The sequence below is a fragment of the Sus scrofa genome, chromosome 14, assembly GCF_054392235.1.
Source record: "Sus scrofa isolate SSC_HxYL_T2T_F1_AM1 chromosome 14, Sscrofa_HxYL_maternal_Yorkshire_Landrace_v2.0, whole genome shotgun sequence".
In the NCBI taxonomy this organism is placed as follows: domain Eukaryota; kingdom Metazoa; phylum Chordata; class Mammalia; order Artiodactyla; family Suidae; genus Sus; species Sus scrofa.
Window position 1 is genome coordinate 31,488,889 of NC_139396.1, and position 59,158 is coordinate 31,548,046.

Below are 59,158 nucleotides of genomic sequence, written 5' to 3' on the forward strand. Positions count from 1 at the left end.
TTTTTTTTTTTTTTTTTTTGTCTTTTTAGGTCCGCACCCATGGCATATGGAAGTTCCCAGGCTAGGGGTTGAATCGGAGCTACAGCTGCCAGCCTACAGCACAGCCACAGCCACAGGAATGCAGGATCTGAGCCGCATCTGTGACCTACACCACAGCTCACAGCAATGCCAGATCCTTAACCCACTGAGCAAGGCCAGGGATCAAACCTGCATCTGCATGGATCCTAGTCGGATTCATTAACCACTGAGTGGTGAAGGGAACTCCCTTGTCTGATTTCTTAACCACAGTGATTTGGACCCTAAAACATGCCTGGCACTTGTTAAGTACTCAAAGGATAGCTGACATAATGACTAAATGAATGCATCTGGATTTTTCTTAACTTTATTTTTTACTCTTAAATAAGGATAGTTATTTTACTTTATTATTGTTATTATTATTATTATTATTTTGCTTTTTAGGGCTGCACACACAGCATTTGGAAGTCCCCAGGCTAGGTGTTGAAGTGGAGCTGTAGCCACAGGCCTATGTCACAACCACAGCAACACTGGATCCAAGTCGCATCTTTGATCTACACCACAGCTCACAGCTACACTGGATCCTTAACCCACTGAGCAAGGCCAGGGATCGAACCCACATCCTCCTGGATCCTAGTCAGGTTCATTAACTGCTGAGACACAAAGGGAATTCCTACGTCTGGATTTTTTAAAGAGTTTTTTTTTTTTTTTTTTTTTTTTGGTTAGAGTATAGTTGATTTACACTGTTGTGTCGATTTCTGCTGCACAGCATAGTGACCCAGTCTTACATTTATATACATTCTTTTTCTCATATTATCTTCCATCATGGTCTATCCCAAAAGACTGGATATAGTTCCCTGTGCTAAACAGTAGGACCTCATTGCTTATCCATTCTAAATGTGTAGTCATCTGGATTTTTGATTAGTTCTCTATAACCTTGCCCAAGCTACTCAATGCATCTAAGATTTAGATTCCTCATTGGTAAAATGATACTGATGATGATACCTAAGTGATAAGGTCGTGATGAAGATCAATTGAGGTAATATACATAAAGTACCTGGCAGAGTCCTTGCACTAAACAGTAGCTATTATAATGCCGGCATATTTAATGATGATGTGATTCTTGTAATTATATTTATTGAAATTGTCATTGGATATAGATTCTATGTTGACTTTTGTACTTTCAGCACTTAAAAAAATTCCAGGATTTTCTGCTTTCCATAGTTTCCAATGAGGAATTTGCTATTTTCTTATCTTTGTCTTTCTGTAAGTCATGAGTCTTTTTTTAGCTCTTACTTTTAAGATTTTCTCTTTATCACTTTTTTTGCTATGTGATTATAATGTGCCTTGATATGTTCTTCTTCATTGTTTTCCTGTCTGGAGGTTGTTAAGTATTTTGAAAGATGTGCAAATTTTTTCTTCAAAGAAATTATTTCTTTAATAGTTTTCTCTGTCCTCCCCCTCTGCTCTTCTCTAGGACTCCAATTATATGTATGTTAGGCTTGTTTCATAATATTTCATAGGTCGCTGAGGGTGTGTCCATTTTTTTCCATCATTTTTCTCTATGTATATATTTAAAAAAATTTTTTTTCTTTTTAGGGCCATACCTTTGGCCTATGGAAGTTCCCAAGCCAGGGACTGAATCAGAGCTACAGCTGCTGGCCTATAACACAGCCACAGCAACAACTGGATCCAAGCCACATTTGCAACCTACCACAGCTTGCAGCAATGCCAGATCCTTAACCCACTACGTGAGGCCAGGTATTGAAACTGCATCCTCATGGACACTATATCAGGTTCATAACCTGCTGAGTCACAATAGAAACTCCTATTTTTTTAATTTTTAATCTTTAAAAATTTTTTAAATGATTAATTTTTTAATCTTATTCACATTTTCAATGAACTTTTGATTTTGTTGATTCTATTGGAATGTTTATTTTCTTTTAAATTAAATTTTGCTTTACATTTATTATTTCTTTGGGCTTTACTTTGTTGTTCTCAGTTTCCTTTATTTTTCTCCTTTTTTTTCCGGTTGTGGCATGCAGTGGCTTGATGTGGAATCTTAGTTCCCAGACTAGGGGTTGAACCTAGCTACAGCAGTGAAAGCACCAAGTACTAACTACGAAACCACCAGGGAACTCCCTCTATGTACTTCTTTTTAAAAGGATTCTATTACTTTGTCTTCAAGTTCACAGGTCTTTTCTTCTGCAATAATGCCATCAACTTTGTCATTTCTGAGTCTATTTCTATTGACTGATTTTCCTTCTAATTATGGCTCACAATTTTCTGCTTCTTGGCATATCTAGTAATTTTTTATTTGTTTATGGACATTTTGAATCAAAGTGAATATTATATTGTTGAACTTCTAGGGTTTTTATTTCCTTCTCTTAAAGAGTATTGGGATTTGTTCTGGCAAGTAGTTACTTGTAGTTCAATTTTGACTCTTCAAGACTTGTCTTTTTTTTCTTTTTTTTTTTTTTTTTTAAGACTTGTCTTTTTAAGCTACTCGAGTTAGCCATAGAACTTCACTGTCCAGTATGGTAGCCTTCAGCCACATTTAACTATTGAAGTTTCAATATAAATTATTTAAATGAGTTAAAGTTAAGTAAAGCTAAAAATTCAATTCCTCAGTCACACTAGACACAAGTACTCAATGGCCATACGTGGCTAGTAGCAACTGTATTGGAAATCACTAGTTTAGAATATTGTTTGCTCTAGAGATAGTTTAGACCTATTCCTAAGGCATGACTTTTCTGAGGTCTCTACCAGGTGTTCAATGAGACAATGCCAGTCTGTCTTATCAGAACTTAAATATATCTTATTCCTGAGTGATTTCTATCCCTGGAAATTGTTCATCTTACACTTTCCCAGGCATTGTTTGTTTGTAGAATTTCACTCTACACTTGCATGTCTTAGTATTAAGCAAAGGATAAAAGCGATCAATATGCAGGTTTCTTTTTCACATTTAGTCCCTTCTTTCTAGAACTCTGTCCAACAACTTCCAATCATCTTACCTCCCTGGACTCAGGTCTCTGTCTCTTCATCTATCAAGTCTACCATGCTCCTCTTTGATTTTCTCTCCTGCTATGGCCTTCTCCTCAAGTACAAAGCCAAGGTGATCCTAGGATTTGTTTCCATTCTCTTCTGTACCAAAACCTTATGCTCCCTATTGTATTTTTTTATATCTAGACACCTAAATACAAAGTCATATTTATAAAGAAAACCAAAAATTCCATAGACAAGAAGATGACCACATATTTTGGTGGAAAATATGAACAACAGCAATAAAATATGCACTATGTCAACACTGGACTGTGAAGGAAAAGATATAGTTAACTAAAGTTACAAATTAATCCCTTCACTATTTTAATCAATGTATGAATTTGATCTGTTCATTTTAAAATAAATTGCATTAAAGCATGATGTAGAGTAAATTCATTTTCTATTGCTTCCAAGCAAGTTGCCACAAACTTAGAGGTTTAAAACAACATAAACTTATTATCTCACGGTTTTGTAGATCTGAATTCCAGGTGGTCTTGGCTGGTTTTCTGCTCCAAATCTCACAAGAATGAAATCAATATGTTGGCTGGCTGGGGTCTTATCAGGAGACTCTGGGAAGAATTCACATGGAATCATATTCAGATTGCTAGAAGAATCCAAGTCTTTGCAGGTTAGGGCTGGGGGTCCCTATTTCCTGTGTCATCTTGGGACCTCCCATAGCTTCTAGAGAACCCTCCCTATATGGGGCCTTGTATCTCAGAGCTTAAAAAAAAAGTTGAATCCTTCTTAGATTTGGAATCTCTCTGACTCATGTCTCTTTTTATTTATTTATTTATTTTTTTTTTTTTTTTTTTTTTTTTTTGTCTTTTTGATATTTCTTTGGGCCGCTCCTGCGGCATATGGAGGTTCCCAGGCTAGGGGTCCAATCGGAGCTGTAGCTGCCAGCCTACACCGGAGCCACAGCAACGTGGGATCCGAGCCGCGTCTGCAACCTACACCACAGCTCACGGCAACGCCGGATCATTAACCCACTGAGCAAGCGCAGGGATCGAACCCGCAACCTCATGGTTCCTAGTCGGATTCGTTAACCACTGCGCCACGACGGGAACTCCTCATGTCTCTTTTTAAAGAGAGAGTTCTCTGTGTTTAAGTCCTCATGTGATTAGATTGAGCCCACCCAGCTAATCCAGGATAATCTCCAGGTCTGCAAACCTCTAACCTTAATTACAGCCACAGAGTCCCTTTTGCCATGTTATGTAACATATACACAGGTTCCAGGGATCAGGGCCAGGACAGCCCTGAGAGGTTATTCTGCCAATAACAGGCAATATTTAGAGGAAAAAAAGTATAGTAATTGGAAAGAAAAAGAACAAGTCAAAAAGTGTAATAGATACTGAAGAACAGATGAGATAGATACTTCAGAACTGTAGAACAAATGAGTTCTACCTAATTTGTGCATCTGGAAAAGAAACAATGTATCAGAGTAAATATTTAAAGCAATGATTCAAGGAAATTTTCCACAAATGAGACCCAAGTCTATAAAGAAGGATGCAGATATCTGGGAAAACCTGATGCAGAACATTCCATATCTAGACATATGGATAAAGCTAAAGGATGTCAAAGATGAAGGAAAAAATCCCCTTGAGTATCTAGCAAAAATGTTGAACCAGATTATAAATCAGAGAGCATAATAAAACTGACTTCAGAGTTTCCCACGATAATATTCAATGCTAGAAATCAGGGGAGTAATGCTGATACAGTCCTTAAAAAATAAAGGATAATCTTGTTATTTTATACCATTCTATAACAAGGGGGGTTAAGTTAGGAAAAACAGAAAGTGCTGCAGATGATTTGAAGCAATATCACAGACTGCAGAGAAAAAAATTTTAACCCAAGTATAGTTGATTTACAATTTTGTGTTAATTTCTGCTATACAGCAAAGTGATTCAGTAATACACATATACAGTCTTTGTAAATATTCCCTGCCATGATAGTTTGTCACATGATGTTGAATATAGTTCCCTGTGCTATACAGTTGGTCCTTATTCTTTATCTATTCTATATATACTAGTTTGCACCTGCTAACCCCAAATGCCCACTCCATCCCTCCTCTACCTACCTTGAGAAAATTTAATTTAAGGAATTTATTATATAAAACAAGTTATCTAAAGACTAGTTATTTCAGGAAGACACTACCAGGCCTGAGGCTGAAGAAGCAAGGTGGGAAATGGTGTTACCCAGAGCCCACAATTATTTCTGTAATGGTGAGGCAGCTCTTGGAACTGCCAACACAACCTTATATCAGGAAGCCAGGAGTACACACTCCTTCTGATGCTGCAGAAGCCCAGGAGTCCAAAGTGCTTGCTGCTCTCAGGCTGAGAGCCCATGGATACAATTCTGTCAAGACAGAGGGAGTACCTGGCGCTGCTACTGTGGGAACCATCATACCTGGGCAGGATGCCAGCCACCCAGATTTACTGCCTCTGCTACTGCCACCACTACCAGAGGAACTTACTAAAAACACAATAACATTGTGAATTTTGCTGTGTTAAGGCACATCTGAAAGAATTAGAGGGACAGGATGACAGAGGGCTGGAAACATGCCTGCTCCTGCTAGAAGGGGCTTGGAGTAGATACTCAGAAAAGTCTCACCTAGTGGAAAATAGGTAACCCTAGACTGAGCACTGTTCTGGCTCCACTGGAAAAAAAAATCCTAAAAGTAAGACCCCTCCCCCCCCCGAATCAAACTGTTCCCAAGTAACTTAATGGACTCACAGAACAAAGTTCAAGAAGATTTATCAGAATGGAAGTCAAGCAGCCCCAACACAGCAAAATTCACAATGTCCGAAATTCAACCAAAGAAGTTCAGGGATAGAAAAAGTCTATAAAACACAACCCATAAAAAGGAAAATAAACAATAAATTATACTAACCTAGGACAGTAACAGAAGGAAGCCTGCACAAGCCTAGAGGCCATCCTTACTCACCAGGAGCAGACACCAGAAGCAAGAGGACCTACAATTCTGCCGCCAGTGCAATGGAAACCCAGAAACACAGAAAGCTAGACAAAATAAGACAGCAGAGTAATATATTCCAGACAAAGGAACAAGATAAAACCCCAGAAGAACAACTAAGTGAAGTGGAGATAGGCAGTCTACCTGAAATGATAGTAAATATGATTCAAGATTTCAGAAAAAGAATGGAGACAGAGAAGAAGATAACAAGAAATGTTTAAAAAAGACTAGAAGAGGAGTTCCCGTCGTGGCGCAGTGGTTAACGAATCCGACGAGGAACCATGAGGTTGCGGGTTCGGTCCCTGCCCTTGCTCAGTGGGTTAACGATCCGGCGTTGCCGTGAGCTGTGGTGTAGGTTGCAGACGCGGCTCGAATCCTGTGTTGCTGTGGCTCTAGCGTAGGCCGGTGGCTACAGCTCCAATTCAACCCCTAGCCTGGGAAGCTCCATATGCCTCGGGAGCGGCCCAAGAAATAGCAACAACAACAACAAAAGACAAAAAGACAAAAGACAAAAAAAATAATAATAAAAAAAATAAATAAAAAAGACTAGAAGATTTAAAGAGCAAAGAGAGGAGTTCCCATTGTGGCTCAGCAGAAACAAATCTGATTAGCATTCATGATGATGCAGGTTTAATCCCTGGCCTTGTTCAGTGGGTTAGGGATCTGGTGTTGACGTGAGCTATGTGGTGGTTTGCAGACTAGGCTTGGATCCTGAATTGCTGTGGCTGTGGTGTAGGCTGGCAGCTGTAGCTCTGATTTGACCCCTAGCCAGGGAACCTCCATATGCTGTAGATGTGGCCCTAAAAAGACAAAAAAAAAAAAAAAAGCAGAGATGAACAATACGATAACCGAAATTAAAAATACACTAGAAGGGGGAGTTCCCATTGTGGCTCAGTGGCTTAAGAATCCAATTAGCATCCATGAGAATGTGGATTGGCTCCCTAGCCTCGCTCAGTGGGTTAAGGATCAGGCATTGCTGCAAACTGTGGTGTATGCCACAGATGCAGCTTGGATCTGGCACTGCTGTGGCTGTGCATAGGCCAGCAGCTGCAGCTCAGATTTTATCTGCAGCCTGGGAACCTCCATATGCTATAGGTGAAGCCTTAAAAAGAAAAAAAAAAAAAAAAGCAAGAAGGGAAAAACAAAAAATAACATAACAGGAAGCATCATAAGGTGATCAGCTGATTTTTCAGAGGAAACTCTGCAGGTCAGCAGGGAATGGCACAATATATTTAAGGTGATGAATGAGAAAAACCTACAACCATGAATACTTTACCCGGTAAGGCTCTTGTACAGATTTGATAGAAAAATCAAAAGCTTTAGAGACAAACAAGAGCTAAGAACATTCAGCATCACCAAGACAGCTTTATAATAAATGTTAAAGGAAATATTTTAGGCAGAAAAAAAAAAGAGGGAGAAAAGAAGAGAAACAATACAACTACAAATGGGAAAGCTCATGAGTAAAGGCAAACATACAGAAAAGGTAGGAAATCATCCACATACAAATGTAATATCAAAACCAACAATTGTGAAAAGAGGAGAATACAAATGCAGGATATTCAAAATACATTTGAAATTAAGAAACCAGCAACTTAATTTTGTAAATATACAAATCACTATAGCAAAACCTCATGATGGGAGTTTCCTGGTGGCTAAGTTGGTTGAGGATCTGGCATTATCACTGCTGTATCTCTGGTTACTGCTGTGGCACTGGTTCAATCCCTGGCCCAGGAACTTCAGCAAGCCACAGGTGCAGCCAAAAAAGTAAAACTTCATGGCAACTGCAAAGCAAAAACCTACAATAGATACACACACAAAAAAGAAAAAGGGATGGGATTAAGATGGTGGAATAGAAGGACTGGAGCCCAACTTCTCTCCTAAAAACAACAAAATTCACAACTAAAGGCTGAGCAATCTTCAACCAAATGGGCCGGAAACCTTAAAAAAGATACCCTACTCCAGAAGAAAAAGAGGAGGGCCACATCAAGAGGTAGGAGGCGTGATTTCGTGATATAAACAACATCATACCTCCCGGGTGGGAAGCCCCACAGACTGGAAACTAACTGGTTCACAGAGACTCACCTACAGGAGTGAGAGTTCTGAGCCCCACATCAAACTCCCATGTGTGGGGATCTGGCACTGGGAGAAAGAGCCCCTGGAGCATCGGGCATTGAAAGCCAGTGGGGCTTGTGCACAGGAGCTCCACAGGACTGGGGGAAACGGAGACCCCATTCTTAAAAGGCGCACACGGACTTTCACGTGCACTGGGTCCCAGGGCAGAGCAAGGTCTCCGTAGGAATCTGGGTCAAACCTGACTGAAGTTCTTGGAGGACATCCTGGGAAAACAGGGGTAGAATGTGGCTTGTCGTGAGAGAAGGACATTGAAGGCAAAGCTCTCGGGAATATTCAGCAGGTGCCTTTCTCTGGAGGTGGCCATATTGGGAAAATCTGGCCCCACCCATCAGTCAGTGCTGAGAAGCCCCAGGGCAAACAACAATCCAGGTGGGATCACAGCCCTGCCCCTCAGTAAACAGGCTGCCTAAAGACCCCTCAGGCACACAGCTGCCTCTAATCCCATCCAGAGACTAGCCCCACCCACCAGAGGGATTAGAATCGGCTCCATCCACCAGTGGGCAGGCATCAGCCCCTCCCATCAGGAAGCCTACAGCAAGCCCCCACACTGACTTCAGCCACAAGGGGGGCAGACACCAGAAGTAAAAGAGGCTACAACTCTATTATCTGTAAAAAAGGTCACCACACCAAAAACCTACAAAAATGAAAAGACAGAGAACTATAACTCAGACGAGGGAGAAAGGAAAAACCCCAGAAAATCAGCTACGTGAGGAGGAGATGCTCAGCCTCCAGGAAAAAGACTTTAGACTGTTGATGCTGAAGATGATGCAAGACATTGGAAATAAACTGGAGGCAAAGATGGATAACTTACAGGAAACACTGAGCAAAGAGATACAAGATATCAAACTTAAACAAGAAAAGATGCAAAATACAATCACTGAAATAAACAACTCACTAGAAGCAGCTAACAGCAGAATACAGGAGGCAGAAGAACGAATAAGCGAGGTGGAGGACAGATTAGTGGAAATTACGGATTTCCAGAACAGAAAAGAGAAAAAAGACTGAAAACAAACGAAGAGAGTCTCAGAGAACTCTGGGACAACGGTAAACACACCAACATCCCTGTTACAGGGGTGCCAGAAGGAGAAGAGAGAGAGAAGGGGACAGAAAAAATATTCCAAGAGATAACAGCCAAAAACTTCCCTCACATGGGAAAGGAACCACTCACTCAAATCCAGCAAGCACAACGAGTACCATATACAACAAACCCAGGGAGGAATACACCGAGACACATATTAATCAAACTGACCAAAATTAAAGACAAAGAGAAAATCTTGAAAGCAGCTAGGGAAAAGAAACAAGTAGCATACAAGGGAACCCCCGATAAGGTTATTGGCAGATTTTTCAGCAGAAACTCTGCAGGCCAGAAGGGAGTGGCGTGATACACTTCACGTGATGAAAGGAAAAAACCTCCAACCAAGATGACTTGTGATGAAAGGAAAAAACCTCCAACCAAGATGACTTTACCCGGCAAGGCTCTCTTTCAGATTTGAAGGAGAAATCAAAACCTTCACAGATAAGCAAAAGTGGAGAGAATTCAGCAACACTAAACCAGCCTTACAACAAATACTAAAGAAACTTCTCTAGGCAGAAAAGAAAACACAGCAACAGGAAACAAAAATTCCACAAATGACAAGGCTCACCAGTAAAGGTATATATGCAGTAAAGATACAAAATCATCCATGCACAATTATGCCACCAAAATCAGAAATCATGAGAAGAGGTGGATACAAATGCAGGACCCTGGAGATGAATTTGCAATGAAGAGAACAACAACTTAAAATAATCTCATATACATATAGACTCATATCAAAACTTCAGAATACCTACAAACCAAAAATCTACAATTGATACACAAAGAAAAACCTAAATACAACAGTAAAGATAGTCATCAAACCAGAAGAGAAGAGAACAAGAGAAGAAGGGAAGAAAAAAGACCAATAAAAACAAATCCAAAGCAATTAATAAAATGGCAATAAGAACATACCTATCAATAATTACCTTAAATGTTAATGGACTAAACACCCCAACCAAAAGACACAGACTGGCTGAATGGATACAAAAACAAGATCCATATATATGCTGTCTTCAAGAGACCCACTTCACTTCTAGGGACACATACAAATTGAAAGTCAGAGGATGGAAGAAAATATTTCATGCAAACAGGGATCAAAAGAAAGCTGGAGTAGCAGTACTCGTATCAGACAAAATAGACTTTAAAAGGAAGAACATTTTAAGGGACAAAGAAGGTCATTACATAAAGATCAAAGGATCAATCCAAGAAGAAGATATAACAATTTTAAATATCTATGCACCCAACATAGGTTCACCACAATATACAAGGCAACTGCTAACAACCTTAAGAGTACAAACCGACAATAACACAATCATAGTGGGGGACTTTAACACCCCACTTACAGCAGTGGACATATCATCCAGACAGAAAATCAATAAGGAAACACAGGCCCTGAATGAAGCATTAGACCAGATGGACTTAAGAGGTATTTATAGGACAGTCCAACCAAAAGCAACAGAATACACATTCTTCTCAAGTGCACATGGAACATTCTCTAAGATTGATCACATCCTGGGCTACAAATCCAACCTCAGTAACTTTAAGAAAATTGAAATCATACCAAGCATCTTTTCAGATCACAATACTATACAACTAGAAATCAACAACAAGAAAAAATCTGCAAAAAACACAAACACTTGGAGACTATAAACATGCTACTAAACAACCAATGGATCACTGAAGAAATCAAAGAGGAAATTAAAAAATTCCTAGAAGCAAATGACAACAAAGATACAACATTCCAAAACCTATGGGATGCAGCAAAAGCCATTCTAAGAGGAAACTTTATAGCAATACAAGCCCACCTCAGAAAACAAGAAAAAGCTCAAATAAACAAGCTAACTTTACATCTAAAGCAGCTCAAGAGAGAAGAACAGACAAGACCTAAAGTTAGTAGAAGGAAAGAAATCAGAATAAAGATCAGAGCAGAAAATCAATGAAATAGAAACAAATAAAACCATAGAAAAGATCAATGAAACGAAAAGCTGATTCTTTTAAAAGATTGACAAAATTGATAAACCCTTAGCCAGACTTATCAAGAAAAAAAGAGAGAGGACTCAAATCAATAAAATTAGAAATGAAAAAGGAGAAGTAACAATGGACATCACAGAAATACAAAGGAGCATAAGAGACTACTATATGCAACTATATGCCAATAAAATCAAAACCTAGAAGAAATGGACAAATTCTTAGAAAAGTACAATCTTCCAAGACTAAACCAAGATGAAATAGAACAGATGAATGGACCAATCACAAGAACGGAAATTGAAACTGTGATTAAAAAACTTCCAACAAACAAAAGTCCAGGACCAGATGGCTTCACAGGCGAATTCTATCAAACATTTAGAGAAGAGCTCACGCCTCTCCTTCTGAAACTATTTCAAAAATTGCAGAGGAAGGGATACTCCCAAACTCATCTTATGAGGCCACCATCACCCTGATACCAAAACAAGACAAAGATACCACAAAAAAAGAAAACTACAGGCCAGGTTCACTGACAAACATCGATGCAAAAATCCTCAACAAAATACTAGCAAACCACATCCAACAATACATTACAAGGATTGTACATCATGATCAAGTGGGATTTAGCCCAGGGATGCAAGGGTTCTTCAATATCAGCAAATCAATTGGTGTGATATACCACATTAACAAACTGAAGAATAAAAATCATATGATCCTCTCAATAGATGCAGAAAAAGCCTTTGACAAAATCCAACACCCATTTCTGATAAAAAACCCTTAGAAAGTGGGCATAGTGGGAACCTATCTCAACATAATAAAGGCCATATATGACAAACCCACAGCTAACATCATTCTCAATGGTGAAAAGCTGAAAGAATTCCTGCTGAGATCAGGAACAAGACAGGGATGTCAGCTCTCGCCACTACTCTTCAACATAGTTTTGGAATTCCTAGTCATAGCAATCGGAGATGTAAAAGAAATAAAAGGAATCTAAATTGGAAAGGAAGAAGTAAAACTATCACAAAACTATCACTATTTGCAGATGACATGATGCTATACCTACAGAACCCTAAAGACTCTGCCAGAAAACTGTTAGAGCTCATCCATGAATTTGGCAAAGTTGCAGAATACAAAATTAATACACAGAAATCAACAGCATTTCTGTACACTAACAATGAAAGATCAGAAAGAGAAATCAGGGAAGCAATCCCATTTACCATCGCATCCAAAAGAATAAAATACCTAGGAGTAAACTTACCTAAAAAAACAAAAGACCTGTACTCTGAAAACTCTAAGACACTGATGAAAGAAATCAAAGATGACACAAATAGATGGAAAGACATACCATGCTCTTGGATTGGAAGAGTTAATAGTTTCAAAACGACTATACTACCTAAGGCAATCTACAGATTCAATGCAATCCCTATCAAATTACCAAGGACATTCTTCACAGAACTTGAACAAAATTTTTCTTTTTCTTTTTCTTTTTTTTTTTTTTTGTCTTTTTGCCTTCTCTGGGGCCGCTCCCGAGGCACATGGAAGTTCCCAGGCTAGGGGTCCAATCAGAGCTGTAGCTGCTGGCTATGCCAGAGCCGCAGCAATGCAGGATCCCAGCCGCATCTGTAACCTACACCACAAGCTCACAGCAACGCTGGATCCCTAACTCACTGAGCAAGGCCAGGGATCAAACCCTCAACCTCATGGTTCCTAGTCGGATTCGTTAACCACTGAGCCATGAGGGGAACTCCAAAATATTTTAAAGTTTGTTTGGAAGCACCAAAGACCCACAATAGCCAAAGTCATTCTGAAAAAGAAAAATGGAGCTGGAGGAATCAGGCTCCCTGACTCAGACTATACTACAAAGCAACAACCATCAAAACCGCATGGTGCTGGCACAAAGACAGACATATAGATCAGTGGAACAGGATAGAAACCCCAGAATTAAACCCACACACCTACAGCCAACTAATCTATGACAAAGGAGGCCAGAATATACAATGGAGAAAAGACAGCCTGTTCAATAAGGGGTGCTGGGAAAACTGGACAGCCACATAGAAAAGTATGAAATTAGAACACTCCCTAACACCATACACAAAAATAAACTCCAAATGGATTAAAGACCTAGATATAAGACCAGACACTATAAAACTCTTAGAGGAAAACATAGGCCAAACATTCTCTGACATAAACGACAGCAACATCTTCTCAGATCCACCTCTTAGAGTCATGACAGTAAAAACAAAAATAAACAAATGGGACCTAATCAAACTTAAAAGTTTCTGCACAGCGAAGGAAACCCTAAACAAAGTGAAAAGACAACACACAGAATGGGAGAAAATCTTTGCAAATGAATCAACTGACAAGGGATTAATCTCCAAAATTTAGAAACACCTTCTGTAGCTCAATACCAAAAAAACAAACAACCCCATCAAAAAAAGCAGATCTAAACAGACAATTCTCCAAAGAAGACATAGAGATGGCCAAAAAACACATGAAAAGATGTTCAACATCACTCATTATTAGAGAAATGCAAATCAAAACCACTCTGAGGTACCACCTTATGCCAGCCAGAATGGCCATCATCAAAATGCCAACAAACAATAAGTGCTGGAGAGGCTGTGGAGAAAAAGAAACCTTATTACACTGTTGGTGGGATTGTAAATTGGTGCAACCACTGTGAAAAACAGGATGGAGATTCCTCAGAAAACTAAAAATAGAACTCCCATTTGATCCAGCAATCCCACTCCTGGGCATCTATCAAGAGAAAAACATGACTAGAAAAGACACGTGTACTCTGATGTTCATTGCAGCACTATTTGCAATAGCCAAGACATGGAAACAACCTAAATGTCCATCGACAGAGGAGTGGATCAAAGAGATGTGGTACATATACACAATGGAATATTACTCAGCCATTAAAAAGAACGAAATACCAGCATTTTTTGCAACATGGATGGACCTATCATGCTAAGTGAAGGCAGCCATACAATGAGACACCAACATTAAGGGCTTTCACTGACATGCGGAATCTGAAAAAAGGACAAACTGAACTTCTTTGTAGAACAGACACTTACCCACAGACTTTGAAAAACTTATGGTCTCTGGAGGAGACAGTTTGGGGGGTGGTGGGATGTGCCTGGGTTGTGGGATGGAAATCCTGTGAAATTGGATTGTGATGATCATTATACAACTACAAATGTGATAAACTGAGTAATTAAAAAAAAAGAGAAAAAGAAAAAGGAATTGAAACACAACACTAAAGTTAATCATCAAATAATGTGAGAAAAGAAAAAAAAAAAGGAAGGGAAGAAAAAAGACCTATAAAAACAAATAACAAAATGGCAATAAGAATACACATATCAGAGTTCCCTTTGTGGCTCAGTGGTTAATGAATCCAACTAGGAACCATGAGGTTGTGAGTTTGATCCCTGGCCTTGCTCAGTGGGTTAAGGATCCAGCATTGCCATGAGCTGTGGTGTAGGTCACAGATGTGGCTCAGATTCTGTGTTGCTGTGGCTCTGGCACAGGCCAGGGGTACAGCTCTGATTCGACCCCTAGTCTGAGAACCTCCATTTGCCATGGGTGTGACCCTAGAAAAGACAAAAAGAAAAAGAAAAAAGAACACATGTATCAGTAACTATGGAATCAGATTAAGTGCTCCAACAAAAAGATACAGGCTGACTGGATTAAAAAAAAAAAAAAAAGACCTGTATATATGGCTATCAACGAGAGACTTGCTTCAGATCTAGGGACACATACAGACTGAAAGTGAGGGGATGGATAAAGGTATTCCATGCAAATGGAAATTAAAAAAAAAAGCTGGACTCGCAATAATCTTATCAGACAAAATAGACTTTAAAGATTGTTTAAGAGGCAAAGAAAGACACTACAAAAGTTTCCATCATGGCCCAGAGGAAACAAATTCTACTAGGAACCACAAGGTTGCATGTTCTATCCCTGGCCTCGCTCAGTGGGTTAAGGATCTGGTGTTGCCATGGGCTGTGGTGTAGGTTGAAGATGTGGCTCAGATCCTGCGTTGCTATGGCTGTGGTGTAGGCCAGCAGCTGTAGCTCCTATTTGACCCCTAGCCTGGGAACCTCCATATGCCATGGGTATGGCCCTAAAAGGGGGGTAAAAAAACACTACATAATGATCAAGGGATCAATCCAAGAAGAAGATAAAACAATTATAAATATATATGCACTCAGCATAGGAACACCTCAATATATAAGGCAACTCTAACAGCCATAAAAGGAGAAATTAACAGTAATGTAGTAAGAGTGGAGGACTTTAACACCTCACTTGCATCAATGAACAGATCATCCAGATAGAAAATCAGGAAGGACACACAAACCTTAAATGACACATTAGACCAGAGAGACTTAACTGATATTTATAGAATATTCCATATGAAAGTAACAGAATACACATTCTTCCCAAATACATAGGAAATATTCTCCAGGATATATCACATTCTGGGCCACAAAGCAAGCCTCAGTAAATTTAAGAAAACTTAAATCACATCAAGCATCATTTCCAACTACAACACTATGAGATTAGAAATCAAAACAAGGGGAAAAACTATAAACACTACAAACACATGGAGCCTAAACAATATGCTACTAAACAACCAAAGGATCACTGAATAAATAAAAGAGAAAATCGATAAGTATCTAGTGACAAATAAAAAAGAAAACATGATAATCCAAAACCTATAGATTGTAGCAAAAGCAGGTCTGAAAGTCAAGTTTATAGCAATAAAATCTCACCTCAGGAAACAAGAAAAATCTCAAATAACCGAATCGTACACCTAAAGCAACTAGAAAAAGAAGAACAAACAAGACAAAAAGTTAGTAAAACAAAAGAAATTATAAAGATCGGAGCAGAAATAAAAAGAATAGAGATGAAGACAACAACAGGAAAGATCAATGAATCTAAAATCTGGTTCTTTGAATAGATTGGTAAATCTTTAGAAACTGATTTAAAAACCTTTAAAGCTGATAAACTTTTAGCCAGGCTCATCAATTTAAAAAGGGGAGAGAGTTCAAATCAGTTAAATCGCAAATTAAAAGGGAGAGGTTACAACTGACACCACAGAAATACAAAGGATCATAAGCAACTACATACCAATAAAATGGACAACTAGAAAAAAACAACAAACTTTTAGAAAGGTACAACTTCTAAAACTGAACTAGGAAGAAATAAAAAATAAGAACAGACCAATCACAAGTACTGAAATTGAAACTGTGACTTAAAAAACTTCCAACAGGGAGTTCCCACTGAAACTACTCCAAAAAACTGCAGAGGAAGGAAACTCTCAAACTCATTCTATGCAGCTACCATCACTCTGATACCAAAACCACACGGAGATACCACAAAAAAAAAATTATAGACCAATATTACTGATGAATATAGATGCAAAAATTCTCAACAAAATTCTAGTAAACTGAACCCAACAATACATTAAAAGTATCACATGCCATGATCAAGTGGGATTTATCCCAGAGAAGCAAGGATTTTACAATATCTGCAGATCAATCAATGTTATACCCTGCATTAACAAACTGAAGAATAAAAACCATATGATTATCTCAATAGATGCAGAAAAAGCTTTTGATGAGATTTGACATCCATTTCTGATAAAAAAAACTCTCCAGAAGTGGGCATAGAGGCAACCTCCCTAAACATAATAAAGTCCATATATGACAAACCCATAGCTAACATCATACTCAATGATGAAAAGCTGAAAGCATTTCCTTTAAGATCAATAATAAGGAGTGCCCATTATGGCTCAGCGAAAATGAATCTGACTAGGAACCATGAGGATGCAGGTTCAATCCCTGGCCTCGCTCAGTGGGTTAAGGATCCAGCCTTGCTGTGAGTTGTGGTGTAGGTCACAGATGTGGCTCAGATCTGGCATTGCTGAGGCTCTGGCATAGGCCAGCAGCTACAGCTCTGATTAGACCCTAGCCTGGGAACCCCCATATGCCATGGGTGCAGCCCTAAAAAGACAAAAAGACCAAAAAAAAAAAAAAAGATCAATAGCAAGATAAGGATGTCCACTCTCACCACTTGTTTTTTTCTTTTTTAGGGCCACACATACAGCATATGGAAGTTCCCAAGTGAATTGGAGCTGCAGCTGCTGGCCACAGCCATGGCCACAGCCACAGCAACGACGATCTGAGCTGCATCTGCAACCTACACCACAGCTCATGGCAATGCCAGATACTTAATCCACTGAGCAAGGCCAGGGATCAAATCTGCATTCTCATGGTTACTAGTCAGGTTTGTTACCACTGAGCCACAATGGGAACTCCCACTCTCACCACTTTTATTCAACATAGTTTTGGAAGTCCTAGCCACAGCAATCACAGAAGAAAAAGAAATAAAAGGAATCCAAATTGGAAAAGAAGTAAAATGGTCACTGTTTGCAGAAGAGATGATACTATACCTAGAAAATCCTAAAGATGCTACCAAAAAACTACTAGATTAGAGCTCATCAATGAATTCGGTAAAGTTGCAGGGTACAAAATTTATACACAGAAATCTCACATTTCTATACACTAAAATGAAATATTAGAAAGAGAAATTAAGGAAACAATCCCATTTACCACTCCATCTAAAAGAATACCTAGGAATAAACCTACCTAAAGAGGCAAAAGACCTGTACTCTGAAAACTGTTAAGATGCTGATGAAAGAAATCAAAGATGACACAAATAGATGGAAAGATATACCATGCTCTTGGATGGGAAGAATCATTGTCAAAATGACTATACTACTGAAGGCAATGTACAAGTTCAATGCAACCCCTATCAAATTACCAATGGCATTTTTCACAGAACTAGGACAAAGATTTTTTTTCATTTTTACAGAAACACAAAAGACCCTGAATAGCCAAAGCAATCCTGAGGAAGAAAAACAGAAGGCATTATGCCCCCTGACTTCAGGCTATACTATAAAGCTATAGTCATCAAAACAGTATGATACAGGCACAAAAATAGAAATATAGATCAGTAGAACAGGATAGAAAGCCCAGAGATAAATTCATGTACCTATGGTCAACTAATCTATGACAAAGGAGGCAAGAATATACTGTGGGGAAAAGACAGTCTCTTCAATAAGTGGTGCTAAGAAAACTAGACAGCTATATGTTAAAGAATGAAATCAGACCACTCTCTAACACCATAGACAAAAATATACTCAAAATGTATCTAAATGTAAGATAAAATGTTTAAAAGAAAATCATAGGAAGAACACTCTTTGATATAAACTGTAGTAATATTTTTTTGGATCCACCTCCTAGAGTAATGAAAAGAAAAAAATAGGGAGTTCACATCATGGCTCAGTGGTAACAAACCTGACTAGTATCTATGAAGACATGGGTTTGATTATCAGCCTTGTTCAGTGGGTTAATGATCTGGTGTTGCTGTGGCTGTGGCGTAGGCTGGCAGCTGCAGCTCCGATTCGACCCCTAGCCTGGGAACTTCCACAAGCTGTGGGTGCAGCCCTAAAAAGACTAAATAAATAAACACATACATACATACATAAACAAATGGGACCTAATTAAACTTAAAAGCTTTTGCATAGCAAAGGAAACCACAAACAAAACAAAATGACAGCCCACAGAATGGGAGGAAATATTTGCCATTGAAGTGACCAACAAGGGATTAATCTCCAAAATATATAAATAGGAGTTCTCTTGTGGTGCAGCAGGGTAAGGATCCACTGTTGTCACTGCAGTGGTGGGTTGCTGCCAAAAAAAAAAAAAAGCGAGGGGGGATAGTAGAGGGAAAGGAGGAAGAAGAGGCATTCTACTAAGCTCACTATCGTTCCTTTTGGAGCATCAAAAGAAACCAACTAGAGACATTGAGGAATTATACAAATACATAGTTATAAAAAGGACTGACTGAACACAACTTTAAATTTCTAGGTTATACGATGAAATACACTGGAAAACAAATAGGCCCAAATTGAAAGATGCTTCAAGGTATTAACTGGAAAGCATGTTATAAAATGACAATATTAAATCCACATACATCCCAACTATCAATAACTACACAACACTGTATATCTACTCAGTAAAAATTTAAAAATATATAATTAAAAAATAAACTCTTAATAAATGTGTTAAATTGCTCTATTAAAAGAAAAAGAAACTCTGATTAGACCCAAATGCAAAGACTACTTTTTTGCAGTTATCAAGCGGCACACCAAATAGGAAGTGATTTATAACGGAAGGAACTTAAAAGAATGGGTAGAACTATTAAAAAATGTTGGGACTAAACAAGATAAGGATAATAACAATAATAAAAATCAGCATTATGATTTTAATATCAGACAAAGTTGGACTGAGGACAAAATTATGACAAATTCATAATGATAGTTATGAATATCTATGTATCAAATAAATGAAGCATCAACCATAACAAAAGAGATAGAAGAAATAGAAACATTAGGAATGGGAAATATAAATTGAAATCCACGAGACATACAAAGGTGAAAAATATAAAAAATTTATATGACATTATTATTAAGGTAGTTCCATTAGATACATCAAACTTGCTGCCCTGAACACAGAAACTATACTTTCTTTCAAATACTCATAAAACATTCCTAAAAAAGGAATTACATATTAGGTTTCAAAGAAAACCTAAGAAAAAAATCTCCAGGAGTTCCCGTTGTGGCGCAGTGGTTAATGAATCCGACTAGGAACCATGAAGTTGCAGGTTCGATTCCTGCCCTTGCTCAGTGGGTTAACCATCTGGCGTTGCCATGAGCTGCGGTGTAGGTCGCAGATCCCAAGTTGCTGTGGCTCTGGCATAGGCTGGCAGCTACAGCTCCAATTCGACCCCTGGCCTGGGAACCTCCATATGCCTCTGGAGCAGCCCAAGAAATGGCAAAAAGACAAAAAAACAAAACAAAAACAAAAACAAAAACTCCAAACTTGAAATAGTACAAAAATATACTCTAACCAGGGAAAAATTCTCAAACACCTAAATAAAAAAAAAATGAAATAAGCATCAGATATAAGTAGTTAGGAAAGAGGAAACATAACAACTAATGAGCACAGGGTTTCTTTTTGGGGTGACAAAAGTTCAAAATTAGATTAACGGCTGCACAACTTTGTGAATATAACAAAAACATTGAACTGTGAACTCTAAATGGATTAATTGTAAGGTATGTGAAGTATATCTCAATTAATCTGATAAAAAAGGCTTTAAGAATAATACAGTTTGGAAGAAGGAATTAGAGGGAGTTCCCATTGTGGCACAGTGGAAACAAACCCAACTAGTGTCCATGAGGATGCAGGTTCAATCTGTGGCCTTGCTCAGTGGGTTAGGGATCCAACGTTGCCGTGAACTGTGGTGTAGGTCGCAAATGTGGCTCGGATCCCAAGTTGTTCTAGCTGTGGCATTGGCCAGGAGCTACAGTTCCAATTCAACCCCTAGCCTGAGAACTTCCATATGCTGTGGGTTTGGCCCTAAAATGCAAAAAAAAAAAAAAAAGAGAGAGAGAGAGAGAGAGAGAAAGAGAGAGAGAAGGAATTAGATTATAAAAAGTCAATAAAACAGATATAAACCATTACCTAACATAATCCTGAGAAAAGAGAGGACATATAACACAATATAAGGAATAAAGGTAACATCCTACAGAAACAGAGCTAACCCCTCCCCCTAGAAAAAGCACTAGGTCTGGATGTTTCCTTAAGAGAAAAAAAAGTAATTTCAATTTTATCTATTTAAACCATAGAAAATGAAACTTTCTCATTAAAAAAAAATGAGTATAAAAAGATGAAGAAATGTTTACGACCTTTTTGAAGCACACCCTTTTTCTCTTTAGGGCTGCACTCAAAGCATATGGAGGTTCCCAGGCTAGGGGTCCAATCTGAGCTGTAGCCACTGACCTACACTACAGCTCACAGCAACTCTGGATCCATAACCCACTGAGTGAGAGCCAGGGATGGAACCTGCATCCTCATGGATGTTATTTGGGTTCTGTTAACTGCTGAGCCATGACGGGAACTCCTTGAAGAACATCTTTTTAAAAAATTCATGAACCCATCTACAAAACAGAAACAGAGTCACAGACTAGAGAACAGCCTTGTGGTCGCCAAGGTGAGGGAGGGGGAAGGAGAAGGATGAACTGGGAGTTTGGGGTTAGTAGATGCAAACTATTACCCTTGGAATGGAAAAGCAATGAGGTCCTACTGTTACAGCACAGGGAACTATATCCAATCTCCTGGGACAGACTATGATGGAAAAGAACATAAAAAAGAATGTACTTATATGTACAACCGAGTCACTTTTCTGACAGCAGAAACTGGCACAACGTTGTAAATCAACTATACTTTAATACAAACATTTTAAAAAACTTAGGATAGAATAAGGAGGGATATCAGCCTGAATGGTATACAACTTTGTAAATATGTCGATTATCTCCCCAAAGTTCATCTGAAGAGTAATTAGTCATGAAAAAATTTTTAAAGACAAAAAAGGAGGTCCTTTCTCTAATATTTATCTGATAGAGCTACTGTAGAGAAACCTGAAATGGACTCATTTAGAATTTGATAGAGGTGCCATTTTGGTGTGAAAAGGATGACTCAAAAATTAATATTGTTGGGTCAATTGGGAACAACTGAAGTTAAGCAATTCACAACACATAAAAATAAATTTCAGATGGATTAAGGGTATAAATACAAAAATTAAACCTATAAGAAAATTATAAAAATATATAGGGACTGGATTCAGTATCTTGCTGTGAGGGTGTTCCCAAGGCATATGAAAATAATAGATGTGATTGCCTGAAAATTTTAACTTCTGAGGAATGAAACAGGGTTAAAGGACAAGCGATAGGCTGAGATAAATGCCACACATAAATGAGACCAAGGAAACGACAAGTCATGGAGATACGAAGCAGGGCGAGTGTTCTGGAACATAGTTTACTGTCACTCACGTATAAGAAACATGGCTTCCCATGTTATGTCCTAGAAATTGTTAAGTGATGGAATGTGGATGATTGTTTTCTTCTCTATGTTTTCCTGAACTTTTCCATCTTTTTAAAACAAAGATTGCGTGGGGTCTGTAATGAAAAATTTTTGCATTATTTAACAACTAGAAAGTCTGGCCTGCCTTTATTGTTCCCTGCCTGGAGTGTCAATGTTCCACCAGCTTTATTTTAGGTTTACGACGGGGAGGCACCAGGGCTTCTTTTGCTTTCTTTGTGTCAGCACAATACCTATTACTGACTGAGTCCTTACAGATATTAAAAAAGAAATGCTCACAGATTGGATAAAACAATGTTGATACTGTAGGTGTGGGAGATTTGGGCGCCAGCGCCTGAGCGCCTTGCACTTCCTCATGACACACTTGTGCCCATCCTCTATCCTGGTTCCAGCCGCATACCTCACTCCATCCGGCCAGTACAAATGACATGCAAGAATTCATTCCTGGCGCGGGCGTCACCGTGACTCGCGCGTCTCCAAGTCCGTGGCTCTCCTGGGCACGCCTGCGCCCCGCCCCGTCGCCAGTTGTGTTGTCATCACGTGGCTGGGGCGGGCCCTGACGTCAGGGGCGGGGGAGGGACTGCGCAGGCGCAGAAAAGGGGGCGGGGGACTCGGCTTGTTGTGTTGCTGCCGGAGAACCAGAGACGGTACTGCTGCGGTCGCAGCTCTTCCAGCCGCCTGACAATGTCTCACTTAGTAGAGCAGCCGCCTCCTCTGCACAACAACAACAACAACTGTGAGGAAGGTGAACAGTCTCTGCCCCCGCCAGCCGGCCTCAACAGTAAGTGCTGGCCCGGCGGGCTCGGTAAAGGGGATGGGGGAGGAGGAGCTGCTCGGGCCGCCGCCGCCAGCTCCGCGCTGGGGGCGGGAAAAGAAGGCAGCCCATTGGTCGAGGTCGAGGATGTGCGGGTGATTGACAGCTCCCATCACCCGTCAGGAGGAGTTGCTCTTATCTTCCTCCTGACCTCTCTCTTTTCCCTTCTGAGTTCTTGGGTGATGGGCTGTTGGGTTCGCCTTTGGGAAGGGTAGGTGGGTGGGAAGATCAGGGGGTCGAGCCGATCGCACCTGTGGTGAGCCCCTGAGTGCAGCCAATCGGGGCGTGGAGGGGCGGGCCTTGGGGCGCGGGGAGGGAGGGTGGGCGGAGCGGGCCGCCTAGGGGACGTGGGCAGGGATGGGGACGTGCGACGGGGACGCCGGGGGATGGACGCAGGCGCCGGTTTTAGGGGAGGGGGCGACCGAGGGACTGGCGGGTGGTCCAGTGTGCAGCGGAGCTTGGGCCAGGCCCGGTGACCACCCCTCACTGGGTCGGCCTTCCCTCCAGGGCTCGGAACGTGAGCCCTCTTGTTGCGTCCCTTTGTTAGCACAGACTGGTTAGGAAAATTATTTGGTAATTTAGTGGTTACTTGTATCACGTGAGGGGGGGTGAGGAAGCTATGATACTTTTTTTTTGAGAGGTTTCAGAGTTGCTCAAGTAATTTTTTTTTTTTTAAACGATGAGGTTATTTGCCCTGTAAACCTGATTATGAACAGCTCTTGAACCATCCAAGATCGCACAAATCACAGTGACTGGGGCAATGAATTTCGTACACCGGGGCAGTTGAAAGTTAAGGGCAGTATCGAATTACGACCAACTACAGTTGCTTTTCCTAACATCCTGGTGCTTAGACATCACGTCCTAAGGTTATTTCCAGTTGTCTTTAAAGCTGGCTGCAAGTCTTGGAAAGGTTCTTGCCTAACCTTCCTGTAATTCATCTCCTGGAAGAGGTGGTTGGGACAGTTAGCATATGGCCAGATGAAGTCGTTTAAAAATCATTTGGATGCTTAAATGACATTCAAAGGCACTTAAGTATCTTTCATCCTAGGGAGGTGTTTCAGCATGGCCTAAAAATTTTAGGGAAGCGAGTTCCTGTCCTCACAAGATGGGGATAGAATTTGAGTATTTTCAAGATGTTTTCATTCCTTATTGCTGCTGCTCCTTCTGATGGATAATTCCTTAAATGTTGACTTTTAAAAACTTTTTGAAGTGTTCTAGAACGTAAGGTTTATATATTAATTCCTACAGTAAATTAGGGTTAATGTTTGTGTCTTTAAACATTACTTGCTTCAAATATGAATATGCATTTTAACATTACTTACCAGTTTTTAGCCTCCTCTTTTAGAAGGATGTGGTTTTAGGATGAGAAGAAACTTTAGAGGTAACTGTCTACTCTTATTTACTGGTAGAGAAAGAGGCCTAGAGTAAAGTGTGTTGTCCATGTTCACAGCAGGTTATGTCCTAAAGTGGAGGTTTTACTTTCACCCCGTCTGGCATTCCTTTCAGGACACATCTTTTCAGGGGCCCACTATCCCCTGATTATGTGTGTTTCTTATTCTCTGTTACCCTACCTGTTATTTAGAGGTAGCCTGCTGATCTGTCTCTTTTTAGTACACTGTTTCCTAATTGTATTCCAGTTTTCCTATGATACAAGTTGGTTATTTGGTTAATATGTATACACAATTTCACAGAAAGTGAAGGGATTTTTATTTTCTTTTGATCATGTGACAGGAAAATGGGGATGAGCTATATGGGATGGTTTTTCTCCATGTCCTGACAGACCTATGTTTGATGTCCTTGGCCAATCAGTTGCTGCTCCATTTGTATTCAGTCTTACAGAAGTGGAAGAACACTCAGCCTGTGTGTGCTATCAAAATGTTGCACATTTTGGGAAGTCTGCTACATAGAAAGTATTTTATTTAAGCTAGGGTGAGCTGCTTTTCAATGTTACTGAAAAGCTTTTAGATAGTGCCATATTTCATTACTTTCCTCATGCCTTTTACTGTTTTTTTAGCTCATTATACAACACTAGACTGAACAAAAACAAGCCTTATTGATTCCTTCAAGTGATTTTGGGCACTGAGCAGAACAACTTATTCAGGCATCTAATACTATCCAAATTGCTGATAAGTTGAAGTTCTTTGTTGGGTAAAGTTGCACAACTCTGAAAAAAAACAGGAGATGAACTCATTGTACAGATTATCTCTGGCTTGGGATTTTATCTTTAGTGCAGGGGTCAAAGCAGAGTTTTAATAGCAAGTTATTGAAATATTTGGAATAATGAAAGCTTTCTTTGATTTTTTTAAAAAGTTTATCCTTGTAAGGGAACTGTTCACTTTCATTACAAATTAGTGGACAAATATCTGAACTACTTCCAAAATTAAAAGGACATTTTTCAGTTGATAGTTTTATTCTAGAGAAAACTATCAGGTCACTTACAAATATTTGTATTGGGAATTTATGTCATAAAATTCAGTAAGTAATATAAGGAAAATTATGGTAATAATTTGTGCATGTTGGAATTACAGCCCTTTTTTATCTTTTTAAGCATCTACTGTGATGCACTTGCTTCCCCAGGATGGCAAGAAGGCTTTCAAGGCCATGACACATGAAATTTCAATGCCTTATGATATTGTTTTGAACACCTAAGTGGTGTATAAGCAGGTACTTGTGCAAGAAGGTCAACCTTTTTTGAGAAGAGTATTAGTGACTGTTCTCATTCCAGATTCCAGCATCAGGTACTTGAGATGAAATAAAGGTTTTGAGGAAAGAAGATAAGACGTAATGACATGTTTCACTCCCTAGTTAGGATGAGTTACATGTGGGACCTTGAAAACTTGGGGAGAGAGTGAGAAATACTTTTTCCTTTTCTCCCTTCCCCCCACTCCCCTTCATGCAAGAGGATTGAACTGGTGATTATAAAATTATAAAGCATGAATATGGCATACGGTTGTGAATGTAATCACCGTTACTGGACCAGCCTTCGTGATGAACCACAGGTGTGTTACAGAATGTAGGCACGTGCTCTGAATCCTCTTAGCAACTCTCAGTCTTAACCAGAAAATATCTCATGTTTTGTGTCTATATGCAACCTGGCCTAAGAGAATTGTTTTTAGTTTGTAAATAGTCTTTTGATATAATCGAGTTTCTGGTTTTTAATTTTAAAGCATGATTATTAGGAAGAAAATTCACTCTGCGATTTTTCTCTACTCTGCATTGCTTGGACAGCACAGTCCTCATATTTTGCCGTCTTTCCTTTCCAAAGAAAAACGGACTTTGGAGGATTGGTAGAATTAGAACATCAAGAAATTCTGAGGCTATAAATCAGGAATGAAGTAAGTGATGAGAAAAAGGCATGTGGAGTTCATCTATTGAGAAAGACCAGTTTGCTTTTTTCCCCATTTACTCAAAAGATAAAGCTCATTGTAAACTCTTAATGGATATCTGTGTACTGACTTTCTCTGCAGCACTGTATATTTCTATAGGTGAAATTTCTGGAAGAGAATTAAGAGTTAAAGGAAATCTGCCTTCCTAAGGCTTTTAATGGATATTGCCAGATTACCCTCCAGAATGTTCACGGAAGTCCTAGTTGTAATAACAAAATATTAGAAACAATCATTTGAGTAATGATTAACCATTACCATTTGGATAATGGTTAAAGTATGGTATATCTTTATGATGGGATGCAGTGCAGTTCAAAAGAATGAAGTAAGGCGATACATATTGACATTGAAAGACAAGTTGTTAGGTAAGAAACTGTTTACAGATAAATGTGTGCTGTACAAGTCTTTTTTTTTTTGGTAAAAACAAAAGCAAAACACAGAATACTATTTCATTGAATGTATCCTCTGAAAGTCTGCATATGAAGCTTAAAACCAGTTTCCTTTCAGAGTAGGAATGAGAGGTTGGGAGGAGAGGTCTTAGTTTTCACTTCATGTGCTGATATTTACATGTTCAGTGTACACATTAATTTTGTAATAAGAAAAATTTGGAAAAGGTACTGAGTATCATTTGAGTAACTAACACTTAGCACTTTTCATATTCTAGGGACTTTTCTTACTTTTCTTTGTGCTTTATTCCTGCCATCCTCCCACAGTGCTATGAGGTAGAAGCTTTTTTTTTCCTCTTTCTCTTTTTTACTATGCATGGGCAGCCATTCTGGCCTTTTTAAAAAATTGAGATATAATTGACATACAATATTATATTCGTTCCAGATGGACAAGATCATGATTCTATATATATATAGAAGTGATCACCACAGAGTTACAAAAACTTAGGATGAGAACTTTTAAGATCTACTTTCTTTTCCTTCAGATACGCAATACAGTTATAATGCTAGTCACCGTGCTGTACACTTCATTCCTAAGATTTATTGTCTCCTAACTGGGAGTTTGTACCTTTCGACCACCTCCAGGTAGATGGAGTTACTGTACCTATTTTACAGATGAGAGAACTGAGACCCAGAGAGGTTAAGTGACCTCTAGAGGCTGTGACAACCGGACATGGTATAAGGGAGGTCTGGCTTCAGTCTGTGCTCTTGGCGCCTTTACCAAGTACATGCCGGATAGATAGTGTCTGCCTCGAGTAGAGGTGCCCTCAGTTACGCCACAGGGTGGTAAGGCAATTGGAGATCAGTTTTACTAAGCTCTTCTGGGTTTGTCTCCTCAAGTTCCTACGCCATGATTGCTTACATCTATTTAATGCAGAAAGTAGCAGTTAAGCTGTGGGTTTGGAAGTCCAGAAAAGCAAAGTCTCGAAAATCTGCTATTGTTACAGCCTGCTGCTGATCACTTTGATCAGCTGCTTCAAGTGAACATGAGTTGTATTTTAGAGAAGACCAGCTTCGCAGAGATCCATCGAGAACTCCTCGGTTCTTAGTTCTTCTGCCAGAGCAGCTTTGGCATTTTGTTTGTTTATTTTTCTCTTTGGGCTTCTGCCCGCAGGAAGAACTGGTCCCATTGTTTTAAAGTAAGTGTGACAGTCCTAGAAAGAGGGAGTAGAAAAACAGTTTGTTCATCATATACCTCTCTCTGTCACTCATTTTGGTTAAAATATTTTGCAGAGCTCTATGAATGTAGGGATGCTTTTGGTACATTTCTTATACCCTCCAGAGGCACTCCAAGTATTTAGTTAAATGACCTTCAGTGGTAGATCTTAGCTTTGCCAGCTGAATGTGTTAATCCATTTGGAGTTCTGTGTAGTCTGGGTCCATTTTTGTGTGTGTACAGGAGACCAGGGAGATGCCATGCAGTTTTGTTGTTTGACATACAGTCCCAAAGAATTGGTGGTGACAATGGGAAAGTGACAGTCACTGGGACCCCCTTGGAAGGACAGAAAGGAAGGGGTAACTTCATTTTTATGGAGCAAATACTGTTCTAAGCCTGTTACAAATACCAATTCTTTTAACTGGTGTATCACTGAGCATCTCCTGCTTACAAGGCAGTGTACTTGTGTTCCTCTAATTTTCACAGCAACCCTGGGAGGAAGGTACTAGCTTATCGTCTCTGTTTTACAAATGAGGAAACTGAAGCTCAGAAAGTCATAGTGAGTGGGAGAGTCAGATTTCCAGCCAGGACTACCTTTGACCTTTTCCTTCAGATGGGTGATGTTGACTTCACTTTTGGATCAGAATTAGCCATCACCTCATTTAGAGTACATTTTAGGGTGTGACCTGTTCTGGTAATTATTCTGATTTACTGATGGAAGACTCTTCAGCCACAGAACTCTAACACTTCTGCATGCAATTTAGAAGAATAGCTCCACCATCCTGGTTTCCTAAAGCAAAATTTGTGGTAAGGAATGGAAATTATGGGAAAATGACACCACTGTCTTTTTTGTTGTTGTTGGCGCGAAGTTGGTTTCTTGGCCACTGTTGTCAGTTCTTACTAAAATGAAAGTACCTGGAGTTCCCATCGTGGCTCAGGGGGAACAAATCCGACTAGCATCCATGAGGATGCAGGTTCGATCCTGGGGCCCCACTCAGTGGGTTAAGGGCTCGGCATTGCCATGAGCTGTGGTGTAGGTCACAGATGCAGCTCAGATCTGGCATTGCTGTGGCTGTGGTGCAGGCCAGCATCTACAGCTTCAGTTCGATCCCTAGCCTGGGAACCTCCATACGCCACAGGTGCGGCCCTAAAAAGACAATAAATAAATAAATAAATCAAGTAAAATGAAAGTACCTTCACATATTCAGCAGCTTCATGGAGCCAGGATTTTCAAGACCTATCCAAGTTACCAGGGCCACGTCCCCTTTCCTGTGGCTCCACCCTCTTTGACTGTTCGACTGAGAAAAACGTCAGTGTTGTCTGTAGCAGATGCGTGGTGTTCTCCCCCAAACCCGCGAGACTTAATGAAAACCCTAGAAGGTGGGAACCTGTGGGAGAGAAGAGAGAAAAGACATCTTTGCAAGGTATGTTTAGTGCTTAGAGAAAGGAGAACAGAAAGAGTGAAGTATAAAGGAAAGGAAGATATTAATTTGTGGGATAGGGATAAAGCTTTTTTCAGAGTCTTTCTGCATTCGCACCTGATTTAGTGAAGAGCCAGCTGCATTCATTTTATGCTCCAGACTTGTGCCCAAATTGAAATGTTTATGATTAAATTTCAGTTCCCCTTCTGGGAGCTTCTCAATGGTTTGTGCTGACTAGAGCACAGTTGTTAAAGTACTTAGGAGACCTTATGAAGTTTCTAAGCCAGATGGAGAGGATACAATTAAAAAGCTGAGATGAACTATGGAGAAAAAAGAAAGGAACTAAAATATTAAAGGTAAGTAGCCTGTCTGGTAATAAAGTAGCTGTTTGTTTTTTGAAAAGCGACCTAAAAGTTTTCAGTAAAGTTTTGTTTGTATAGACACTAAGGTATATAGCCGGAGAGGAAATGGGCTGAAAGACACATTTTCTCAGATACTCGTTTCAGAGTTCCAGCTTCTTCTAAATTGGTTGATTGCATGAGGTCTTTCAGGAACAGAACTGTATAGATTTTTAGACTTTTGTTGCCCCTTGTTTATTTTCTTTAGAATCCTTTTGCATTTGGTTTGAGGCGAGCCAGGATTCTTATCTGCATCCACCATATTCACATCTTGTGCGCACATGAGAGACTTCGGTTCTGCTGTGGTTAACTGCAGTTATCTGACTTGCCCAACAGGTTCCTGGGTGGAGCTACCCATGAATAGCAGCAATGGCAATGATAATGGCAATGGGAAAAATGGGGGGCTAGAACATGTACCTTCCTCATCCTCTATCCACAATGGAGACATGGAGAAGATTCTTTTGGATGCACAACACGAATCTGGACAGAGTAGTTCCAGAGGCAGTTCCCACTGTGACAGGTAAGTGAGATCCATGTTTTGGTGGAATTCAGAAAATAGATGGGTCACAAGGTTAATTCCCATTGGAAAAGTAAACTGGAGTTACCATTATGGCTCAGCGGTACCAAACCCAACTAGTATCTGTGAGGACCTGGGTTTGATCCCTGGCCTCGCTCAGTGGGTTAAGGATCCAGTGTTGCCGTGAGCTGTGGTGTAGGTTGCAGATCTGGCTTGGATCCCACATTGCTGTGGCTGAGATGTAGGCTGGCAGCTGTAGCTCCTGTTCAACCCCTAGCTTGCGAACTTCCATATGTCTCCAGCACGGCCCTAAAAAGCAAAAATAAATAAATATTGCTTACATCTTCATTTGAGAAAACACAACCCCTGATTTCTTGCAATGTGTGTATTTACATCAGACAGCCAATTGAAAAGACGAGTGCGCACTTTTTCCTTAGATTAAATCAGTTTCTTTATTCAGATTGTGTCATTTTTAGATGTTTACCAATTTAAAAGTCAATGGCATAAATGTTTGCTTTTAGAATTACTCTTTCTCCCATTTTCCTTTGTCCTTTCAGAGATCTCTTTCTGCCTCGAGTACAGTACTCTCTGTCTCTGTCCTCCTTCTAGATTGAGGGCAGGGCTCACATTTCCTCTCCTGTACCCTTGACAGCAATGGTGCTGGCATATAGTAGACACTCAGTAAATGAGTCATAGGAACTACAGGTTGATTCGAGTTTCAGCAGTATTTGCATAGTAGAAGCACCAACCAAGGGTCTGTAAAGAGAGTTGATTTCGAAGGCTGTGTGTTTCCTCAGAGCTCAGAGGAGGTTTTATTTCAGACCTCACTTGTCCATATTTGGCTTGGGGAAACTAATTCTTCTAATTAAGGGTGGCCCATGATGAGAAAGTTAAGAATATGTGTGTAAGGAGAATGAACCTGAGTTGTTAGTTTGCTTTTCACTGTAAGCTTCTCTTTCTTCCAGAGGGACTGCGTATTAACTGGCATAGTGGTATGTTGAACAATACTTAGACCATTGACAGCCATAGTCTTAACATTCTGGGGTTCTGGGTAATCTTCTGATTAATTAAGAGTTAACTGATATTGGCCACGTAGAAAACGCAAATGCACAGGAAATGCATTAAGGAAACATACAAAAACGTACAAAGTGATTATCTCTGGGCGATAGGATAACAGCTATTTTTCTTCTTCCAAGTATTTTTTTTTCTTTGGCTGTGCTCACGGCATGTCGAAGTTCCCAGGCCAGGGATTGAACCCTTGTCACAGCAGCCACACGAGCCACTGCAGTGACAACACTGGATCCTTAACCTGATGCGCCACAGGGGAACTCCCCAAATATTTTTATACTTTATAAAAATTGTGTCTCTAGCACATATTAGTACTTATCAGAAGAAGTACAAAAGGAGACTCAAGAGTTAAATCATGTTGGAAGTTCCTGCGTGACTTGCGATACACTGATGTTACCAAGGCAGCAGAGGACTGGTCTGACGGCTCTGTGGCACACTGTGCACCCCCGCCGCCCCAGCTCATCTCTCACTTGTCCCTGTGCTTCTTAAGAGCCAGGGATGGCTGTTGTCATGAGCAGAAGCGGAGCAGATGGGCTTTTCTCTGAGCAGCTTGCCACTGATTCCAGTAACTACAGCAGTAGTCTGGCTTTTGAGAATCAAATTTATATCATGTTACATTTATGATGTGGGACTCACTGATGGTTTTCTGAAGTGTTCTGCTTGTTATGGGCCTGTTGATAAGGCTTTTATTGTATGTTCAAGTATATGACCCTTGGTCATCACTACCGGTGTGTCCTTGAACCTGTTCCCTTGGTGCCGTCATTGAGTAGGGAGGTCACCCGCTTGTTTTTCTGGTCATCTTATGTCATTTATGGTTGCGGTTATACTCGTGACTGAATGCGAATTCACCTTCCCATAATCTTGTTTCAGCTTCTAAACATGTAAATCGAGGTCTGGCAGATGCTCTGAACACTTTCCTATTCAATAATTATGCATCTTCAGGCTCTGAGTTACTGGTCATCCCCCCAGCGGAGGCCTAGAACTCTGACTCAGTAAGACTGTCCTGGGATATCTCACACTTTAATATTTTTATTTTTTGAATTTGTATTTACTTGTTTGTTTGTTTTTGCTCTTTAAGGCTGCATCCGCAACAAATGGACATTCCCAGGCTATAGGTGGAACCAGGCTATAGCTGCTGGCCTACACCACAGCCACAGCAACTCGGGATCCAAGGCTTGTCTGAGTCCTACACCACAGCTCATGGCAACGCTAAATCCTCAACCCACTAAACAGGGCCAGGCTTCGAACCTTCATCCTCATGGATAATAGTTGGATTTCTTACTGCTGAGCCACAACAGAAACTGTACGTTAACATTTTTAAATGTCTTCAAGGAGTTCCTTGGTGGCACAGCAGGTTAAGGATCCAGTGTTGTCACTGCTGTGGCGTAGGTTTGATCCCTGGCCCTGGAACTTGTGCATGCCTCGGGTGTGGTTAAAAACAGGTTTTTTTGTTTTTTTTTTTTAAATGTCTTCAAAATTCACATCATTTGAATTGCCAGCATCTCTATATTTGAAGTTGTTAAGAAATGTTTCTTGTGGGTGGAAATGTTTGAGGATTGTTGGATATTAGTCCCAAAGCTAATTTAGGTATATTTTCAGCTTAAAAATTGTTCTGTTTTCCTCATGGTGGTGGTTGTTGGAAGATAACCCCTATGTGTCGTGCTTTGTGTTCCAGCCTGTTGGAGTTTTCAACCTACACAGTAGATTGACCCAGGGAGCTTTTAAAAAGACCCGTGCACAGAACCCATCCCTAGAGATTCTCATTCTGTTGTCAGAACTTGAGGCAATTTTAAAAGAGCCCTGGCTAATCCTACCATGAGCCAGGATAATAATGTATTCCAAAGTGTTAGGAACGGTTTATGAGTAAAGGGTTGAGTATTTTTTGAAGTTAGCTCACTGCTAATGGTAAGAAGACTGTAAAGTAGAGCCAGGCCTCTCTGGATTCATGGCTTGGTCCTTCTCCTGCCCTGACCTGGTCATGGCTGTGCGAGGCTGGCCCTTACCTTCATCTCTGGCTGTGAATCCAACAGCACTACGAGCATAACGGCAGTAAACTAAGGACAAAAGAGTACCTTGTTCTACTTTGTTCCTGTGCTCTAGAGCCTGAGATTTCTTGTTCAAGACAAAAATTTTCTCAATACATTAATATGGTGGTTTGATATGGAAGCAGCTTTTCGATTTTCCTATCCCCATTTTAGAATCTCCTATGTCTATAATCCAAGACTTCCAAGGCCTGATCAGTCTGAAACATTCCTGGTGATCTTACTTTCCCGTCAGTCTCACCAGCATCTCTATATGTTAATATTGTACAGATGCTCTTGCTAACTTTAATAGTTACTCTCTGTTCCTTGGGGCAAGTTAAGCCTGGAACATTATTCGTGCTCAATTGAGTTTACACTGGGGGGTGGATGGGTAGTGGAAGATCCAGTGACTTGCTGTGATTATACAAGGAATCATTGATAAAGCTGAGAATAGCAGCACATCGTACTCATCTATTGTATCAAGTACAGCTGGTAATTATGTTTGTTTTTTTCTAAAAATTGATCTATAGATTGTTATAGTTCCTGGAATATATCTTTTTTTTTTTTTTTAAATCTTTTTAGGGCTGCACCTGCAACATATGGAGGTTCCCTGGCTAGAGGTCAAATTGGAGCTGCAGCTGCCGGCCTACACCACAGCCACAGCAACGTCAGATCCATGCCGAGTCTGCAACCTACACCATGGCTCACACCATGGCTCACAGCAGCACTGGATCCTTAACCCACTGAGTCAGGCCAGGGATCGAACCTGTGTCTTCATGGATGCTAGTCAAATTCATTTCTGCTGAGCCATGATGGGAACTCCCTGGGAATATATCTTGCACTTTTTGTTAAAGGTTATACGTTCATATGTAGGCTTATATAATTGACTGAAATATCTCAGAGTCACTATTTTTGAAATAAGTAAAACAGCGATTTTCAAACTTTTTGGTTTCAGAACTGCTTTGCACTCGTAAAAACCGCTAGAGACCCCAAAGATCTTTTGTTTCCATGGGTTATATATTTTGATATTTACTGTGTAAGAAAACTGGGAACATTAAAAATACGTATTCATTTATTCAACAATAATAAACCTGTTACTTTTTTTTTTTTTTTTTTTTTTTTTGTATTTTTGCCTTTCCTAGGGCTGTACCCACAGCATACAGAGGTTCCCAGGCTAGGGGTCCAATCAGAGCTGTAGCCGCCAGCCTACACCAGAGCCACAGCAACTTGGGATCCAAGCTACTTCTGCAACCTACACCACAGCTCATGGCAACACCAGATCCTTAACCCACTGAGCAAGGCCAGGGATCAAACCTGCAACCTCATGGTTCCTAGTCATATTCGTTAACTACTGAGCCACGACGGGAACTTTAAACCTGTTACATTTTAACATAAGTAACTTTTTTAAACAAAAAGTAATTATTTTCCATAACCAAAAAAAATTAGTAAGAATAGTGGCAGTGCTTTACATTGATATAAATCTCTTAAATATCTAGCTTAGTAGAAAACAACTGGCTTCTCATCTGCTTCTGCATTCTTTCTGTTGTGAAATTACATGTAATATAGCCTTTAGAAAATTTCACTGTACACTCCTGAGAAAATGAGAATGAAAAAGGCAAGTAAATCATACTAGTATTATAAAAACAATTTTAACCTCCAAGACTCTTTGAAAGAGTCTCTAAGGGCTGTTTTCCCACTTGAGGACCACTGGTGGTGAATTGTTTAATGATGAAAGGATTTTAAGGAAAAGAATGACAATCTTGTGTCTTTAGGTACTATTTCTATTGCAGATTTCTATTGCAAAGGAATTTATCACCACTGAAAAATTCTAGAACATTTGGGGAATTAAGAATGATCAATTTCATTTTTTTCTTACATGGGGTTATGGTATACTTTCTGATTTGCTGCTTTCAAAGCCATACTACTGTAACTTTTAATTTTCTGATTTCCAGTAGAAGCTAATATATTTGACAAAATGAGAATTAAAACTAATGGCTAATATCTCTTCTAGCCCTTCCCCACAAGAAGACGGGCAGATCATGTTTGATGTGGAAATGCACACCAGCAGGGACCATAGCTCTCAGGTGTGTGTGTATGTTTATTTATTTTTCTCATTTACAGTAGATAATTAGGAAAAATGCAACTCTCTATCAAAAGCTGTTTTGCTAAAATATGTAGTAGAGAGTATGAAGACTAAAGAAATAGTTCGAAGCAGTTTTAAGTTATTCGGTTTCTGGTGTTGGAATTTACTTATGCTGATATGGTTGTCATTGTACTCCTTTACAAGCAAGAATTTTGGGTCCTATCACCCTAAAAGAATTGGAAAATTCTTGGAGTTCCCGTCGTGGCGCAGTGGCTAACGAATCCGACTAGGAACCATGAGGTTGCGGGTTCGGTACCTGCCCTTGCTCAGTGGGTTAAGGATCCGGCGTTGCCGTGAGCTGTGGTGTAGGTTGCAGACGCGGCTCAGATCCCGCATTGCTGTGGCTCTGGTGTAGGCCGGTGGCTACAGCTCTGATTGGACCCCTAGCCTGGGAACCTCCATATGCCGCAGGAGTGGCCCAAGAAATAGCAAAAAAGACAAAAAAAAAAAAAAAAGAATTGGAAAATTCTTGTCCCTAATGTATCATTCCAATATTCCAGGTTGGTTTCTTGAGTTTATAAATAGAAAACTGAGACACATGTTTTATTTACCATCACAGAATGTCTTATTTATGGTCACAGAATAAATGAAAAGGGAAGTTGTTGTAGAACCAGGTACCAGGTGTGAAAACATTTTTGCACCTGAAATCAAAAACTTTTGAGATGACTCTCCATAGCTTGAGATAAAATTCACCTATATTATGCAGAGTTCCTTAAAGTAAGGAAGGTAAATGTAGGTCACAGAGTTCCCATTGTGGCTCAGTGGTAACAAACCTGACTACTACCCATGAGGTCACAGGTTGGATCCCTGGCCTTGCTTATTGGGTTAAGGATCTGGCATTGCCGTGAGCTGTGGTGTAGGTCGCAGACACCACTCAGATCCCGCATTGATGTGGCCTAGGCCAGCAGCTGCATCTCTGATTTGAACCCTAGCCTGGGAATTTCCATATGCTGCAGGTGCAACCCTAAAAAGAAGAAAAAGAAAAAAAAGAAATATAGTTCACCAGGAGTTGACATTGTTGGCAGTGTAGATGGATATAGTATGAAAAGCTTGCAAAGGTTTTTATTATAAAACTTGTGATAAATAATTGTTAGTGATTTATAGTGTCCATAGCCAGCCCTTGAATTTATTGATGTGTCAGATCACCTGCAAGTGTCAGAGTGCAAATTCATTGTCTTTTTCTCCTGTGTTAAGGTACTTGAAGAATATATATTGAATGAATGTTTAAACGAATGCTAACGAAAACTTTGTTTTGTGGGGTTCTCTCTGTACAGTGTCTTGAATCCCTTTGCATGGGAAATATTTTGCACGCTACCTTGGATCCACTCAGTATTCTGTTTTGGAGGCTGCACACTTTCTCCCTGCTGTGCTTTTATTTGTGCTGATTTCTGAAATCTAGAAAATCTATGGGCCCGAATACTAATGGTATTTTGTGATGACCTTTACACTGTAGAGAAGCTTGCAGTAGCAAGTCTGTCCTGCAGGGAGTTGTCTGACTGGAACCGTGGAATTGCTCACTTATGTAGGTCAGTTTTGTCATGTGTGGTGGCTATAGCCAATAAAGAGTGCAGCATATAAAGTGTCCGTTGAATAGAGTATACTAGGAAATTCCAAAATGGAGAAATGAAATTGATGCTTTGCTATGGTCTTGCCTGAGGAAGATGTCTCCATTCACATTGTTTTTTGAACAGAGAAGTTGAGAATCCAGGGTAACGTTTTCCAAAATGTGTTTTGAGGAACATTTGCTCAATGTAAAGCTCCATAAGATAGTTCTGAAGTCAAATAAATGGGAAATACTTCAGCCCTGGGCTCGCTCACCCGCCCACCCCAGTGGTCCGACAGTGCATAGTAGCATATTAAAGGCTCTGACAATTACTGCAGTAAAGAAACCTATTGATTTAAACTAAGGACATGGAGGAGTTCCCGTCATGGCTCAGTGGCTAATGAATCCGACTAGGAACCATGAGGTTGCAGGTTTGATCCCTGGCCTCGTTCAGTGGGTTAAGGATCCGGCGTTGCCATGAGCTGTAGTGTGGGTCGAAGATGAGGCTCAGATCTGGTATAGCTGTGGCTGTGGTGTAGGCCAGCAACTGTAGCTCCATTTAGACCTCTAGCCTGGGAACGACCATATGCCTCAGGTGCGGCCTGAGAAAAGACAACTAAATAAACAAACAAACAAATTAAGGACATGGAGTTCCCATTGTGACTCAGTGGTTAATGAATCTGACTAGGAACCATGAGGTTACAGGTTCGATGCCTGCCCTTGCTCAGTGAGTTAAGGATCCTGCATTGCTGTGGCTGTGGTGCAGGCTGGCAGCTACAGCTGAGGTTAGACCCCTAGCCTGGGAACCTCCATATGCCGCAGGTACGGCCCTAAAAAGACAAAAAGACCAAAAAAGTAAAAAATAAACTAAGGACAGTCATTCCTCAGTATCCTCAAGGGATTGGTTGTAGGAGCACCCCCCGGCCCCAGTACCATAATCCACAGATGCTCAAGGCCCTTACGTAAAATGGTGAAGTACAGTTGCCTCCATGTTCCTTGTTTCCCAAGCCTTTTTGACCTTAGACCTCTCTCCCCCTCCACACATACTTTTTTCCCCAAAAAAATCTACCTAATAACTAATAACACAGGCAAGAACTGTGCTGGCTCATGGGGTGGCAGGTGTACAATTAGACTCACTTGAGAACTAAATTTCAAGGGCATTTTAGAGCTGACTGCATCCATCCTGGAATTCCAAAGGAGTTTGTGAGACTCAAGAGAGAAAATGGAAGGTCAGGGCCTCTGTGTCAGACTGTGATAGGATTGCTCCTGTGATCCCTGTTCAAGAACCTAAGAGAACACTGGGTATCATCAAGTACTGGATAACCAATGTTAAAAGATCAGTCAGTTTAAATCAGCTGATGTTTTTTGAAAAGCTGTCTAACTCCTCTACGAAAAACATTTTAGGAAGTTAATATCATGGCTCAGTGGTAATGAACCTGACCAGTATCCATGAGGACATGGGTTCAATCCCTGGCCTCGCTCAGTGGGTTAAGGATCGGGCATTACCATGTAGTGTAGGTCTCGGATGCAGCTCAGATTTGGCACTGGTGTGGCTGTGGCATGGGCCAATTTCACCCCTAGCCTGGGAACCTCCATATGCCACAGGTGCAACCCTAAAAAGACAAAAAAAAAAAAAAAAAGAAAAAGAAAAGAAAACCATTTTATCTTTTAGAGTAAGACTTTTAGTAAGGGAGCAATCAATAGGTGTAATTAAGCTTTTAAAAACCCTTTTACGGAGTTCCCGTCGTGGCGCAGTGGTTAACGAATCCGACTAGGAACCATGAGGTTGCGGGTTCAGTCCCTGCCATTGCTCAGTGGGTTAACGATCCGGCGTTGCCGTGAGCTGTGGTGTAGGTTTCAGACGCGGCTCAGATCCCGCATTGCTGTGGCTCTGGCGTAGGCCGGTGGCTACAGCTCCGATTCGACCCCTAGCCTGGGAACCTCCATATGCCGTGCGAGCGGCCCAAAGAAATAGCAAAAAAATAATAATAATAAAATAAAAAGCCTTTTACATTGCTTGTTCTCAACAGAAGAAATGATCGTTGAAAAATTAATTACTTTAGGCTTTGGGAGGATGGGTTTTTTTATGAATGAGAAGCAAGATTAGGGTTAGGAAACAGTTAAAAACAGTAACAAAGGACTGTTATGATACTTGCTCTTAGTGAATACTTTTATATGTCTACATGAGGACTGTATGACATTTTTAACCTTTTCTAGGAGGAGGAAGGAAAGGCAGTAATATTTATTAGAGATATTACAGGTGCTAAATTTATTTATTTATTTATTTTGGTGTTTTTAGTCCAGTGAAAGAAGTGATATCCCTGTGAACACATGGGGAAAGTGAAGCTTTGTCTTAAGTTACTTGTCTGAGATCTCAAAGCAAGTAAGTAATAAGAGCCAGGATTGAAACCAGGGCTGTCTGAGCCTGTGACCCCTGTTCCTTCTACTAAAATAAGTCAGTGAATGGGATTGATTTCAGGAGAGCTCTTAGGGTCGTGGTAAAACATGTCTAGTGAGTTGTGGTACAAGGAAGCCTGAGCTGCAGTGCATTTAGGGAAAAGATGGTTCCCACTGGAGTCTTAGGATGATGGTCCTCAAGAGCCTTAGTTTTGTTGCAGAAAATAGACTGTGGATTATCTCTTGGAGGCATTTTTATAGGGTGTTTCTGGGACCAGAGAGGCCAGCACAGGGTTGTGTATCGTTGGAAAATGATGCAAACTGAAAATGTCGTCTTTGCCCTCTTATAAAGCTGTGGTTTATCTGTACCACAGTATATAGTTTAATATCCTCATTTAGAGACCTCAGAGAGCTTGAGCTGGGCCAGAGAAGGAAAATGTAAGTGATTAGAAGCTAGGGGACTTCCACATGACAAAAGGCTAAAATGACCAGAATAGATGTACATGTGGAATGAGGGTTAGTGATTTGGTTAAAGGCATGAATATTTCTTAATAAGATTAAGTACGTTTTTACCATATTCCAAAAGTCCAAGAATCAGAAGGCAATTTAAAACCTAAAACTGGCAGAGTTTCCACTGTGGCACAGTGGATTAAGAATCTGACTGCAGCAGCTCAGGTCACTGTGGAGGTGTGGGTTTGATCCTTGGCCCAGCACAGTGGGTTAAAGAATCCAATGTTGCCACAGCTGCAGCATAGATCACACCTGCGGGTTGGATTCAGTCCCTGGCTCAGGAACTTCCATATGCCATGGGTGGGGCCATAAAAATATAAATAAAACCTAAAAGTGTTGAATTTAAGATTGATGGGAGTTTTCTGGTGGCACAATGGGTTAAGGATCTGGCGTCATCACTGCTGTATCTCAGATCACTGCTGTGGCATGGGTTCACTCCCTGGCCTGGGAACTTCCATATGTCACATGCATGGCCTACAAAAAAATAAATAAATAAAAGGAATCACAGAGCAGTGGTGAATGAGGAGAGCTTACAGTTCTTATCCTTAAGCATTCTAAACTGATTTAAGATTTAAAAAAAAAAAAATAGTTCAAAGATCACCATCTTTTTTATTTGCTTTTTAGGGCCACACCCACAGCATATGGAGGTTCCTAGGGCTACAGCTGCTGGCCTACACCACAGCCACAGCAACACCAGATCTGAGCTGCATCTGCGACCTACCCCACAGTTCACGGCAACGCTGGATCCTTAACCCACTGAGCAGGGCCAGGGATGGAACCGGCAACCTCATGGTTCCTAGTCGGGTGTGTTTCTGCTGCGCCACGATGGGAACTCCAAAGATCACCATCTTTAAAAATTAGCATAAAATTTTATTATGTTTTCATTCTCTTGGAAAATGTGAAATATTACCTTATTAACAAATTTAAACCTAAAATCTTGGAGCAGTTTTAGAGAGAGAATTTGAGACCAAAGATGGAAATGAAACAGAAGTGATCTGCAATGTGTTGAATATCATGAGATATTGTGTGACAGAAGCTGGTCTATAAGTAAATTGTTAACACTTTATCGTTTTTGATTTAGGAGTTTTTCAGATATACTCCACAGAGCCAGTTCATGATTCTGAGTAATCTCAGTACCCAGTGGAACAGGCTTAATCCCAAAGGCTACATTGTGTCATTCAGTGGAATTTGCCAAGTCCAGCAGAACTAAATAAGAATGAGGGTACCAGAGTGGCAAAAATCTACAGTGATCTTACTTACCATTTGACAGTAAAAGGGACTCTCTCTGTCTAGAGACTCTCTGAAGCTACCTTCCTGGGGCAGCTGTATCATAGATTTTCACAACTACCTACTGAAAGGAGTGAAAGCTTGAGTCAAAGAGTGACTTCTCTCCAAACAAAATCAAAATAATTCATAGCTTTTGAGACCCTTCGGTTTGAGGTCATAACATCAAATTCTTTAAACCTGAATAAATAATGCTATTTCATTTTTCAGGAATTTCGCATCCCTGTGGGTTCTGTTGAAAGAGAAGCTGTTGGAAGTTTGGATTGTTCTTACTTAGCCTATAACTTAGGTTGTCATTAGCAAGAAAAAAGGATTTCTTTTTTATTTATTTGATATGAAAGATTTCAAATTCTTACTCAGTATTAAATAAACTACTCATAAAAAACTGCTGGCTTAAGCGGTTTTGAATAAGCCTTGGAATTTTCTCTTTTTTTTTTTTTTTTTTTTTTTTTTTTTGTCTTTTTAGGGCTGCACCCATGGCTTGTGGAAATTCCCAGGCTAAGGGTCTAATTTGAAGCCATAGCTGCTGGCCCACACCACAGCCACAGCAGCGCCAGATCCAAGCCACATCTGCAACCTACACCACGACTCATGGCAATGCTGGATCCTTAATCCACTGAGCGAGGCCAGGGATCGAACCTGCATCCTCATGGATGCTATTCAGATTTGTTTCCACTGAGCCACCGCAGGAGCTCCAGCCTTAGAAAATTTGAATAACAATTTATTTTTAAAAATCTCCTTCCAGGGAGTAAGACCTAATGCTTAAGAGTTGGGGTTCCAGGAGTTCCCATCGTGGCTCAGTGGTTAACGAATCCGACTAGGAACCATGAGGTTGCAGGTTCGGTCCCTGGCCTTGCTCAGTGGGTTAAGGATCTGGCGTTGTCGTGAACTGTGGTGTAGGTGGCAGATGCGGCTTGGATCCCGTGTGGCTGTGGCTCTGGCATAGGCCAATGGCTACAGCTCTGATTCGACCCCTAGCCTGAGAACCTCCACATGCCTTGGGAGCAGCCCAAGAAATTGGGGTTCCAAGGATTTCCCATCATGGCTCAGTGGTAACGAACCTGAAGATGAAGATGTGGGTTCGACCCCTGGCCTCACTCAGTGGGTTAAGGATCCGGCGTTGCCAGGAGCTGCTGTGTAGCTTACAGATGTGGCTCGGATCCCACATTACTGTAGTTGTGGTATAGGCCGGCACCTGTAGTTCCGATTCAGTCCCTAGCCTAGAAACTTCCATATGCCGTAGGTGCGGCCCTAAAAAGACCAAAAAAAAAAAAAAAAAAAATTTGGGGTTCTGGAGAGTTCCTGTTGTGGCTCAGTGGGTTGTGAAACCAACTAGTAACCATGAAGATGAGGGTTCGATCCCCAGCCTCGCTCAGTGGGTTAAGGATCAGGCATTGCTGTGAGCTGTGGTGTAGGTCACAGACCTGGCTCAGATCACGTGTGGCTGTGACTGTGGTGTAGGCTGGCAGCTGTAGCTCCAATTTGATCCCTAGCCTGAGAACTTAACATATGCCGTGGGTGCGGCCTGAAAAAGACAAAAAGAAAGTTGAAGTTCCAAAGACAGACCTGGGTGTGAATACTGGCCCTGCTACTTATTACTTATGGAACCTTAGGCAGTTACTTACTTAATGTCCCAGTTTCCTCATCTGCAAAATAGAGCATTAATAGTTCCTGTTTTTACAGTGTTACTGTAAGGTAGAGGTTAATGCATATAAAGTGCTTAGACTGATGCTTATCTCTCAAGAAATGCTTAATAAATACTATTATTTATTTCTTCCCACATCTCCCATCACTTTATATTTGTTAACATATACTTCCTGATATGTTCCCTTTTATTTTTATCATGAAAAAATTTGAATATATACAAAAGTAAAAAGGATAGTTCAGTTGCCCTCCATATACATTTCACTCAGATTCAACAATTATCAGTGTTTTCCACACTTTTGTTAACATAACCCAAAGTACACTTTGTTTGGATCCATTTCCTTTTTTTTTTTTGTCTTTTTTTTTGTTTTGTTTTGTTTTTTTGTTTTTTTGCTATTTCTTAGGCCGCTCCCTCGGCATATGGAGATTCCCAGGCTAGGGGTCTAATCGGAGCTGTAGCCGCCAGCCTACACCAGAGCCACAGCAACACGAGATCCGAGCCACATCTGCGACCTACACTACAGCTCATGGCAACGCCGGATCCTTAACCCACTGAGCAAGGGCAGGGACCGAACCCTCAACCTCATGGTTCCTAGTCGGATTCGTTAACCACTGCGCCACAACGGGAACTCCCATTTACTTTTTTTTGAATTGAGATACACTTCAAGTTTCAGGTTCATTTTCTATGGGTAGATATAACAACAGTGAAACTCAAGTCTTTTTTTAAGATACCAAATACTCTGATCTTAGATCGTTTGTCAGCCTTTTTAGGCAAATGACATACTTAATAAAAATTATTGATGCACAAGCTTATGGCTTTTGTATATTTTCTGTCTAGATGTATCTTTTGTAGTAGGAAGGATTGGCCTTCCTTTTTTCCTTTTTTCAAGTGTGAATTCTTCTTTATAGTCAGAAGAAGAAGTTGTAGAAGGAGAGAAAGAAGTGGATGCTTTGAAGAAAAGCGTAGACTGGGTGTCTGATTGGTCCAGTAGACCTGAAAACATTCCACCTAAGTAAGTCGGTACATGTCTCTTTTCAGACGTGGACACAGTGGGTGTAGTGTGGACATGCTGATTCCCAAGACATTTTCAGCAAATGCATTTCTGAACCTGCCTCTGCACTTCTTTCCCCCAGGGAGTTCCACTTCAGGCACCCTAAACGTTCCGTTTCTCTAAGCATGAGGAAAAGTGGAGCCATGAAGAAAGGGGGGATTTTCTCCGCAGAATTTCTTAAGGTGTTCATTCCATCTCTCTTCCTCTCTCATGTTTTGGCTTTGGGGCTAGGGTAAGTACTTGTCAGCACTTGAAGTTTCTTGCATTCATTTTTTTCATGTACGTTTATGTCCAGATGTAAGAAATACATGTAAAAGCAGTTTGTCTTGTTTGTGCTTTTAATATTTTAGTACAAATGGGGTGCACTTCAAAGAATTGTTAAAGGTTGATGTACTGTTGGTATATAAAGTTCTCCCCACGCCCAGCCCCGCTCTCTAAAAGTCAAGCTTTCCTGTGAAACCTTCCATAAGCCGAAAGGACGTAAAGCAAAGAGGCAATTAACCTTAGGGCACACCTTGCTAACGGATGCAGAGAATTTACTTGCGGGTTAAGCACAGATGCTCTCAGACTCAGTTCAGAGCTCTGGCGGCTGGATGCTGAGATGCTGAGTGGTTCCCTGGAAGGAGCTTGGCAGGGCCACCCTCACTGCTGGGGGGCGGGGGGGCACTGCCTCTGTAACAGCTGCTGCAAGACCAGTGCTAAATGCTGTTTTTACTTTTCACCTTTTTTTATAAAAGTAAAAATTCTCTTCAAATTTCTCTCAGCAAAAACAGGGACTAATATAGGTCTCATCTACCTAGTGAAGTGACATAAAGCTGACTTTTGAAGAGCAGGGGATACCTGTTCCATAAAATATTTTTAATAGTAGGGGTTTTTTTCTTAAAAATAAGTCGTTCATATTAATCCCCTAAATAATCATTTTTAGGTGGGCTCTTCTGTATTTTTCTTTTGGGGTTTTGTTTCTCTTGTTTGTAAATTACTCAGGATTAGCTAAATCTTACCATCTTTAGTGTGTAAAGTTGGGGTTTACACACTAAAGATGTAAATGTTTCTTTTTCCAAAATCAGAAAATATTTTATTGACTAGCCCTTGAGTGAAAACTGGAAAGTTGGTTGGAGATACTGTTTTGTTTTTGTTTTTTTTTTTAGCATTTTTTGTTTGTTTGTTCTTCTAAAATTGACCCCACATTTATCTGTAACGCATTAATTTTTCAGGGATGTCTGTTAATTTTTTTTTTTTTTTTTTTTTTTTGTCTTTTGTCCTTTTTAGGGCTGTGCCCACAGCATATGAAGGTTCCCAGGCTAGGGGTCCAGTCAGAGCTGTTGCTGCCAGCCTACACCACAGCCACAGCAACGCCAGATCCAAGCTACGTCTGCAGCTGACACCACAGCTCATGGCAGTGCCAGATCCTTAACCCACTGAGCAAGGCCAGGGATTGAACCCGCAACCTCATGATTCCTAGTCGGATTCATTAACCACTGAGCCACGACAGGAACTCCAAATTTTTTTTCCCTTGATTTGGACAATTGAGGAAATATATATTTGAAATATTTTAGGGGTTAAACACTAGCAGCTGTTAATTTTTTTTCAAGACATAATCTGTTATTCCCTTTAAGCATGCCAGTGGGTCGTTTTCTGTATGTAATACACAAAAGATACACCATCTCTTCTATCCTTGTACTTTATTTATTTATTCATTTATTTATTTTTGTCTTTTCTAGGGCCACACCCATGGCATATGGAGGTTCCCAGGCTAGGGGTCGAATCAGAGCTGTAGCTGCCAGCCTACACCACAGCCACAGCAACGCAGGATCCGAGCCACGTCTGCAACCTACACCACAGCTCACGGCAACACCAGATCCTTAATCCACTGAGCAAGGCCAGGGATCGAACCCACAACCTTATGGTTCCTAGTCAGGTTAACCACTGCGCCACGACAGGAACTCCTCTATTCCTTTTAAAGAGTTCAACATATGGGAGAGTCAGTCACGGTTGTGACCTTACGCAGAACAGAAGGTGTTTGTGGAGGGAGGGAGTGTGTGAGTGTGTGTGGGGTTGGTGTGGAGGCAGGGCTAGCAGTTCACATTCCCCCGCAGTAGTGACTAGGCAGTAGTTCATTTGCCCTCAGGCGGTTAGTCAGCTTTTGTACCTCGGAGTGGCTCTTCCTTTTATGAATCCTCAGAGTGATTCTCTTGCTGGTGTAAGTGTAACTGTTGCATGTAGAGAAAAGGATTTTAAAAAGTACGGTTGGTTATATTCCACTGGGGATGGGGCTGGTTCCGTATTTTCCTTAACTTCCTTTCTGCCTATGTTATTGAAGGATAAAACACTCTGCATGGAAAAGTAAAATTAGCCTCTTAATCTTTAGGAGTTCAACTGTTAGTAAAAACCCTTTAAAACACTGGCAGCTTGAGAGTTCCCATTGTGGCTCAGTGGTAACAAACCTGACTAGTATCTATGAGGATGAGGGTTCAATCCGTGGCCTCCCTTAGTGGGTTAAGGATCCTGCACTGCTGTGAGCTGCAGTGTAGGCCGCAGGTGCAGCTTAGATCCCGTGTTGCTGGGGATGCAGCTCTGATTTGGCCCCTAGCTTGAGAACTTCCATAGGCCACACAGTCGGCCGTAAAAAGCAAACAAATAAAATAATAAAAGCACTGGCAGCTTTATAATTTGGTGTATTACTCTGCTTTTTTTATCGGAAATATCAGTAGAAGTTTTTGTCCCTCTCAGAGGAGGTTGGCTGTCGTTTACTCTTTGGAGGGCTCTCTGGCTTTGTTTCTGTCTAATCACTGCCCCTGTTGTCCAGTCCTGCCCAGGGGGTAAACAATCATATGAAACCAGTTGAGCTGGCTGGTGACTAGTTTTCAGTAAGTCAGGGATGATTTCAGGGTGTTCAGGAACTGTGCCCTTTTACAAGGACTGAACATTAGTTTGTGAGTGCAGTTCAATCTGTGGACTGGTTGGTATAGAACAGCTGACACAGATGAAACATGCACTCTCTTTCCTTTCAGCATCTACATTGGAAAACGACTGAGTACACCTTCTGCCAGCACCTACTGAGGGAAAGAAGAGCCCCTGGGAAAGCGTGTGACTTGTGAAGTGGTGTATTGTCGCAGTAGTTTATTTGAACTTGAGACCATTGTAAGCATGACCCAACCGACCACCCAGTTTTTACATATCCAAGTTACAGTAACTCTCAAATCCAGTATTTTATTCAGACTCTGTTGAGGCATTTTACTAACCTCATTCCCTTTTTGGCCTGTAAAACACTTTAGAATTTCCTAACAGAGTTTCCTGTTGTTTAGAAATTTGCAAGGGCTTCTTTTCCGCAAATGCCACCAGCAGATTATGATTTTGTCAACAGTGCTGTTGTCTCCTTTTAGTACCACCAGACTTAGACCTGCATCATTCATGGTATAAATTTTACTCTTGCAAGGTAACTCCCATCTCTCTCGGAAAACAAGATCAGGTGAGCAAATGATGTATAAAAGCTTAGTTGTTTTGTTTTTCTAGACAAAGGCAAGCTTCCCTGAGCTTGACTTTATAGTTATTAAAAAAGAAAACAAAAACAAGACACAAGGAAAAAAATATCCTGGGCAATAAAACATTATTTTAAACCAGCTTTGGAGCCACTTTCTGTCTAAGCCTCTTAATGGCGCCTTTTAATTTGTAGGAGGCAGGCTATATAAAAGATAGGTGTGAAATAGAAGAACCAAAATACATCAGCAGATTTTAATACTAGTATGTTATAATGCTGTCTTTTCTATGGTGTAGAATCTTTTATTTCTGGTAAGGAATGTCTCAGGCCTAGAAATCTATGAAATTGTCTTGGGGATTTGTTTGTGTGCATTTGGTATTTTTACGTCTTTATTCAGTGCATGTGAATTTTTCCTGACTTTAAGTTTTTTCTTTCCTTTTTTTTTACTTTGTTTCCTAAGAGGCTTTGGAATGAGTCCCAATATGTGGTATAAGTACTGGCTTCTTGTTTCAGGAAGCATCACTTACACTCCAAAGCCTTTAAACTCTGAAGATAATTGTTTCAGAGTTATTCCAAGCACTTGGGCAACTTTGAAAACCAAACTTGGGTTGTGGGAACAGTTGACAGAGTTCCATAGAGATGCCATTCTGCTCGCCCCTTTCCTGGTTTTTACTGTACACCCTTCCCGAGGGCGATCCCCTGTTGAGTCTGCAGACGCTGGCCATCTCCCCCTGTAGCCATCGTTTCAGTTTTGTTCACCCCTGAATTTCCAGAACACTCAGCAACTTCCTCTAATGATACACTTTTTGTGTTCGTTTTTCAAATGTGAAGCCTTAGGACCAAATTGTTAGAAAGTTTCAGGGTTATGGATTATTTCAAGTAGGTTTATTGGATTTATGAGCACATAGCATGACTCTGAAGGATACTGTTCTATGTTTTATATATAAATAATTACTTTTTATGGTATAGACATTACTGTTGAATATTTAGAGAACCATTGTTAATTTGAAAACTAGCAGTCTCTCTATTCAGCCAATAAGGAGTATCAGGTTGACTTGAATAAAAGCACCGTGACAACCAGGTTTGCTAGTTTGCAGAAACTAACTCTTCTCTCCCTCACATCAAGTTTTATAAAGTTGATGTGTTATAGTGGAAAATAACAGATTAAACAAAAAAAATTATTTCTAACTCTTTATTCAAGAATATAGCTGGCTATCTTTAAGAAAGATGATATATCCAAATAGTATTCTGAATTCATTTACTTTTTCTTTGTAGATTTTGGTGTCTAAATACGTTTGGACATCTTTTTATCATACCTTTTTCTCTGTCTTATACGCAAATCTGATAACACTTGATTTGCCTTCTAAAACCTATTTATTTCAAATCTTCATATTTTAATTTCTTTGGGAAGGAAGTAAATTTGGTGGCCCATTGATTTTTTTAAAAGCCTGAATAAAATTGGAAAGGCTGGTAAAGAGAACTAAATAGCTAAACTGTTATAATGTACAGTTTGCACTGCAGTTTGTATCATGGGAGGGGAAAGTAAAACTATACTTAACAGAAAAAGCAGTTTTTTACAGGCAACACATTGCTTTCTTTTGAAATGCAGTAGTAATCCTTTCAGGGTGTGATTGAATTTGAGTATATGTATGAATTTTTTCAACATGGAAAATAAATTTAGTCCTGCCCCTTTTCTTAAAATAGCTGTGAAATTTTGGACAATTGCTTAAAACATGAACGCATGATCACAAGTAGGACTTAATCATAAGATGAAATCATGCCGTATTTATTGATAACCCTAATGTATGGGAGAAATGTTTATGTTCCTACCCAGATTTGTGTTGAATGGAAATAGATTGTGTCATTGGAAAGGAGAACTCAACAATTAACAGTTGACATTTTAAAGATTAATGTTTAAAAAGCTTTACACCTGTTTACAATTTGGGGACGAAAAGACAGGCTTCATTTTTCTTATGTTTGATGGAAACTGGCTTAAAACATTTGTAAATATAATCAAGAGCAAAACTGCACAAAATCGCACGTTGAAAAGTGCAGCAAGTTACTTTGATTGCAGCAAAAACATTTACTGTCTAAAAAATGAAAACGGAAGACCTAGCCAGTCAGATGAATTTTCAAACGAACCAGTTGTTGAAATTATTGGAATTAACTGAGCCAAAGTGATTATGCATTCTTCATCTATTTAGTTCGCACTTTGTATCATCATATACAGTTTACAATTACATGTATAACTTGTAGCTACCAACATTTTGTGCCATTAAAGCTCTCACAAAACTCTGTCAGTATATCATTTTATGTCCTGTGTGTTGCCTGGGAGTTGAGATGAGGCCCGGATCTCCACCAGTTTTCCATCACCGAGGTTCTCGGACGCTGGAGGACCTACCAGGGTGCCAAGCACACGGAGTAAATGGTACTCCTGCTCTCCTGAGGCAACTGCTCTTGGGGAGACCGCCGCCCCTGCCCCCCTGCAGTTATTTATTGTCGATGAGTTAGGGTGGAGCCGTAACAGTTCAGAACCCTTGTTCTGCTAGAGCTCGCAGGACATCGCCCACAGAGGAGGGCTCAATGGAAGGGCTGGTGTGTTCAGCAAATGCACAAGGGAGTGATAAGAGCATGCCCATAACGGGAATGGCAGGAACTGACATGTGAAAAGACATTCCAGAAATAACGAAGCTCACTGCAGCTGGAAAACATGACGGGTAGAGAGGACCCAAAAGATGAAGCGTCATGTTGAACCCGACTGAAGTCTGCGTGCCCTTTGGAGGGGTTGAACTTACTTGGATGAACAGTGGGGTACGTTTCAGGGGGTTATTTAAAGCAGGGAAATGAATGGAGCTCCTGTTGCAGCTCAGCGGGTTAACTAGTATCCATGGACTAGTATCCATGAGGATATGGGTTCAAACCCTAGTCTCACTCAGAGGGTTAAGGAGCCCAAGTTACTGTGGCTGTGACATAGGCCAGCAGCTGCAGTCCAATTCAACCCCTGGTCTGGGGACTGCCATTTTCCGCAGCTGTGGCCCTAAAAAGAAAAAGAAAAGGCAGGGAAATGAAGACTTAAGTTTTGGGTGGAGTTCAGGAGACAAAATTCTGTAACGAAGGAGTGGGGCCCTGCCCTAGGGGTGGGAGAGGTGGGCGGGCAAGGTAGAGGTGAGTCCATAGTGAAATCGTTGAGAGGAAGAAGGCACGCGTGATCTCTTTTTTCCTTGGCCTGCATATTTATTGATGCCATAAACCAAGAAAGTAAGGACCAGAGGAGGAGTGGAGGGGGGGAGCGGTGGAGAGTGAGATGATTTCAATTTTGAATACATTTGACCTAGTTTGAACGTAACCAGCAGACAACTTCTTAGAACCAGAGCTCAGGAGAAAGGTCTGGAGTAAAAATGAAGCATGCTGAGAGACATACATGCATGAGTATCATGTATCATATTTGAGGTTGTGACCATGAGGGCAGATGAAAGGAGTCAGCAAAACACAGTGAAGTGCAGCCCTTGAAGACTGAGCGGAAGCTCAGAAAGGTGAGTAGCTAATAGTGTAGTAGGAGAAGCACCCCTCCCCCAAAAGAGGAGGCGGTGACCTATCCTGACCCATTTAGTGGCTGAGGAAGGTGAATTGAAGAGTTTTGAACTTGGCAGTTGAATCACTACTGATCTTTGCAAGAGTATTTTCTGTAGGAGCAAAAGAGGAGTCCGGGATGAGAGGGTCAAGGAGTGAATAACAAGTAAGGGAGTGTTGGCTTTGCTCGGTAAATTCAGAGATGAAAAAAATTAGAGGGAAGATTTCCAAGAGGAGACAGGATGGTAGGATAGTTTGCTAGGGTTGGGGTATAGGGTTAGGAGGTGTAGTTTGTAGGCTAAGAGGAAAGCACAAAGGGAAATATTAAAGATGCAAGGAGTTCCCATTGTGGCTCAGGGAGTTAAGCTAGTATCCATGAGGATTCAGGTTCAATCCCTGGCCTTCTCAGTGGGTTAAGGATCCGTAGATGACATGAGGTATGGTGTAAGTCACAGACGAGGCTCAGATCCTATGTTGCTGTGGCTGTGGTGTAGGCCGGCAGCTGTAGCTCTGGTTCAACCCCTAATCTGGGGACTTTCATATGCTGTGGGTATGACCCTTAGAAAAAAAAGAAGATATGAAGGAGCAGGTAAGTAAAGGGGTAAGACCTTGAGGGGACTAGGTGGGATGTATCAAGGACTCAGAGGGGACATTAACCTTGGAAAAGGGGAGTGGGCTTTCAGGACCATTTAAAATTCACAGACATTTTTCATAGGAAATAGAGGTAAGTGAGAAAAGATGAAAAGAGGCTAGGAGCAAAGGAGCAGTCAGTTGAGAAAATCCACATCTGATGGCTCTGTGTTCTCCAAGAAGACGAGGTCTTTGATGATGCGGATGGTGGTGGATGCTGAAGGAGATGGGATTGTTTTCCATCAATATCTCCTGATCTAAAAAGAGCCAGAACTAGGCGCGGTGGTTAACGAATCCGTCTAGGAACCATGAGGTTGCGGGTTCGGTCCCTGCCCTTGCTCAGCGGGTTAACGATCCAGCGTTGCCGTGAGCTGTGGTGTAGGTTGCAGACGCGGCTCGGATCGCACGTTGCTGTGGCTCTGGCGTAGGCCGGTGGCTACGGCTCCAATTTGACCCCTAGCCTGGGAACCTCCATATGCCGCAGAAGCGGCCCAAAGAAATAGCAAAAAGACAAAAAAAAAAAAAAAAAAAAAAAGGAATTGAAATCAAGATCATATGTTCACTTCGAAATAAAATGTTTAAAAAAAAAAAAAAAAAAAAGAACCAGAACTAAAGCTAAGAGTCTTGGAGTTTTCTCATTGCTCCTGGCATTTTCCCCAGTGAACTTGATGTTGAGCAGGCTGAAAGTCTGAACAGGGCACCACCACATTTCAGCATGATTGATGCTTTTGGAATTTCAGCTGTCTCGGATTGGACTAAATGATCTCTTGTGACCTTTAAATTCTGTAATTGCTGTCAATAAATTACACTTCAGTCTAAAAAGCAGATTGAGGATGGCCGAATTAGGTATAGGCATTGCGAACCTCTTATAAGTATTACTTTACTAGTGGAACAGGAAAGTGTACGTTTTTCTGAGTGTCTCCTTTATGTCTCTTGGTAAACAAACCAGATAACAAACCAGAATGCTAGAGGAAAAACTATAAAGTCTACGGGTAGATGAGCTAGGGTTCCAAATCACAAATGATTAATCTTTAATAAATTAGTAAGCTCCATTCCTGATACTTAAACTTTTACCTGTTTTAGCCCTAGGATGACTTACCATACCTCTGCTCCATGAAGGATGTGTAGTTCAAGTTTTAAGCCCTTTGCTAGATTAATTATAAAATCATTAAAATCTTTGGAGAGGGGAGTACAATTTGTAAAGAATACCACGTCTCTACTTCCTCTATTGTTATGTCTTACTTAGAAACACAAATATGGGAGTTTCTGTTGTGGCTCAGTGGTTTGCGAATCCAGCTAGGAACCATGAGGTTGCAGGTTCGATCCCTGGCCTTGCTCAGTGGGTTAAGGATCTGACGTTGCTGTGAGCTGTGGTGTAGGTTGCAGACGCAGCTCGGATCCTGCATTGCTGTGGCTGTGGCATAGGCTGGCGGCTACAGCTCCGACTAGACCCCTAGCCTGGGAATCTCCATGTGCCACAGGTGCAGCCCTAGAAAAGACAGAAGAAAAAAACTCAAGAAACAGAAATCTAAAGCTCATGAAGTGTGTCAGTTTGTAAATGCAAATAAAAGGAAAAACTGTTTTCCCAAAAGCTTTCTTCCAGTTGAGAGGCCCAACGGAGCTCAATCAGAAGTCAGTGGCAATGGCAAATCCATAAATAACTGAAAAGAGCATTTGAGCATGTTTCCCAGGGTTTTGAATAAGTGCTAATGGATGGTAATGCTGCTGATCAATTCTTAGACTTCGATATGCAAATTCGAAGTTTGCCTAAGTGATATAAGGGCAGAAACTTGGGGTGAGGGAAGAAGAGCTACAGATCGCATCAGAAATAGTTTGCTTACCACTACAATTCAGCCTACAGAGAAAGGTGTGGCAAGTCTGAGACTTTTTTAAAGGTCGTATTCCATTTATAGTTATTATGAAATATTGACTATATTCCTCATGTGGTACAATATCCTTGTAGCTTATTTTACACCTAATAGCTTGTACCTCTTACGCTCCTACCCCACACCACTGGTAATCACTAGTGTGTTCTCTAGATCTATGGTCTGCTTCTTTTTTGTTATATTCATTAGTTTGTTGTATTTTTTTACTCATCAGTGATATCTCACATAGGTGATATCATACCGTATTTCCCTATTTCTGTTTCACTTAACATAATGCTCTCCCAGTCCATCCCTGCTGTTAGAAATGGCAAAATTTCGTGAGACTATTTTTTTTCCTTTCATAGCCGCACCTGCAGCATATGAAAGTTCCCAGGCTAGGGGTCAAAACAGAGCTGCAGCTGCCAGCCTACACCACAGCCACAGCCATGCCAGATCCAAGCCACATCTGCGACCTATGCTGCAGCTTGTGACAAAGCAGGATCCTTAACTCACTGAGTGAGGCCAGGGATTAAACCCATATCCTCATGGATACCAGTCAGGTTCTTAACCTGCTGAGCCACAAAGGGAACTCCACATGAGACTTTTTATTAATTAACTAATTAATTAATTTATTTATTTTTTGTCTTTTTTGGGGCCTCACTCCCAGCATATGGAGCTTCCCAGCCAGGAACCAATTTCAAAACCAATCGGAGCTACAGCTGTTGGCCTACACCACAGCCACAGCAATGCAAGATCCAAGCCACATCTGCAGCCTACACCACAGCTCACGGCAACGCTGGATCTTTAACCCACTGAGCGAGGCCAGGGATTGAACCCACGTCCTCATGGATACTAGTCAGGTTTGTTAACCACTGAGCCACGGTGGACACTCCATCAACTGTCCTAATGGTAGATGTGGGAAATAACAGAATCAGAGCAAACCCTGGGCAGTATTGCAGGATGGGTGGCATATTTTGTTACATTTGGCAACACTAACAAGCTTCATGTATAGATAGATTTTAAGCTTCAAGCCATCCATTTGGGCATCACTGAGTTCAGCATCATGAATAAATTGAAAAAGAAAATCCATACATGTTTCAACCATTTCTGAAAGTGAAATTTTCATATCATCTGCGCCTTTATACATGTTATGATGTTCCTGCCAAAGGATCCATATTTTGGGTGGGGTGTAATTCAGGGTGTGAATAATGTGAAGAAACTGTCGGTATCGCTGGCTTCTGAAACACTGCCGTGTTAGCCACGAGATTTACTAAACAAGTCAGCGTTTGGGGTGGGGAGCGAGGAGAAAGAGAATGAGGGCAGAAAGAGGAAGGAAATATGGAAACGTTGGTGGAGGACGTAGCACGGGCCAGAAATGGAATCTTGAGCTCTTACATTCATATGTATTTATTTTTAATTTTTATGGCCACACCCACATCATATGGAAGTTCCTGGGCCAGAGGTCAAATCTGAGCCACAGTTGCCATCCACGCCTCAGCTATGACGACACTGAACACTATAACCCTCTGCACCAGGCCAGGGATCAAACCTGCACCTCCACAGCCACCTGGACCGCTTCAGTAGGATTCTTTGCCCACTGTGTCACGGCGAGAACTCGGAAAGCTCACATTGTGTATAGACCCTGACCTATACAGAGGTCTCACTGTGGCCAGGGGCTGAACCAGGGCTCAACACAAGACCGTGTTTTATTCCCTGCTATGCTCGTACATTCTTTAATCTTTACAATGGCCCATGGAGGTAGTTCCTCTCTTGGTTTTACAGAAGAGAAAATCTAGGTTCAATAAATGACCCAGATCTCTCCCACATTGGTGCTCATAGAACAGCTCTGAATCCCTTTAGGTTTTAGTCTATACGCTGGTGACCCTTAGCTCCAGGCGAACTGTCCTTTCCATAACACACCTGGTTGCTGGGTCAACCTTTTATTCTGCAGTGGATGTGATTTTTTTTTTTCTCCTGGGAGAAGCAATCATGTATTAACGCAATGGGCACAGTCTTAAGGGAATTTCCAACACCACCTAATGCGATATTTTCCAAATTTTGGTCTACCTTGGTGATTTTTGCCATTTAAATGTAAGGTGAGGCGTTCCCTGATGGTCCAGTGGTTAGGACTGGTGCTCACTGCTGCGGCTCAGATTCTGTCCACAGTCTGGGAACTGAGAGCCTACATTATTCTACAGCCAAAAAAAAAAAGATGTCAATGAAAAATAAATAAATGGGAGTTCCTACTGTGGCACAGAGGGTTAATGACCCAGTTTGGCTCCAGGTTGAAAAGGAAGAGCCAGGGAGATGGAGGAAAGCCAGGCGTGGGAACCGAGAGAAGAGCGTATTTGTGGAGTCTTGATGCCCAGTGTTGTTTCAAGATCAGTTTACAGGAGGGACTGCAGAGCATTTGGCGGTTTCATCCACATGGAAACACTGATGGGAAGCACGGCCCAGTAGGGAGATGGCTGGGGATGGGCGCTCAAGGAGAGAGCTTTGTGGAGCAGGAGGAGGAGCAGTGGGGACAGCCCTTTCTGGAACACGTGGCCAGGAAGGAGAAGAAAGACATAGGATGGTGACGGGGAGAGGGACTTGAGGGAGGATTTTTTTAAAAAAAGATGAGCAGATTTGAGCATATTTAAATACCTAAGAGAAGGATCTGGTAGAAAAAGAAGTTCAAGATAAATGAGAGATGCAAATAGATACAAGCAGGCAGGGTTTTGCTCGATTTTTTCTTGGCACGTTAAGATCCACAGCCCTGAGTAGGACGAAGCTGCTGGGATGTTTCCCAGGGACCCACTCCTCCAAGCCCCTGATCAGGCCAATGAATAGCACCTTCCCCAAGGGGAGGGGCAGTTTTTCTGAGCACCAAACAACACTAAACCAATGAATACTCCTTATAAAGCGATATTTTATTTATTTTTATTTTATTTTATTTTTTTAGGGTCGCACCTGTGGCATAGGGAAATTACAGTTGCTGATCCTTAACCTACTGAGCAAGGCCAGGGATTGAACCTGCATCCTCATAGATACTAGTTAGGTTCTTAACCTGCTGTGTCATAACCAAAACTCCTTATAAAGTGAATTTTTTTTTTTAGATCTGTCCTTACTGATTTTCAATTCTATAATGACACCATGCCTAGGAAAAATTAGCTTTACATGATTTTGGAAGTTTCTTCCTACTTTTTTGTTTTGTTTTGTGTTTTTTTATTTTTATTTTTCAATTACTCAATGAATTTTATTACATTTATAGGTATACAACAATCACCACAACCAAATTTTATAGCATTTCCAACCCAAACTCTCAGTGCATCCTCCCACCCCCCCAACCTGTCTCATTTGGAAACCATACGTTTTGCAAAGTCTCTGAGTCAGTATCTGTTCTGCAAAGAAGTTCATTGTGTCCTTTTTTTAGATTCCACATGTAAATGATAGCATTTGATGTTACTTATAAAGTGATTTTTAAAGTCATGTTTACAACTACCTCCACCTTGCACTTGCACCTAGCATGTGACTTTGAGAGCACAAGGCAGGCAGCTCTTCATAATCCAGGCAGCGGAACTGGGCTGAGTGTATAGGTCAGATCCCTAGGGACAGAGAAGGAGCCCGGGAGAAGAAGAGGCCACTGATATTCTCTGGCTGAGAGGGACTTTGAAAAGTAATTATCTTTTTCCCAAACTCTCCAGCGAAGTCAGCCCTGCTTGTCCCAGAGACTGAGTGGAGTATTTGGGAGGCGCTCAAAGAGATGTTGTATTTCATAACTGGGTCAAAACTATAATTCGGAGAAAGCTATCCTTACTGGGTAAACTTGTTTTTCTCTGTTAAAAAATTTAGGCTGATTTGACATTAAGTAAAACTTTTCAGTATACAGTTCTTAGAGCTTTGACAAATGCATATAATTATATCACCACTACCACAATCACCCACCCTCCAAATTCTCACATCCTTGTGTTATTCATAATTTTTTTTTTGGCGGGGGGGGGTGTGCATCCATAGAACATGGAAGTTCCTGGGCCAGGGGTGGAACCCATGCCGCAGCAGTAACCTGAGCCACTGCAGTGACAATGCCAGTTCCTTAATCTCCTGACAAGGGAATTCCTCTCATTCATATTATCCTTAACCTAAAGAACAAAATCCTCATTATAAAACTGGAAACATCCTCAGTCAATGGTGGTTTTGAATGCTTATCGCAGTCACCCAACAAAATCATTTTTTTAAAAAATGGGAGCAAGCGAAGGAAATTAACATAGATTTAATAATTATAGTGGGATTGCAGTGTGTGCTTTCAAGTGTTGGATGAAATTACAAATGTGTTTTTAGATATCATTTTACAAACAACATTTATTGGCTTAGATGGTGTCCTAATGAGCTCTCTCCAACCTGTTCTAAGCAAATCAAATAGATTTAAAAAAAAAATTTTTTTTTTTTGAGGTAAAGCCAAAGCCAAACTCCAAACAGGATAAACATCTCTATGGAGACCCATAAGCAGAGGTGGAAACTGCCGGCCTCGTGGGCTCTAGTTCAAAAGCAGGTGATGGAGCTGGATAGAGATGGGCAGTAGCATTGTTCCACAGTGGTGCACGCAGGGCCAAGGTCAGCCAGCTCCAGATAGCTTGGCACCTGCTAGGCAGAGAACACTGAGGCCGGCTCCTACGGACACTGCAGCAACCCTGGCTGGTAGAAAGGGAGGTGGAGGGAAGACTGACCCAGCCTTGCAGCCTGGCTGCTCCTGAGGCCCATGGCCATCTCTACAGTCACCCTGGGGGAGATTCTATGAACCACACAGGCAGGAAGGCCCCTGTACAGTGTAGTCTGCAAAGACCTCCAGCCTCATGGGAGCCTGCAGACCATGCAAAGCACAGACATACCTACTGCTCAAATAAAGCTGCCAGCACAAACAGCCCCCAGAAGATGGGTTCCAGAGGAAATGCAAAGGAAAGATAGTTTTAAAAAAATTGTGTTTGAATATATATATAACATGAAATTTACCATCTTAACCATTGTTAAGTGTGCAGTTCAGTGGCATTAAATACACTGACATTGTTGTACAACCATCACCACCATCCATCTCCAGAATTTTCCATATTCCCAAGCTGAAACTGTATCCAGTGAACGCTCCCCAATTTTCCCCTCCCCTCCCCCTAGCAACCACTATCCTACTTTCTGTCTCTATGAATTTGACAGTACTTGTCTTATTTCACTTAGCATAACATCTTCTATGTTTATCTAAGGTGTAACCTGTGTCAGAATCTCCTTCCTTTTCAAGATTGAATAATATTCCATTGTATGCTGATGGACACCTGGGTTGCCTCAGGACAAAGGGCTCACGTTAAGCCCTTGGATAATGCTGCTATGAAAATAGGTGCAAAATCTCTGTAAATGGCAGGGCTCTTTTGTTTTTTGTAGGGTTTTTTGTTTGTTTGTTTTAAGAGGCAGTATAGCATAATAATTAAAAGTCAGACTGGAACCAGACAGCTTGGGTTTGATACGTGCTAGTTGTGGCTTTTGGTCAATTCACTTATCTTCCTGTACCTGTGTCCCCTCACCTGTACAATAGGATAACAGTACCTTCCTTAGATGGTTGTTGTAATTAGGTGAGACTGTATAGATACAT

The 59,158-nt window shown here is 40.8% G+C and overlaps 1 protein-coding gene and 1 long non-coding RNA gene across 5 annotated transcripts; one reads left to right on the forward strand and one right to left on the reverse strand.

Moving 5' to 3' along the window:
- Positions 1-1,570: 1,570 nt before the first annotated feature.
- On the reverse strand, positions 1,571-22,815 carry LOC146396462 (uncharacterized). The gene is made up of 2 exons (XR_014828407.1): positions 22,605-22,815; positions 1,571-3,626 (listed from the first exon to the last, which is right to left on the reverse strand). It is a non-coding gene; the product is annotated as an uncharacterized LOC146396462 (long non-coding RNA).
- Positions 22,789-49,774, forward strand: BNIP3L (BCL2 interacting protein 3 like). Of its 4 annotated transcripts, none has more exons than XR_014828405.1 (6): positions 22,789-22,985; positions 30,159-30,342; positions 35,440-35,763; positions 43,546-43,962; positions 44,084-44,233; positions 47,013-49,774. XR_014828405.1 is itself a non-coding variant. In XM_001927592.5 (6 exons), the coding sequence occupies exons 1-6, from the start codon at positions 22,889-22,891 to the stop codon at positions 47,059-47,061; spliced, it is 657 nt and encodes a 218-aa protein (XP_001927627.1). In that variant the 5' UTR covers positions 22,789-22,888; the 3' UTR covers positions 47,062-49,774. The 4 variants fall into 4 exon arrangements, 2 of the variants coding, with proteins under 2 accessions (XP_001927627.1, XP_020927876.1); XM_001927592.5 differs by having other exon boundaries at positions 35,440-35,512; positions 43,859-43,962; XM_021072217.2 differs by lacking the exon at positions 22,789-22,985 and adding an exon at positions 29,316-29,780 and having other exon boundaries at positions 35,440-35,512; positions 43,859-43,962.
- The last annotated feature ends 9,384 nt before the right edge of the window (positions 49,775-59,158 follow it).

Excerpts from the sequence above, each read along its gene's own strand:
- BNIP3L (XM_001927592.5), top strand. The coding sequence starts at position 22,889 with ATGTCTCACTTAGTAGAGCAGCCGCCTCCTCTGCACAACAACAACAAC. Across the intron at positions 30,343-35,439 it reads GGCAGTTCCCACTGTGACAG|CCCTTCCCCACAAGAAGACG; the intron begins GTAAGTGAGATC and ends TATCTCTTCTAG. Across the intron at positions 44,234-47,012 it reads GTTTTGGCTTTGGGGCTAGG|CATCTACATTGGAAAACGAC; the intron begins GTAAGTACTTGT and ends CTTTCCTTTCAG.